This window comes from Lolium rigidum, chromosome 3 (genome assembly GCF_022539505.1).
Source record: "Lolium rigidum isolate FL_2022 chromosome 3, APGP_CSIRO_Lrig_0.1, whole genome shotgun sequence".
Lineage (NCBI taxonomy): Eukaryota > Viridiplantae > Streptophyta > Magnoliopsida > Poales > Poaceae > Lolium > Lolium rigidum.
In genome coordinates, this window is record NC_061510.1 from 33455935 (window position 1) to 33527200 (window position 71266).

The 71266-nt window shown below is 44.1% G+C and overlaps 5 protein-coding genes and 1 pseudogene across 6 annotated transcripts; 2 read left to right on the plus strand and 4 right to left on the minus strand.

Moving 5' to 3' along the window:
* Nucleotides 1–4615: 4615 nt before the first annotated feature.
* LOC124701407 lies at nt 4616–5864 on the plus strand (annotated as a pseudogene).
* A 5524-nt stretch (nt 5865–11388) lies between these two features.
* LOC124695525 (NADH-ubiquinone oxidoreductase 20.9 kDa subunit-like) lies at nt 11389–12009 on the minus strand. Its single transcript, XM_047228361.1, has 2 exons — nt 11798–12009; nt 11389–11709 (listed from the first exon to the last, which is right to left on the minus strand). Exons 1-2 carry the CDS (start codon nt 11949–11951, stop codon nt 11552–11554), a joined length of 312 nt encoding a protein of 103 aa, XP_047084317.1. The 5' UTR covers nt 11952–12009; the 3' UTR covers nt 11389–11551.
* Nucleotides 12010–12272: 263 nt separating this feature from the next.
* LOC124695526 (dihydrolipoyllysine-residue acetyltransferase component 4 of pyruvate dehydrogenase complex, chloroplastic-like) lies at nt 12273–15179 on the plus strand. The gene is made up of 6 exons (XM_047228362.1): nt 12273–13177; nt 13268–13459; nt 13550–13637; nt 13741–13811; nt 13919–14002; nt 14850–15179. Exons 1-6 carry the CDS (start codon nt 12308–12310, stop codon nt 14952–14954), a joined length of 1410 nt encoding a protein of 469 aa, XP_047084318.1. The 5' UTR covers nt 12273–12307; the 3' UTR covers nt 14955–15179.
* Nucleotides 15180–15702: 523 nt separating this feature from the next.
* LOC124694628 (formin-like protein 9) lies at nt 15703–19795 on the minus strand. The gene is made up of 5 exons (XM_047227592.1): nt 19603–19795; nt 18252–19431; nt 17974–18164; nt 16489–16724; nt 15703–16413 (listed from the first exon to the last, which is right to left on the minus strand). Exons 1-5 carry the CDS (start codon nt 19793–19795, stop codon nt 15703–15705), a joined length of 2511 nt encoding a protein of 836 aa, XP_047083548.1.
* Nucleotides 19796–26587: 6792 nt separating this feature from the next.
* Nucleotides 26588–28527, minus strand: LOC124695528 (heavy metal-associated isoprenylated plant protein 25-like). Of its 2 annotated transcripts, none has more exons than XM_047228364.1 (3): nt 28163–28527; nt 27075–27156; nt 26588–26968 (listed from the first exon to the last, which is right to left on the minus strand). In XM_047228364.1, exons 2-3 carry the CDS (start codon nt 27145–27147, stop codon nt 26811–26813), a joined length of 231 nt encoding a protein of 76 aa, XP_047084320.1. In that variant the 5' UTR covers nt 27148–27156; nt 28163–28527; the 3' UTR covers nt 26588–26810. The 2 variants fall into 2 exon arrangements, with proteins under 2 accessions (XP_047084320.1, XP_047084319.1); XM_047228363.1 differs by lacking the exon at nt 28163–28527 and adding an exon at nt 27264–27410.
* Nucleotides 28528–66220: 37693 nt separating this feature from the next.
* Nucleotides 66221–68078, minus strand: LOC124695531 (alkane hydroxylase MAH1-like). The gene has a single exon (XM_047228366.1). It carries the CDS (start codon nt 67911–67913, stop codon nt 66384–66386), a length of 1530 nt encoding a protein of 509 aa, XP_047084322.1. The 5' UTR covers nt 67914–68078; the 3' UTR covers nt 66221–66383.
* Nucleotides 68079–71266: the final 3188 nt, after the last annotated feature.

Here is a 71266-nt window from a genome sequence, read left to right on the forward strand (position 1 = left end):
ATTGCGTGTTCGCGGTAGGAAAATTTTTGTTTTCTATGCAACGTTATCCTACATGATGATTGTTTGCGAAGAACAGTAAAGAACAATTGCAGTAGATTGTATTTCAGATGTAAATAATAGGACCGGGGTCCACAGTTCACTAGTGGTGTCTCTCCCATAAGATAGCAGATGTTGGGTGAACAAATTACAGTTGGACAATTGACAAATAAAGAAGGCATAACAATGCACATACATATATCATGATGAGTACTATGAGATTTAATCAGGGCATTACGACAAAGTACATAGACCGCTATCCAAGCATGCATCTATGCCTAAAAAGTCCACTTTCAAAGTTATCATCCGACCCCCTCCAGTATTAAGTTGTAAACAACATACAATTGCATTAAGTATGGTGCGTAATGTAATCAACACAAATATCCTTAGACAAAGCATCGATGTTTTATCCCTAGTGGCAACAACACATCCACAACCTTAGAACTTTCTGTCACTGGTCCTGCATTTAATGGAGGCATGAACCCACTATCGAGCATAAATACTCCCTCTTGGAGTCACAAGTATCAACTTGGCCGCAGCCTCTACTAGCAACGGAGAGCATGCAAGAACATAAATAACATATATGATAGATTGATAATCAACTTGACATAGTATTCAATATTCATCGGATCCCAACAAACACAACATGAAGGATACAGATAGATGATCTTGATCATGATAGGCAGCTCACAAGATCTAACATGATAGCGCAATGAGGAGAAGACAACCATCTAGCTACTGCTATGGACCCATAGTCCAGGGGTGAACTACTCACACATCGATCCGGAGGCGATCATGGCGATGAAGAGACCTCCGGGATATGATTCCCCTCTCCGGCGAGGTGCCGGAGGCAATCTCCCGAATCCCCCGAGATGGGATTGGCGGCGGCGGCGTCTCCGGAAGGTTTTCCGTATCGTGGCTCTCGGATCGGGGGTTTCGCGACGGAGGCTTTAAGTAGGCGGAAGGGCAGTTCAAGAGGCGCCACGGGGGCCCCACACAACGAGGCCGCGCGGGCCCCTTGCCGGCCGCGCCGCCCTATTGTGGCGGCGCCTCGTGGCCCCACTTCGTCTCTCCCTCGGACTTCCGGAAGCTTCGTGCAAAAATAGGACCCCGGGCGTTGATTTCGTCCAATTCCGAGAATATTTCCTTACTAGGATTTCGAAACCAAAAACAGCAGAAAACAAAGAATCGGCTCTTCGGCATCTCGTCAATAGGTTAGTGCCGGAAAATGCATAATAATGACATATAAAGTGTATAAAACATGTGAGTATCATCATAAAAGTAGCATGGAACATAAGAAATTGTAGATACCTTTGGGACGTATCAGTCGTTGCATATGCCCTTCTTACACTACCATGCACCCTTCTCCATTGCTATTACCGATGATGGGTGTCGGGGTCTTGATTCCGGGTTATATATTTTTATGTAGGCGGGTCTCGTGGTCACGATTGGATGGGCTAACAACCTAATGCACACAAGATGTATACAGGTTCAGCCCTGGGACACAATCCTCGTTGTCATTGCAGATGCCCTTCTTACACTACCATGCGCCCTTCTCCATTGTTGCTGCCGATGATGGGCGTCAGGGTATTGATTCCCGATTATAGATTTTTATGTAGGCAGGACTTGCGGATGGGCTAACAACCTAATGCACACAAGATGTACACATGTTATGTAGGGTTCGTAGCATAGAAAATAAAAAATCTACCGCAAGAACGAATAAAACCAAGATCCAATCTATGGAAAAGCCAAGATCTAATCTATGAGATCGGAGCAACGAGATAGATGAGAGACTAACCCTCGAAGATCCAAAGCCTTAACGAGATCTGATCTCATGGTTGATGAAGAGGTTACTTCCGGTGCTGCGATCTGGCATCACTTCCGTACTCGGTCACACGTACGGAGTCGATAAAGACCTTCCTCTCCTTGTTCCAGCAGGCAGCGGAGGTAGTAGATCCCCTCGGAATCCCAGCAGCACGACGGCGTGGTGGTGGCGGTGGAGGAGAAATTCCTGCAGGGCATCGCCAAGCCTACGCAGGAAGTAGGAGGAAGGAGAGAGGTCGCGGCTAGGGTTAGAGGGAAGATGTTATTCTATGCCCCAGCCCTCCCCTCCCTCTTATATAGGCGTGGGGGGCTGCCTTGGCCCCTCCTCCAAGCCCTAGGGTCGACCAAAAAGTGGGGGGCCAACTTTCCCCCCAAAGTTAAGTCCCTATTTTCAAGGGATTTGATCTTATCCACTTGATCCAGCCGCATGGGCCTTGGGGTCTGGTGTGCCTGGCCCATGTGGGCCTATGCGACATCCTCCGGTCCATGTTGGTCGTCTGAGATAGGTGGGACCCACTATGGTACCCTCCGGAACCTTCTAGAATCTCCCGTATAATAGCGAAAAATCCTCAACTTTTCCGGTAACCCTGAAAATGACTTCCCATATATGAATCTTATTCTCCAGACTATTCCGAGCCTCTTCATGATGTCCTAGATCCCATCCGAGACTCCGAACAATATTATGTCTCCATCTCATATTCCATATCTACTTAAACAACATCGAACCTTAAATGTGTTACCCTACGGTTCGCGACCTATGCGTACATGATCGAGACACCTTTCCGATCAATAACCAATAACGGGACCTGGAGATCCATAATGTCTCCCTCATATTCAACGATGACTTCGTGATCGAAATAACCATTAACATACGATACCGATTACCTTTGTCGCGCGATACTTTACTTATCCGAGGTTCGATCATCGGTATCTCCATACCTAGTTCAACCTCGTTACCAATAAGTACTCTTTACTCATACCTTGATATGTCATCCCTTGTGACCTAGTCACATGCTTGCAAGCTAATTGGATGACATTCCACCGAGAGGGCCCAGAGTATATCTATTCGTCATCCGGATGGACAAATCCCACTCTTGATCCATGCACTTCAACTCATACTTTCAGAATACTTAATGCCACCTTTATAACCACCCATTTACGAAGTGGCGTTTGATGTCATGAAAGCATCTGTCCGGTGTAAGTGATTAACATGATCTCATGGTCGAAGGATTAGGTTACTATGTATTCAAAGCTTGTAGCCAAACGAACTTAATGACTTGATCATATGCTATGCTTACTATGGGTGTGTGTCCATCACATCATTCTCCTAATGATATGATCCCGTTATTAATAACATCCAATGTTCATGATCAGGAAACCATGATCATCTATTAATCAACAAGCTAGCTAAACAAGATGCTTACTAGGGACTCTGGTTTGTTTATAAAACACACATGTATCAGTGTTTCCACTTAATACAATTATAGCATGAGATGTAAACATTTATCATGAACACTAAGATATAACAATAACCACTTTATTATTGCCTCTCGGGCATATCTCCAACAAGTTCATCCTTGGAAAGTCCCAGTTGTAGCCATACATCCTGGTGTGGATGTATAATTGAGAGTGGTTAGGTGCTCAAGTGTTACAACGGTGGAGGCCGGCTAGAGAATGAAGCCGACATGTTGCTTCCTTCCTTTCCTAAGGGAGGTGCAGTGGGTGGAAATGGATAAAGATATGATGAATATGCTTTAAGAGCCTAAACCGTTGGCGATGGCACAAGAAGCTCTTCGAAAGTTCTTGTGTTCTTGGTGAAGTGTGCGATGTTTGAGCTCGGTATGGACGGGATGGTGCAAAGTCTCCCCTCAATGGGTCGAGAGGCTTTTCCCTTTGCCACTCCTAGTCGGAGTGGTTGCACGTTGGTATCCTACTGGGTACTATGCGCCGTATCAGGCGATGAACCTTGAGGGTCCTCGGGAAGGACCAACTGGGCCATTTCCCGGGGTGAGACGACTTAGGTCAACGATCCTTGTTCGTAATGATGTATGGTGACCTTAGACTTGAGTTGTGAGGTCTCATCTCAATGGTACAGATCCGTCAAGCCCACCCCGAGGTGAGCTTAAGGAATTTAGTGACTGGATGTTTGAAGCCCGCCTGAGAGCTTAGCCGACTTCCCTTGGCATATTTAAAATTTGCTCGAATTTAAAAATTGCTTCAATATAAAAATTTGCTTGAATTTTAAATTTGTTTGAATTTAAATTTTCTCAAATTAAAAATTTGCTCGAATTTAGAAAATAAGTTCAAAACAGAAAATGGAAATAGCAGAAAAAACAAAAACCACCAAACCAGTGAAGAACCGAAGAAAAAACAAAAAAAACGAAGCTGATGGGCTGTGGCCCGCTTTTTCTCGCACGCGTGCGGGCGTTAATCCGCGCCGCTGCTGGGCTTAGAATAGGTTTTGCCTTGGTCCGTTTAGGTGGTGAGGTTAAGTTTTTTAGGTGTGCCGACAAAAATGGACAGTCTTTGGTCCGATTGGGCCCCCTTAGGAAAGTGGGCCTGTGGAATAAGTGGAGGCCGGCTGGAGATGCCACGAAAAGGAAAAAAGCCTGGCTGGAGATAAGAAGATAAAGTGGAGATGCTCCAAGAAAGGAGGTTCGACTTCGAGGGAAAGCGAAAAACCCTAATAATCTCAAGGCCGCGCCTCACAGCTCCCACCCAGCCGCCACCACCACCACCGCTTTCCTTTCCTCAACCCACGCCGACTTCGCCTAGCATCCTCTCCTCCTCGTCCTGCTCTAGCTTTTTGCCATGGAGGCCGAGGCTGCGGCGAAGCGGGCGCGGGAGAGCGAGGCCACTGCAGCGGTGGACGGAGCAGGCGAGCAGGCGGGGATCTCCGCCGTCATCCCCGGATGGTTCTCCGAGATCAGCTCCATGTGGCCCGGCGAGGCGCACTCGCTCAAGGTGGAAAAGGTTCTCTTCGAAGGGAACTCAGATTTCCAGAAGGTATTGGTTTTCCAGTCCTCCACCTACGGGAAGGTGCTCGTCCTGGACGGAGTGATTCAGGTAACCGAGAGAGACGAGTGCGCTTACCAGGAGATGATCACCCACCTCCCCTCTGCTCAATCAAGGACCCCAAGAAGGTCTTGGTTATCGGAGGCGGCGATGGCGGTGTTCTGCGTGAGGTTTCACGGTACTCCTCGGTGGAGCAGATTGACATCTGCGAGATCGACAAGATGGTGGTGGATGTCTCCAAGCAGTTTTTCCCTCACCTGGCCCTTGGGTTCGAAGATCCCCGTGTGTCCTTGCACATTGGGGATGGTGTTGCCTTCCTGAAGAATGCTCCAGAGGGTACCTACGATGCGGTCATCGTCGACTCCTCTGATCCAGTAGGTCCTGCTCAGGAGCTCTTTGAGAAACCCTTCTTCCAGTCCGTGGCCAGAGCTTTGCGTCCCGGTGGAGTTGTCTGCACTCAGGCGGAGAGCATATGGCTGCACATGCACATCATAGAAGATATCGTCACCAACTGTCGCCAAGTTTTCAAAGGTTCTGTTAACTATGCATGGACTACTGTGCCGACCTACCCTAGCGGGGTAATCGGTTTCATGCTCTGCTCTACGGAGGGGCCTAGTGTTGATTTCCAGCATCCTGTTTTTACTATTGAGGAGGACGAGCACTCCACAAAATCCAAAGGACCACTCAAGTTCTACAACTCCGAGTTCCACACAGCATCATTTTGTTTGCCATCCTTCGCGAGAAGGGTTATTGAAGCCAAGGCAAACTAGACGTCAAGAAGGGGCTCTGAATCACACCAGTTTGGACACAATGAAGAATTGGTTGTACCGTAAACAAGGGAAAGGCCCCTTTTCTTAGCTTTATTATTGTTATTATTATTAAATAAGCATTGGAGATGCAAGTAACTGTGATTCAATCTTATGAACGTCTCAAGTTGTATTTCCTAGCTACTTGATGGTATCAGAAAGTTCTGAATATGGTTGTGTTTACATTTCCCTGCATTTATCTGATCATTCAGCAGCTGTTGCCCTTCATGGTCCTTTTTATTCAAATTCGAAGATGTGCCTACATATGGCAGCATCTGGTATAATCTTTGCTGTTTATTGTTATGCTTACAACTATTTTAGTTTCATAGTTGATTATTCTAGTTTTAAGCTGTTTGGTTAAGTATTTTCTCAGCATGTCATACATTTCTATAAAGATGCATATGAGCTAGAAATCAGATGTTTATGCCATCTTGCTTGATAAGCCCCTCATATGCCCACTGATCTTGAAGCCTTTACGCAGTTCAGATGTAGCCAAAAACTGCCACTTCACTACATATTGCCTATTTTTGTTCTGTTTCTAATGTTGCTTTTGTCTAATAATAATGCTTAGATGGTTTAACTTTGGAGCTTTTGACACATTTTCCACAATTTTAAAGCTATTGTGTTCTGTTTTAGTTGTAGAAAAATTATGAGAACAACTCAACAACTTCCCTGAATAAATTTTACAATATTTAGGTTAAAGCTATTGTAGGATTTTAATGGGTGTGATCTGGTTACCATAGTGAAATCCCCTATTATAATGAGTATGTTCATGTTCCCTTGGTCCAAAATGAACCAAGTAGTTCATTTGTGCTGAAACTTCTTCTGTTACCAAAATTTCTGTGGACCAGAAGGAATGTCATATATATTTGTGTTTCTTGACATCTTCTCTCATAGATTCACATTTCCATTAGTTTATTTAGATTTACTATAGTATAAATGCATCTGGCTTAACAAATCCTGATGAAAGACATGCCCGATGAGCTTTATATGCAGCTTGACCAGAGATCTAAAATAGGTCAGTGGCCATATGCCCATATCTGCTTAAAACTGATTATTGCTACTCACTTTGAAAGCAGCACATCACTTGTATATGCAGCTTATCAACCTGTAAACTTACAATTATTGTTTGAAGCACAATGAAGGCAATTCTGCATTTCTGCATTACTAATACTAAATCTTGATAATGTTAGATTTATTAGAACAGCATTTGGTTAAACAAATCATGATACAAAGAATGCTTAATAAGCTATATCAGGAGCATGACTCTGAATACACTGCAACTTGAAGAACTCATAGATCAACAAATCTTTTGCCCCTTGACATAACATCTGTGGATGAACAATGTTCTTTACTGTTCAGTATGTAAGAATAGTCGGATTTTGGTTGTGGTGCCCCTTTTGGTCCTCCTACTTTGGACGCCATATGATGGTTTGTTGATTAGATAGGCAAGCGATGCTCTAATTTCTTTTAACGCTGGATGACCACATATCCCCATTAATTATGCAATATTTCTATTGGTGGGTGTGTTTTATCTTTTTTTTGTGTGCTGCAGGTTGGTTAGCAGGGTTATTAGGTGTTTGCAGCCGTCCTATTTTCGCCACTCCTCCTAATCCTGTGTATGCACCAAGCTATTTGATGCCTACAAGTATCTTCTTTCCATTTTGCGATGAATTACTTGTTGTCTGTTTGTCTCAGTGGATTAGTGAACACCTTTGTTTAGTATACTCACTCCGGTCTTTTTTTAATTGACTCGAATTTAGTATAAAGTTGTACTAAATCCGAGTCAATTGAAAGAGACGAGAGGGAGTAGCATGAAATCTTATCTTGATGTGTCTCAGAAATTAACTTATTTGAAGAGATTCTGCTCCTCCCAAAAAAGTTGTGCAGTGTGCTGCTTGAGAGTTGGACTATAATCCTTTTGTACTTGCGATAACTCAAATGTGGGTGGGTTGTTCTGACCATCTTGGTTGTGTTAATATGGCTGTCAGAACATATTAGTGTGTGATAGATGTATTGCACAAATATGTGATTTCTTATGTCAACGTTAGTCAGATTTCCTATATGCATTAAGTTTGGGTTCAATTGGGAATGTGTATGCAGTTTGGGTTCTTCGCTTGTTGAATTCTTTTCTTGTTCGCCGTCGAGGTGGAGCAGCTACGGCCCCACGGTCGCCGTCCTGCGCCCTTCTCGTCTTCGTAGGAGGAGCGTTGTTTCGAATTCCTCCTCGGCATCGACGACGATCCCCTTGGCATCAGGCGGCTCCTTGACAAGTTCGTTGAACTGCCCTCCTCGTCTTCGCAGGAGGAGCGTTGCTTCGAATTCCTCCTCCGCATTGACCTCCTCCGCATCGACGACGACCTCCTTGGCATCAAGCGACTCCCGAACAAGTTCGCCGAGTTCATTGATGGCGTCGAGCCGACCCAGTTGTAGCTACAGGAGGCCAGCTGTAACTTTTGCCGGTGGCCTGTCGAATCTTATTCGATGGGCAGGCAAGATGTACTTGCACATGGGAATCTTATTCGATGGGCAGGCAAGATGTACTCACATGGGGTGAGACAAGTTCGTCCGCGACCTCGCGCTCTAGCACGGCTGCCAGCTCACCTTCCTCTAGAGGGGGACGATGAGATGATCAAGGTGTTCGACGACATATCTTGCCGCAGGCACTACCACACCGGCGAGTCCGACTCGGACACCGACAGTTTAGATTGTTCTTTCTTTGCAGCACATATGGCTACGGTGGCTGTTTGTGGATGTTCTTCCTCGAAAGGACCAGTTTGAGTGATTGAGTGTGTCCGAGAGGATGTCCTTCCTCGAAAGGACCAGTTTGGGTGATTGAGTGGCGGTTTGTGGATGTTCTTCCTCGAAAGGACCAGTTTGGGTGATTGAGTGTGTCCGAGAGGATGTCCTTCCTCGAAAGGACCAGTTTGGGTGATTGAGTGTGTCCGAGAGTGTTGTTTCTTGGCAGCAAACATACGAAATCAACACTAGTTTAGGTTTCCTCATTTTCTAACGTTCTAGTTTGTGTAAACCATGTATTAGTTTGTGTAAATCATGTTCCAAATTATGTATTAGTTTGTGTAAAATCATATTCTCAATTATGTATTAGTTTGTGTAATGTTTGGAAGAGGAAAAAACAAGTAGAAAAAAAAATGGATCGAGCTGCTAGAGGCACACTAGGCGCAAATAGACGCGCGGACAAAACCGGACATTTTCACGTCTACGGACTGACGTAAACAGACACGTACGAACAATTTAAGCATCCAAAATACGTCGCCCCCTTGAAGATGCCCTAACCAGGCAGCAACAAAACGTTACGGCATGTCAATATTTTGGTTGGCGCTGGCACAGAACCAAAACGGACCCATAGTTTCCCAGGCAACGCAGAGCCATTAGGCCAAACATGAACGCCACTTCCACAACATATATTTTGATCGACCCTAGCAACTGGACATGTGTCATCACACTTTTCCAACAAGAATGAACTTGGAATAGTGGAGAGCAAACAATATATCATATTCTTCAAGCAATACATTCTTAAATTCTACAACTGCAGTTTAATCATGTACAGCAAAGTTCCTGGTAAGCAACCTAAGATATGGTTTCTCTCTTGCTAAAATCAACTGTCCATACTCTTCAAATTATATGCATTCGGAGAACACTTTTTGTGAATGGCAGGAAGCCTAACCATATTAGCCATATTAGCCATATTAGACAACCAGCATCAATTCAGCCCTGGTGTGATTATTGACAACATGAAAAACATACATCAAACGAGGTATCATGGTAGGCTTCTTTGTCTTGTTGACATGCACAAGAGATGAAAACAAACGATGCCAAGTGTTCTGGTGTCCTAAGACCTCTGTGGCGATACGAGGTTAGCACATTTCCTACACATAATCAAATAATTCATCATATGATGCCTTCATGTATCACGTCTGTCCAATAAATGCTATTCCGTTTGGTAGCTCACTTTTAGCCTTCATATTTGCACTTATTCAACTGCTGCTTATCTCAAATGAAGATTGTCAACACCCTCTGATACCCCGATAGATATTTAGGTGCCGTTTATTATACTTGTTTTAGAATCGAATTCCAACCAAGCATCAACTGATCATGGTGAGCGCACAACAATCCAGGAGAATAACCAATATCTATTGCGTAGCAACATAACTACCAAACTTGCCAATACCATTAAAATTACTTGGCACCAGAAATTACTTGCTAGATTAATAAGCACAGATAAAAAATTATCTTTCTAGATTTTTTTGATATGCACATCTGTTCACCACCCACATCAGGGCCACAAAATCAGGTATTCCCAACTATATATGATATTCTTTTGACAGAATTTTTTCTAACCAACCACTACATGCAAAAGCAAGTTAAACCCCAATTTAACAAATAATTTAAAAATTGCACAACTGGACCACACATTCCTACTCGATTAGATAAGTTGCCCAAAACAGCAACCAAATTCTCACCCAATCATAACAAAAAGAACTAAAAGTCTCACCCAATCATAAGAGAAAAGGTAGTCAGGAAGTGTTCTGAAATTCAAACTTAGTGGATTCCAGCAAATGATCAAATAAGCAAGGTGAATAATATCAAGCTAGTGACCTGAACATTTAATTTTATTAGTGGACTCCAACCAAACAGCAAGTGATCAAGGTGAACAATATCAAGAAGAATAACCATTCTATTCATGCTAACTAAAAAAGTGTGAAAGCACACTCATCGATACAACTATCGTCAGCCAGATCAGATCGTTTGGCACTATAACTTATTAAGTTCCTACGTTAGCAATCATCAGTGGACTTCTCATCAGGCAGATCAGAATTTTTGGCACTATAATAACTTATTAACTTCCTAGGCTAGTAAGCTTCAGTGGACTTACTATGTGCTCAGGTGCTCCTTCAACCTACCGTACCTCCCTTTCCTGGACTCTTTTGAGATGCATGTGCACCAAATTGACAAACTGCGGCCAACATCCGTAATACCAGGTAATTGTCCACAATGTACACAAGAATTATCAAGAAAACAATTTGACAAGCTTTCACGACCTCAAATAGCCCGCATGACTAACTTACCACTGCAGGTAAAGAAAAATCACAATCCCTAATCAAAAGAAGCTAAAATCAATTCTAACAACATGAAAATTCCCAAATTTCACGGACAATTCATTATAATATAAGGTTAGGATATTTCTACATGGAATCGGACATAGATTTGTATGGCACCTTCAAGTATATCCGAGCAAGTACCATGGTGCATGGCATTGAAAACCGTCTCTATTTCATATTATTTCAAAATTTATAGAGGCGCACTTGCCAATATCATTATAACCATAAGGACCAACTTATTTGGCACCATGACTTCTTGAGGCAGTAAGCATAGATGAAGTTTATGTGCGCAAAGGGCATTGTCCCAAAACCTACTGTCTAACTTAACTTTCCCAGTTTCTTTCGAGATGCAAGTGCCCTGAACATCTAGCCCATAATTACAGTTTAACACCAGGTAACTCCCATTACAGAACAGCTATCTAGATACTCTAGTAACAGAATTTCCCCAAGGCTAAAGCCAGAGTGCGGGAAAAGAAAATAACACTTGCTAATCTCGAAATATCAAAATCCATTTCAACACAACGAAGCCCCAGTCCCAAATTTCATAGGTTGACCGAAACCCTAACCAAATTCTGACGCAATCATACCAAAAAAAGAGATAAATCATAGCATGAATTCCTCACAAGTGTGCAGCAAGGTACCACATTTATTCAACCAAGGCCATACATTGCCCATATCAGGTGAAGCTAACACGAGATCAGGAAGGTAAAAGATGTCGGTAGAGAGCTGAGGGGAAACGATGGCTCCCTACTGCAGCCTGTACTTGTAGCGCGCGACCTCGGCCTCGTTGGGGAAGAACCCCATGAGGCGGCCGGCGGAGTTCTGGTAGGCGTACATGAACCCTCCCAGCACCCCGATGAGGCCTCCGGTCACCATGGACGGCCCGCGGATCCCCGGCTTGATCCCTGCGAGCACCGCCCGAGAAGGCCGATTTGAGCGAGCGTGAGCGAGCTGGAGTTGGTGTGTGTAGGGGAGGAAGTTAGGAGGACGTACCGGAGAGGTAGCCGACGGTGACGGAGACGGCGGAGATGGTGGAGAGGCGGAAGTAGTCGAGCGCGGAGAAGTTGCCGACGACCTTGGTGAAGGCAGGGTTCCGGTCCACCACCGGGTACTCCGGCTTCACTGACGAGGTGATGTCGGTGTTCATGGCGGCGCGGCGCGGCTCTCTTCCTTCCTTCCGGCGGCGCGGCGGCAGATTTGGTCGCGGAGAGCAGAAGGTGGGTCAGACAGGGCTGGGAAGAGTGGTTGCCTTCTTCTCTCTGTGCTCGGCTCAGTTGGATGCAACAATGGGCTGGGCTAAGCCCTTTACCCAGAAGCTGGGCCGGCCCATATACCCTCTTTGTAAGTGACGTTCGGCCCGGCCCACCTCCTCCTCGTCGGAGTTTCCAAAGCCCCCCTCGCCTCGCTTTCTCCGCCCTCGGCTCGCCACCGTCGCCGCTTATACCCAAGCAAGCGAACCAAACCCCGCTCTCCTCGCCCCCGTCTCCAGCCCCGAGCTCACCAATGGCGGCACCCCCGGCTCCCCTCTCGCTCTCCGCCTCCGCCCTGTCCGCGCGCGTGCGCCTCGCCGCGCCGGCTTCGCGCGCGGCCGCCGCGCGGCGGCGCGGGCCGATGGTGGTCCGCGCCAAGATCCGGGAGATCTTCATGCCGGCGCTCAGCTCCACCATGACGGAGGGCAAGATCGTGTCCTGGACCGCCGCGGAGGGCGACCGCGTCAGCAAGGGCGACGCCGTCGTCGTCGTCGAGTCCGACAAGGCCGACATGGACGTCGAGACCTTCTACGACGGCATCGTCGCCGTCGTCCTCGTCCCCGCCGGGGAGTCCGCCCCCGTCGGCGCCCCCATCGCGCTGCTCGCCGAGTCCGACGAGGACGTCGCGCTCGCCCTCGCCCAGGCCCAGACGCTCTCCAGCGGACAGCCATCCTCTCCTCCTTCCGATGCGGCCGCTCCCCCCGCCCCGCCTCCGCCGGCGGAGGCTCCCGTGGCTGCTCCTGCTCCAGTTGGCGCGGGGACGAAGGGGATCGCCACGCCGCAGGCTAAGAAGCTGGCCAAGCAGCACAGGGTGGATCTTGCCAAGGTGACCGGCACCGGGCAGTTCGGCCGAATTACGCCTGCAGATGTTGAGGCGGCCGCCGGCATCCAGCCCAAGACAAAGGTTGCTTGTACTCCCGCTGCTGCTGCACCTGTGGCAGCTCCATCAGCGAAGGCTGTGCCGCAGGCGGCCGTGCTTCCCCCGGTACCTGGTGCCACCGTGGTTCCATTCACTGCAATGCAGGCTGCAGTGAGCAAGAACATGGTGGAGAGCCTGTCAGTGCCCACGTTCCGTGTCGGGTACCCCATTTTAACCGATAAGCTCGACGCGCTGTATGAGAAGGTGCTACATCTGGAGTCTGTGCGCAGGGCTCAAATGCTCGGGACACTCTTTCCTTCATTTTTAACTAATTTTTTTAATTTGTTTTACCAGGTCAAGCCAAAGGGAGTGACCATGACTGTATTGCTCGCCAAGGCCGCGGCTATGGCGCTGGCGCAGTACCCTGTGGTCTACGCTAGCTGCAGGGACGGGTCGAGCTTCACGTACAACAGTTCCATCAACATTGCTGTGGCCGTCGCCATTGACGGCGGGCTCATTACACCCGTCCTGGAGCAAGCTGATAAGGTACAAGCTACCTCTGATGATAAATGTGGTTTCATTTACCTATTGCTGCATGCTAGGTTACTAAATGGCTTAGGAAATTCCGCAATGCAGCTGGATATATATCTACTCTCACAAAAGTGGAAGGAGCTAGTCAAGAAGGCACGCGCAAAACAGCTCCAACCAAATGAGTACAACTCTGGTATGCAAATTATTGCACTGCATAAGATGTTAGATCATCAATTCAAACTTATGATGATTATTGGAAACTATAGTTACCTGAATATTTATTTTGTGGTTTGCAGGTACATTTACACTGTCCAACTTGGGTATGTTTGGTGTAGATAGATTTGATGCAATTCTCCCACCTGGCCAGGTGAAGTTCCATTTCAATAATATACTTACTGTCTAGTCCTTCCTGAGTGTTCGTAGTGGCACCTTCTCTTTACTCAGTTCTAAGAATTTGGATGTGAATGAATGCAGGGAGCTATAATGGCTGTTGGAGCCTCAAAACCCACAGTGGTGGCTGACAAGGACGGTTTCTTTAGTGTCAAGAACAAAATGCTGGTAAATTATCTTTTACATTTGCCTTCTTTTGGAAAAACTTCACACATATAACTTGTGTGAGTTGCCATGGTTAACTTGTCATTGTTTGTCCAAGTGCCTAACTGCATAGTCTTGTCAATATGTTACATGCAAATGAAATCTATGTATGCCAGTTGGATGTGACCACAAGCATGATTGTATGAAAGACCTTCTGTTTTTACCACTGAATTCCCCCCTGACGCGCAGACTTAGATCACACATGTCAGTGAGATAGCCAGATAAAGTACCAGCAAACAAGATGAAAGCAGTGTTTAGTGGTAAAATTGTCACTGGCACATAATAGTTTCAGTCAAGTTCGTGAAATATGAATATTGCTACATATTTGATTTGAATAAACATTTTAGTCAACGTAGTTTTGATCATACACTCTTCAGCCATAGAACATTTATATGGTTGTGTTTAACACAAGGTACTGAAACTATGTTCACAAGGCCGTGTACTAGGCCATATACTAGTACTAGGTACCTGATACATTAGCGGGAATCTAATTATAAGTCCGAGTACAATGCCATTTACCCTGTATAATCTGCTGTAGGGTGAGAGAACTGTTGACTACCTGTTACCTAGTTTCAATACATTGGTTTAACATTTGATGTGGGCTAATATACTAGTACTAGGTACCTGATACTGGCCTGAGAATATGATGAATATCTTTGTGCAAACATTACAATCCACACGTAGAACTTGAGACCGCAATACTTAGGTCTTCAATGTTCATTTGGTTTTTGTGTGAACACTGAGCCTTTATGCAGAAAATAGTATCTGGAGTTACCATCCCATATAATTGAGTTGGTCCAACTTCTTTCAGGTCAATGTCACAGCTGATCACAGAATTGTTTATGGTGCTGATTTGGCAGCCTTCCTGCAAACTTTTGCAAAGATTATTGAGGATCCTGAGAGCTTAACTTTGTAAGATTTTCTTGTAAGTGGTATATGTGCCGATCAGTCATTAGTTTATTTCCAATTGGAAGTCTGTCGATGTGTTCAATTTTTTGTATCTTTGAGCACTCAAGGAGTATTGCTTTTGAGCTGTTTGTACTGTATTTACTTCAGAACATGGATACCATTGAAGAGGGGTTACTCTGTTAATGTTATGGAAGTTTTGGAAAGCAATAAGTTATAATAGTTTTAACTATCATGTTGCCTTAGTTCTTCATATTTTTAGTCTCCTTGTTATGTTTTTACCCCTGTTTTTTTATTTGAAAATTTAATACAGTCCTGAATTTTGTTAGAAAAATAACTTGAATAAGCAAGGTCCAGAAGTATTTCATTACCTTTTTCGGAATTCTAGCAATAATTCCTACAATCCTAATTTGTGATGACATGTAATTCGGTCTGTACCATTTTAAAAGTGTGATGGCATGCCGGCTTTTCACTTGGTCCATTGTATTAATTCAGTCATAAAATCTTATATGTTCTCAAGTATCTATAAGGAATTTTAGAACTTCTAAGACATTAGCATCAAGTTATCAACATATTCAACAAAATGGAAAAGCCCAGCCATACAAATCAAAGAATACATGATGATATCACCCTTACACACATGCACAAACTGTCAGTTAATGCCAACTGATCTCCATGGTAACATCACTATACAAATACTTGCATACAAAACAGTCAATTTGTTAATGGTCAGCTGATTAATCTGAATGTCAAATTATTCACCTCAGTGGGTTGAGAGGTTGATTTTGTTTTTTGCCCCTCATCTCACGGCATACCCTATGCAGCAAACCAAGAAAATCTTTTATGATGACAAATATGTGGAGCAGGTTGGGCTCATCCTTGCCAACCTCACCGTGATAGTACTCTGTTAGCTCCCCAACATGGTGCAAGACTTGAGCTTTGCCAACTTCAAGCTCTTGCATAGTGTTTTCTGCATAATTTAGGAAGGTTGTCATGTATTGCAGGAATTCCTTGTTCTTGTCATTTCTGGGCAGGTCCTTCTCAATGAGATCTCTTAGTTGAGCCAGTCCACGTGATAGGTTTGAAATTGACTTCATCATAGTATCCAAGTCTATGCTTGCTACCTTTTTGACATTGCCTAGCTCGTTACTTAGCTCAGAGACGAATTCTGTACCTGTTTTGCAATATTCTTCCCGTTCTGCTAGTGTGGCGTGGCAAGACCTGGGGGTTTCACCGAGCTTCTCTGCAGCCTTTGATCCTTTGGAACGGGCCAACTCTAGAAGTACAAAATGCAGAAGGGTTGTCTTTCCATCAGCCCCACGTACATCTGCCAATTTCAGCAACGCGTCCAATCTGAAAGCATTTGCACCACCTCTTAGTGTTCCAATATTCATCCTGTTCCCTGTCTTGAGTACTGCTTCAAGTAGTCTTAATAACAGCTTGCTTGACCTGAGTTCAGTGCAAGCTCCCTAGTAGACAGAATAGATATAAGTTAAGAAGAACAGCCCATATCGCAACAGGTTACTGAAATGGTCTACACTTACTTCAATCATTGCAAAGGACATTTTGATATGAACCACCTCATCATCAAAAGTTTCCTTGTAGAGCATAACCTCCATTCTTTGGAATGCCAATGGTATAGCTAGTAGTAACTTGACAAATTTCTCCGCTGGATCTAGCATGTCGATATCGTCATCATAGACCAGTAGTTTTTCCTCTTCTTCCTTGGTAGGTTTCATCTTGACAAGCGCCTCCAGTTGTTGTACGGATAATCCCGTTCCTGAGAATAGACCACACAAAAGGGTCGGTTTATCCTTAACTTGATTTTTTTTTGAACAAAGAAAGGCCTAGAAGGCCCAGGAGCTTTCATTCCATCACACGTGGTGGGTACAAATTTACAGGGAAGTCCTCAGGCATCTCTTGCACCGAAAAACCTAAATTTGAAGAAAGGCCCTCCCAAATTACATAAAACACCCCGAGACAAAAATCGAAAAAGCAATCGGGTCCCTGGGCGTCACCACCACCATTCGCCGGCGACCTCGAGACGCTGCCGTCGAGATGCGATGCCGATGTGCTCGAAAGCATGCTTCCGGCGAAGCTGCTGATCCGCCGGCCGCTTCTCCTCCTCCGGGGACGAACCACTTGGCGATGGAGAGGCGACGAGCTCCGGCGAACAGAGCGAAGAAGGGCCTCCGTCTTGGAGGTTGCAGATGGGCCGCCATACCGGCCAAAGATCGTGCCGTCGACGAGGAGCGGCGCGTGTTCCGAACAGAAGAGCTTTGCCAAAGAAGCTCCATAGCACCCTGTAGGCAAGCGCTGATGAGCAGCGGTCCAGCTCGCCCTACCGCCGCCTCTCCTCTCACCACCACGGCGAGGCAGAGAGGAAGAACAGAGAGACGCGCTGGAGGAGCAGCTCCACCAGCAAAGAGGGCAGGATCCCTCCCCAAGAGCCAAAATCAGCCAACCTTTCTCCAGCTCCTCCTCGCCACCATGGCCGGCCAGGAGCAGAGAAAAAGCAGGCCTAACAGCATCAGGTAGCCTCTCCTCCTCGCCACCATGGCCGGCCAGGAAGGCAACGCCTGAACTGAGATCCAGAGGAGAAGAAGATCCCTCGACCACCAGGTTATTGAAGAAGACGCTGCTGCTCTCACCCTCCCCTCCCTCCGGCCATCGGAGTAAAGGAAGGAGAAGAAGCAGCCCTAGGACAGCCCAGATCCGGCGGCAAAGATCTTGGCCGGCGTCTTCTCTACGGGGAGATCCCCCAAACGGCGACATCAAGTCGCAAAACAAGCAGACAACAACCTAATCTAACCCTAATCTACTCCGGCGCCACACCCCAAGCAACTCCAGCCAGCTAGCCTGGCGGAGCGGCCGGCGGCGGCCCGGTTAGAGAGAAAAGACTCTCAACTCTACTGTAGACAGCTGAGAGCGGTGGAGGGGGGGAATGGGGGTGCCTTAGGTATAAAATGGTCATTCCATCAACCTTATCCTTAACTTGATAAATGTAACTCAGATATCATAAAACTTACCTTGTGCTATAGCATTGTGAACTTGTTCCGTGGTTGCATTTAAGGTCTTCAATAAGATGGTAGTATTCTGAAGTCGGTGATGTTCAATGACATGTTTAGTGGTAGGTAAAGTCCTGCTGGTGGCGTCTTCATCTTTCACTAAGCCTTGAAAGTTGTATGCAAACAAAGACTTGATCATCTGCTCATCAAATCTGCATAACATTTCCTATTATAAAAAGATAGTAGTAACATATACAATGTTAGTGTAGTACTGAGGGAGGATTCTTCTATTGTCTTACTCGAATTCAAAGGAATTTGATCTTATATCATTCCACACCATGGAGCGGTTTGGGGCTGCTCTTACTTTGTCCCAGTGCAAAGGTTTCAACTTTGGAAGAGGGGACCCGTCTTTACCAACATGTATCTGAAGTGGTAACGCAGGTGGTAGTGGTGGCTGTCCAGAGTTCTTCCAGGCCAGACTTGGGGGAGATCTTTTTGGCGGCGGAGGTGGTGGTGGTGATATCGGTACAGTCATTGCACTAGGCATTTGATGTTTTGCTCCCTCGGTTGAACTTGCTGTGGATTCCTTAGTGTTTGACATGGTGGATGGTATGGTTGGTCTGGAGGCAGACGCATCCATGTGATAGAAAGAGGCATCCTTGTGATAGGAAGGCGAATTGGTTTCTGGTGGATTACAGAACTTGGAATTTGCCTGCGCTTCTTTTGGAGCTTCATGACGCTCCATCAACCCAGAAACATCATTTGTTTTTACCATGACTTGATGGTTTACTTCAGGTTTTTCTGCGTCTAATTCTTCTGAAGGGGACTGAGAAGTGCCATGCACACTGAAGTGATTGGAAGCGGTAGGTAGTGGACTCTTTGGAGGCAAGTGAGATTTATAATCTGGTGAAAACGATCGATATGAACAATTAGATGGTGAATTATCTGTATGTGGAGACGATGGAAATGGACTGGTCATAGTTTTGTCACGGATATGCAGCGGTAACTCGGTGATGGAACCAGTTGATGAAGGAGAACAAGGTATGGAATGGAAAGACTCGGCTTCATCAGACTGCGTGGAGTTCTGAATTCTCACAGTATGATCACTTGTGATTAATTCTATGCTCTTTGAGGAGGTGCTGATAATGGATAGGCTCTTGGACTCAGAAGATTGTTTAAGGATCGGATAGTTCTCGTGGCATTGTACGACAGAACTTAGGTAGAGTGGATCTGGGCTTGGGTGAGAACTGACCTTTCTGGTGGCAGAAGGTGACCTCTGGGCTCTTGAACCATGGCAAAACAGTTTGAACGGCTTTGAGCACCCCTTCCGTAACTTCCTTGATCTTCTGAGCGACATTGCTGCTATGGCGACTCCAAGAGCAAGCAGGCATGCCCCAACCACTGCCAGAGCAACAATGGCGGCTTTGGGGGGCCTGGTATGGTGGCGGCCACCTCCCAATCTGCGCACTGAACTTCTAGCTGGGGCAATGTGGTTGTGATGACGGGCAGAAGGCATTCTCTTTCGTTGCGGATGGAAATGAGGGGCAGGAGCCGACGATGATCTCGCTTCATGGGTTGGAGCCGGTGATGGTGCTGGAGCTGCAGAGCTTCGCCGATGCCCTCGGTGCCGTGCTCGATGATGATGCAAACCAATCAGCATCCTGAACCTGGGGAGGAAACCAAAACGGTCGACGATGTCATGGGTCGTGGCCGTGCTGCCATCGATCCAAGTATCGTCGTGGCCTGCTAGATGGAGAGCCCCCTCAAGGACCTCGAAGTTGAACAGCAGGAACACGACGGAGATGGAGAGGAGGAGCAGGATGCACCTCGTCGCCATGCCCATCTTCTCGCTCAGCTAGCCTTAGAAGAAGAAGCAGCGGTCCTGGCGCAAGTACTGAACTCTGGCTTGTGGCGTGACAAAAAGGAGGAACAGGAAGGGGTTAAGAGCATCTCCAGTCGCGTCCCCCAAAGCGTCCCCAAACCGCGCCGGATTGAGCGTTTGGGGGACGTGTTTTGCTCGTGCCGCGTTTGGGGGACGTCGCTCCCCAGCCGCGTCCCCCAAACGCCGCCCCCAAATGAATATTTGTGCAGGAAAATAAAGGTTTTCATTCAATTTTGATTATATATTACAAAGTTTGAATGAAAACGGCTAGATTTCATCTAAACCTAGACTACTGACCGCCCGGCGGCGCGTTCGACGGCCCCGCCCCGTCGTCGCCTCCCCTACGCCGCAGCTCCTCCTGCGCGCGCCTCCTCTCCTTGCGTTCGGTGGTGGCCGGACGGTGCCGCTCCCGCCGATAGTCCTCCTCCGCCCTCCCTCGCCGGGCCGCCCGGAGGGAGAGCTCGACGGCGCGACGAATCTGCGCCTCTTCGCGGGCACGGGCGTCGTCCTGGAGCTTCTTCTCCGACTCGAAGGACTCGACGAGGGCGCGTTGCTGATCGGCCGTCTCGTCCGGGTGCGGGGCGTCGTCGTCGGACCAGTCGAACTCATCGTCGTCGTCGTCGTCCTCCACCTCGGTCTCCTCCGCCTCGGCCTCCTCCTCCATTGGCGCCTCCTCCTCCACATCTGTTGGCGCCTCCATCATCGCCGCCGCAAACGCGTCGGCCGCCGCTAACTGCTCCGCCCGCCTCCCCATAGCGCCGTAGCGCCGACTCCCGCCTGCCGACGCTCCTCCGCCGTCGCCTGCTGGCTGGAGCTCGATCGACTCACGCCGCCGGCGCTCGATCGAGTCACGCCGTTCACGGAACAGCGCCCGCCGCTCATCGCGGCCGGCGCCGGCGCTCGTCGGCCCATCGGCTGCTCCATGTCCTCCCGGTACCGGCGCCGTCGCGCCTCTTGTCTCGTCGAGGCGTCGAACGCCGCAACGGTGTCGCACCGTCGCTCCTGCCACGCTGCTGCCGCCGCGGCCTCCTCGGCTGCGGAGGCGGGGGCGGAGAACGCCGCTAGATCCGCCGCCTCGCTGCGCCTCACGCCGGCCGGCGGGCCTCCTCCTCGAGTGCCTCCTCGAGTGCCGCACGCCGCCGCCGGCTCGTCAATGGAGGAGACGGCGGTGGAGGGAAGTGGCCATCGCCGGGCGGTTCGCCATTGCCACGCGGTGATGGAGGAGACGGCCGTGGAGCGACGAGGGCTGTGTTTGTTGCCGGCGGGGTGTGGTGGCTACCATTGATGAGCCGGGAGACCTTTTATAGACGCCGGCGTCGGGAAGAAAGCGCGGAACGGACGAGAAGAGGCGGGAAGATCGCGCGGGAACGGGCGGTGGCGTGCGAACGCCGGCGACGCGTGGAGGCCGCGCAGCACCGACGAGACGTCTCGCCTGCCCCTCCGTCGCCATTAAGGCAAAGATGCCGCTGCGCGCGAATAACTTCCGTCGCGAGGTAGGCGACGGTTAGGTTAAAATTAACCGTGCCGCCGACGCGTCGGCCCCGCGCCTCCTCGCCTCGCTTTTCGTTGTGTCCGGCGTGCCCGGTGCGTCCCCTGTGGGACGGGGACGGGCTCGGGGCGCCGGACACCGTATAGGGGTGCGCCGGACAAAAAAGGGCTTTGAGGGACGCGGCTGGAACGCTTTTTTTTGTCCGACGCGCCCCAAATCCCTTTGGGGGACAGTTTTGGGGACGCGACTGGAGATGCGGCTCATAAAATGGCGTGTGCGCGCGGCCATATTTGCTGTCTTGCCCGTAGTCCAGGCAACAACCGTGCTAGTGTCTCTCCTCCAGTCCTTCTCTATCTAACTCTGCAGCCTTTAATGCCACTCCAAGGTAGCTGCTGTCAAGACCCTGCAGTAACTAACGGCTACTGCTTTTTCTTGCTTCTCGTCATGTGCCAACGCTGCACTGATGTTTCTTGCACCAGCCATTTCTGACAGCAGCTGGTGGCAAGAGCTACTAGCAGCTAGGAATACTTGCATTCTTGCCAATGTACTGTCTAGATCACCATGCAACCCCATTTTTCCTTTCACATTTTTGTTACTCGGCAGCGACATGATTGGTGACTCGCATCGGTGATCAGAAAGGGACTAGTTCAGGTTTGCAAAACTTACCTTCCTACTGAATCTGGCTTCTCAGCTTCGTTTAAAAGAGATTTTCTGTTTCCTAGTACATCCAACGGTGTATTATATCACTGGGTTTTGTCCTTGTTTAGCCTTTAAAAAGTTAGACGTGAGATCGGGTTGTTGGTGGAATCCACTATGAAACGTGGAGCGGCATGTGCATCGATGCATTACATGCCACAAAGCTTAAGTCTAAAACCATTTCGCTTGGTCCCTTGCTATACACCATTGCCTATTCAACATGTACGTTGATAAGAAGTTAGTATGGACAATGGACTTCTTTTTAGGATTACCTACTAGAACAAAAACGTGCAAAGACTATATTTGTTGTGGTAGATCACTTTTCTAAAACTAGATGATACCCCGCACGTTGTTGCGGAAACATAATGTTGTAAAGTAATTTAGTCTTCCCAAATAATTAGCAGAATTATAAATTAGTTTATTTATAATTATGATTGTCTGCACAAAAATATGATTATTGTAGAGAAAACGGAAATCCATGAATTCTCCTCAATGAACTGAAAGGAAAAAAGATACATCACTGTAATGGGTACAACCTAGTTGCATCTCACAATAGAATGAATGCAATTTCTCATCCTGATGGTCGGAGTCTTTCCATAATCGAAATATACAACATTATGGATTTCTCTCCTTATTGCACATCAGATCAGGATATAGATGCTAATATGTCTCTCCTTACTGCAGCAGACCGGGGTGTAGATGCTAATAAGAAGCCTCCTCTTCCTGATGACCATTAAGACGCTTCAGATATATCATGCGGTGGCTGATAAGATAGATCAGTACATGGGAAGGACGATGCAGAAAACAAATGTTGGATGATTCCCACGCGTTGCTGCGGAAAACTATGATTAAATAATGCACCCATCAAGAAAACTGTAAGACAAATAAGGAGGTCATGGAAGAATATACTGGTTGCAGTACAGAAAAATGTATCGGCAAGAGTAGGACACACGGACATCAAATATTTTGCTAATATTTTCAATTTATTTTAATAGGTAGACATTGGTATCCCATGATAACACAACAGAGAACTTCTAAAATTTTGTCGCACATATTATGCTTTTGTGTCTAACTAAACATCCAGCAAGATGAAATTTAAGAAAGAGTTGTGAAGAAACTCTGGGACAACATAGACTACATTTACCGCATTCATCATAAGTAGAACGATCTGGATTCAAAAAGAAAATTAACCAAAGTTAGAAGCAACATCCAATTGCTGAAAAAGGTTTCATGACATGGATAAAAACAAATCACAAAATGTTATAGATTGAATGAATTTAGCTAACCTGATTCAGATATGAGGAATTCCGCTCTAGCCTTGAAAGTGAAAAGCCCAAATGAAGATACTCCTAAGGTAATATTATTTTCTTGGGGCACATTTATCAAGATAGGTGTCACATGTGTGATTCTTATGCAAACCATATCTCCTGCAAGTAAGTCCGTAAGAGCAAAAACACAGAACATACGTCAGTAACTTACATAGACACGAAACAGGAAAGTCAAGAAGAAGCAAGCTAATTAACTCTGGCCAAATGCCCAATGGCAACAGAAGCGGGCGAACAGAACCTGGGCACGGCAAGATAACACAGGAACCAAAAGCTAGCCCAAGAGGCTGCAGAAATTCAGCTCTGTAAGGGGGATACAGATGCATTTTTGTCCCCTTGCCGTCGTAAGCGCATGAGGACTCAATGGCGGCGGCTGGCGTTGTAGTGGTGACGGCGGATCATGATGACGCCCAGAGCGCATCCCAGTGGACTGTGAGAGGACTCGATGCAAAAGGCCAAGCCGGATCGGAGAATTTATAGGGGGAATTCTGCGCAAACCTTTCGTATACCCTGCATCAATTTCCTGACCTCTCGTATGTCTGCATCTATTTCATGTGGAGATATTTCGCGGGAATCGCGGGGAGATGAACAGAAAGAATTGAGTAGTTGGTCGGTGGATCCATGTTTTTGTTGGTGGAGAAGAGAAACAGTGGTGGCCTGTACGCCTGGTTCTATTACCTATGGGCTGAAGAGTAATGGGCTGGAAGAGTAATGGAAAAAACATGCAAAATAAACTGTAGTTAGTGGATGACGTGGCAAGTTAGTGAACACATGATGATGTGGCATAGCTGCATGTTTAGAGAAATAGTTTAGTGGGGATGAACTTCTTAGTTATATAGGATAGCACACTTCATACCTTACCATAAGAGAGATAAGGCTTCCCACTTTGCTGCATTGTTTTTTTTTTAGGTAGATCGTTCAACTTTGCAACTTTGCGGACTGCCATGGACCATTGGATCGGATCGGAAGTACTAGCTACTTTTGGAAGACCTTATGGGGAAAGTTGGGCGTTAAGCGCATCTACAACCGGGAGACCCAAATCGGGCGCGTCCGTTTGGATGGGCATGCAGATAGTGGCCGCCGCACCCAACGCGAGATATGGGTGGCGGCCAAAGTATTTGGCACTTGGCATTTAAAATCAATATAAGACATATAAAATCATAAGAAAAATATAAATAAGATTAAATTAGCTAGATTTATTACATAAAATTATTGTCCACCTATTAAATGACAAAGTAATTGTTTAAATAAAAAGTAAAATGATACAAATGGCTTAGGCATTGTTTTCTTCGGGATTTTCATCATTGTTGTTGTTTGCAATATTGTTGCCAATATGCACCCACATGTGGTCAACCAAATCAGCTAGGAGCTGGTTGTGAACCGTTTGGTCTTGAATTTCGTGATGCACATGGAGGATATCGGACCACCTTGAGGAGCAACCAACTCTTCATGGCCTTTCCAATCATTATCAAACAGTGAATCATCCCGCTCTACCTCAACAGTCATCACCTCCCACATGGTTTGCACACTCCATGCTCTAGCAGGGTGCCCACCGATAGCCCAATGAGCTTGGAGGATACCAAATGCCCGCTCGACATCTTTTCAGGCTGCCTCTTGCCTCCTGCTCTGAATTGGGACGACGGATTGTCTTCAGGAGCGTAGCCCAAGGTGGATAGATACCATCAACAAGGTAGTACCCTTTGTTGTAGTGGTGGCCATTGATCTCAAAATCCACGTCAGGGACCGTGCGCAAGCCTACCAAACATCATAGAGCGCTGTAGCACATTGATGTCATTGTGTGAGCCGGCCATTTCGAAGAGTTTGTGCCAAATACATGTGTGTGAAGCAACAGCTTCAAGAATCATTGTGCACCCCTCAGAATGGCCCTTGTACGACCCCTGACAACCAAAAGGGTAGTTCTTTCACTCCTAGTACATGCAATCTATGCTGCCAAGCATCCCAGGAAACCTCTGGAAGGGTTGATTGATAACAGACGGGTTGTGTCCTCTACAGTAGGTTGGCACAGAAATTCTTCACCAAACACAGCGATCAATGCTCTGCAGAATCTGTACGTCGCTTCCAAGCAGCTGGACTCGCTCATCCGGACGTACTCATATAAGTAGTCACCGGCAACACCATATACCGGCAACACCATATGCTTGTGATGAGTAACTTCATTTTATCGTGAGAGACATTAATTGGTACCATAACAGATTTGTGGTAGTTAACCTTGAGCCCATCTTGAAGCAGTGGAACTCTCAAGAATATTTTTTACTACACCAATCTGAATTTAACACGCTGGTAAGACCAAAATTGTGTCGTCTGGGTACTGAATTACCTGGTAGTTTGGCAGGAGACAATGAGTATAGACACTTGGATCAGATGATCATGAAGAGCTTTGTTAATGACTGATTGAAGAAGATCTGCAGCCAAAACAAAAAATAAGTGGGGATAACGGGTCGCCTTGTCTAACCCCTCTCTTACAGAAAATTTGTTTATCCGGTACACCATTGAGCATCACTCAAGAAGTCCCGGATGTGAAAATTAAATCCATCTAATATTACCATTTTAGACCAAAACCCTTCATTTTCAGGATTTCGTTGATTGTGTTGTGTTCAATTATATCAAAGGTCTTCTCAAAATCCAATGTTACCACAACTTCTTTCTTTGAGTGTTGACATTGATAAAGATATTCAAATGCCAAGCTACACTATCATGAATGTACTTACTCTTTTAAAACCCATATTGATTGGTATGATTAATCTTCAGTATTATCTTTTGATGTCTACTGGCCAGAAGTTTTGTGATAATCTTGATTCCGCATTTAAGCAAGGAGATTGGCTTGAAAGCATTTGCACTTCTTGGATTATCTATATTTGGAATGAGAGTGGTGTAAGGGGAGTTGATGCTCTGAAAATCGTTGTTTCGTAGCCAGGGACGGAGCCAGGAGTCGAGCTCAAGGGGGGCAAAGCTAGGCTAATTAGTGTCTTGATCTGCATAAGGGGGGCTAGACTTGCTAAAACACTACAGAAAAGGAGCAAACATGGCTAAGTTTCTTAAGAAATCCATGGCCATAGGGGGGGGCGTAGCCCCTGCTCGTCCCCCCTTGTCTCCGTCCCTGTTCGTAGCAGCACGTGTGTACTGCGCTAATATCAACTAACCGTGCATATTTTGTTTCAACGGAACTAGTTGTGCATTTTGTCACGAACTCCGCGTACAGCCGTACAGGACTGCGGCTTCTCATTTGCATAATGTCATCTCTCGTAATAATAAAAGAACTCGGTTGCAACATTAGCCTATCATCATATCCATGCATAATTATATACAGTACATATGAAGCTGACTATTGCTATGCTGTAGACGTCAATGTTCACGCTTTGCATTGTTCGTCTGCTCGTTTCTACAGTGGTTCATCTTCAGCAGCTTCAGATAGCATGGGACTGGCAGATAGCTCCTGCTTGAGCCTTCAGGGGCCCGAGGGGGCAGCGTCGACCTCCTTGAGCTCGAGTATCTCGACGCGGCGGTTGGTCCTCCTGCGGAGCTTGATCGCCACGTCCTGCGGCACGAAAGCGCCGGAGACGCTCACCTTCTGCTGCTTCCGCTCGATCAGGTGGCTCTCGATATCTTGTCAGTTAACAGTTCACACACACACAAGTTAGGACCCGTCACTGTTAAAACTGAAGAAATGGCAGAGGGTTAAAGGCTTTCGGGTTTTTTGTTTTGTTTTTACCATGCATCTCGAGAAGAGCTCTCCGGATCTTCTGGTAACACCCGCTGCAGTCGATGTTCATCCGCATCGTCATGCAGTAGAACTGCGAAATCGCATCACAGGACACACTTGCCATCAGTTACTCCTACTAACGTACTAGTATATCTTTGGAGCAAAGCCCATGACCGTGGACCATCGCCCTGTCCTCACCTTGTCGCTCATGAGTCTCCCCTCCCCTGGACAGCCGCGGCGGCGATGGCGGGCTTCCGCCTCGTCGGAGAAGAAAGTGGAATGTGTTGCACGGCGTAAAGAACAAAGGGGGGTGTGAAAAGAAAAGAACCTTGCGATCGAGGGGGTATATATGGTGGCATGGAGCTGGGGCTGGGGTTAAGAGGATCCAGACGGTTGTTGTATTGCTTGGCATTTTGCTTTCTTCGGGGGTTGTTCGTTTCGTCGTGGACGGAAACGGACGGGCACCCAGCTGTGTCCTTGTCTTGCTGGTGATTGGAATCAGATCCTGGTCCAGCGACGCACGCAGGGCTGGCTTGCACGGATTAGTTGTCCATTTCCTTCCTACCTAGAGATGTGGTTGCCTTTCCTGGCGCTGAATCCTAGTTATCTGCCCTCGTCCACATGAGATGGGATAGTGGACACGGAAAGATCAGACGTCCGGAATCTTGAAAATGCAATACGGCGAGCACTAGGGCTTGGTCTAAATCCATGATATTGATCCGGGTGGATGGCATACAGCCCAAACCGTACACAATTGGTGGCACGTCTTTGTGCTTAAAAGAGGACAATCGAGAAAGGATATATAGCTTTCCTTGCCATGCTCGTCTCATGGGAAGTTTGGAAAGAAAGAAATGTGCATGTTTTCTAAATCCACCCGTCAACCGCGGCAATGATGATTGCAGGATTAGAGGACATAGTGAATATGTGGTCGATTGTCGGAGACAAAGCGTTGTGTAATGTAATGCCGCAAGATTAGGGTTTATTTTTAGGTCATGGCTTTGCCTTGATTTTGGATTCTAAATCTCCTTTATCGATGAAAATGGGTCTTTTGCCTTGTTTCAAAATAATGAATAAATTTGAATCCAAAATCAACGAACCTCACGATGCAAAGCTGCAATTTGTTCTTCTGCTGATGTTTGTCAGTTTGACAGAACTCTAGCTCCTGATGGCATATCTATCTGTGGCAGCCAACCTGAAGAAGCATGACAATTTTGTTCACGAGGCATTGTGAGTCCGTGCTTCAAGAAAATGGCAATGGAACCTGCAAACGACCAGTTGATTTTCAGTGATTGCTACTTTTAGAGGAGCTTCATCGCAAAAAAACAAAAAAAAACAGAGCAGATAAGCACTTGTTTCAGTGTTCTGCCAACACAACTTCAGTCAGTGTAAACACTGGAATAACATCGAATGATTTGTAGACAGAAACCGTGCATACAAGTTAGAGTTTGTTTCCATGTGTAAGTTTCCCACCGAGCTAGTGTGGTGACCCTGCATACCACTGCATGTTGTAGTATACCAGTCGTTGATATAACATTCACGAAGTACCATTCCGCAAATATTACATCCCTCAGAGTAGTACAACAGAACATAGCAGGTCCATAACTCATTCATTTATTATTACAAGCATAAAACACATATCGTCTCGGAGCTCCTCTTGGGTCCTAAGAGGGATACTCCTGGGTTCGAGGCGAACCCAACTTAACTTACAATATAGAAGTTTCACTAGGTTATACATTTATTACCTCGAGCAGCTAAATACTAAGAGTTCACACTCGCTCGGCTACTACTACTACTCGGTGCTTCTAGGCTTGATCTCCTCCGGAAGCCTCCCCGGTTCCGTAGACTATGAGGTAGTCTACGCCTTCAATACCTCCGGAGAGGTCCGGTTCTTCATAGCCGATGATCTCGGCTCCTTCATGGTTGTCGTAGTCCTCCTCCGGACGATTCGGACAATCTAAGCAAGGGATTTAAGAGTGGGATGAGTACGAGCGTACTCAACAAGTTCATTATAGATAAGAGGTGTTTAATGCACTAGCTACGATATTAGACCAGAAAGTCTAATATCAATGCAGGTTTTGATAAACATTTCTTCAAGAGATTGCTTTTATTTTAAAGAACTATGTCCGTCAGCCTTCACCGGTTTACTAGAACTTCATGGAGCTCCTTTCCGGCCGCGTTCGCAGTTCCATATCCCGGAACAGGGAGTGACAGGTCACGGTTCTTTACACTCTGCAGAGGTGTGTTGCTTTACCCATAAGAGATCTTAACCTTGGTGCCAACCGGGTAGCTTTCCCGTCCACACTTCCTATGGTGGCCCGGTATAAGGTCTAGCCAATCATGTTCCTCCGCTACCTCGAACACCCACCCTTTGTTGCACGCCCCGACCCTGGGTCCACGCCGGTCCCATTATTCCCGTAGATTTCAGGGTGGACCCTGACCACGACAACAATGCAGGGCTCTACCATACATTCCTACGCCGGTAGCTGCAACCCATCATAGACCACGATACCGTGGGGACTTAAGGCTTCCCAGACCTACCGCTTGTTCTTCGGGCGACAAGTGTCTACGGACATTGCCGTGGGGACTTAAGGCTTCCCCGACCTACCGCTCGCCCCGACGGATACAAGTGTCTACGGTAAAGCGCATCCGTTGATGAACAAGAGGTGGAAACACTTTTGCCTACTCCGTCCCACTCCGGATCTTATGGTTAACACGGGTATTACGGCACAAGAATCACTGGACGACATTTGTTGTTTAATCCTAGATGGATATAAACCCTTGCAATGGAACCTCCATCATATCCACACAATCCATGGTTCCATTGCCCACCACATAGTCATATTCATAGTTATGAAAGTAGTGATTTTGGTTTTTATGCAATAGTGATAATCATAGTACTTTGCAAGTAATTTGATAAAGATACTCAAATGACATGAGCAAGTGATGAACTTGCTCGAACACCGCAAAGTTTTGCGGCTTGGATGGTGTGGACCGACCCTTGTCCTCTCGTTTCGAAAATAGCATCATTGTCCGATAAGGGCAATGGTTAAAGAAGCAATTATGCATGATTCAGCTTTTAGGGTTTGTTTCCCCTTCCGATGTCATTATTATATCATGTAAGAGGTTAATACTAAGATTGATTTGGAGATACTCTATTTAGGGTAAATACAACCTTGAAATATTATCAAGGTGTTTTTAAAGTCCAATTGTATTAATGGACTTATTTTCATTATTGAAAATAATATGTGTGATTTAAATCATTATTTAAATCATCAAATTAAGACTTATTCTTAGTTGTCTTCAAAAATTCTCTTTGATATTTTATTTAGATAGAGAATTTTATACTGAGTGGTTTTCATATTTTTAATTATTTTTTTAGAGCTAGGAAATATTTGCTATTGATTTTTGAAGTTTCATGATTTTTGTTAATTGGTGAAATGGCAAAAATGCCCCCAGCCCACATGTCGGTGTAACCCGGTGGGTTAGGTCGACCGAGCCCACCAGTCCGGCTCGACCACCTCACTTCTCTCCCTCTCTCTCTTGCGCTCGCGTCCGAACCCTAACCCTAATCCCCTCTCTGGCGATTCGCGTCGCCACCGCCGTCGCCGCTCGATTCCGGCGAGCTCCGCCGTACTTGGACCCCGCCATGATGCGCAATCGACGCGCCTCACGACGGCGGTCATCTTCCTCCGCGTCGATCTGGAGCGGGTGCTGCTCCAGCTCGTCTTCGACCTCCTCCGCGGCGGCTAGGGTTACGGGATCTGGGCGATCCCGCCGCTCCTGGCGCCCTGGTGCTGTGGCGCCACCGTGGCTTCGCCGCCGTGGTGCGTGTGGTGCTGTGGTGCTGCCATGGCCTGGCGCCGCCGCGCTCTGGCGTGTGCCGCCGTGGCCGCCATGGCTGCGCTGTTCTCCTCGACTCCGGGTACGTGCGCCTCCTTTCCCTCTCCCTCCTGTGCCCGACCTTCTTCCTCCTCTAGTCCTCACTTCTGCTCTGTGGCTCTTGCTTGCCTGCGCAAGAGATGTTGTGCTCTTCTGCAGCGCCATGTTTGCCTGCTCCTGCTGTGCTATGCGTGTGCTACTGCTGTGTGTAGTACCGCCATGCCTCTGTGCAAGAATTCCTAGCCTAATCACTTGTTGTGCTAGCATTTCTTCTCTAACTCCATCCATGTGCCTCTGTTCTTGTTGATAAGCTTGCCAGAATTCAAGTGTGTTCATGTGTGATACCCTGGCTTGATTACAGTGTGCAATTTCTTGCAAGTTTGCAAGTGCCAGAGCCATTGTGGCTTATTCTGGTGCTCAGATTTATGATTGTGCTCAATTGAGCATTACTGTGGCCTTAACAGTGTTATTAAATAGGGATTTGATGTGTGCCTTGCTTGTGCATCTTGATCCAGTGACTTATCATGCCTTTGATGTGCTCTGGATACAATCATGAGTTATTATGTGATTATCTGTGAAGCATCTATTGTTTAATTGGGCTATTTCATTTTTGTAATTCATGAATTGATGCCAGGCTTGTCTCTGACAAGCACTTGCATAATTTGTCAAGCACTGATGATCCAGTGATCATCAGTTGTATGTTGTTTGCTCACTATCTACTGCATGTGCCTATCTGGGCTCATCCTGGTGTCTGTGTGACACACATACCTGTGCTGGTGTGTGTTGATGCTTGCTCAAGCATCATCTGATGCTTGAAGTGAGCTATTGGGTCACTGACAAGATGTTAGTGCTTTGGGTTACTTATCTGTTTCATTTATCTGTAATTCCTTGCTTGGCTAAGTGGATAAATGATGTGAACTGCTGGCAGTTGTGATCATCTTACAGTTAAATTGATTGAGCTAGAGGGATGCCAACATCTGTTGGGAACCCTAGCTCCATTTGAACCCATCTGGGTAATGATATATGTGCATGGCTTCTCTGTTGGGTTTGGTAAAGTGGTTGAGGTGGCCCTGACAGCAATTCCTTGCTGTTAGGGTAGCTCCCACCTTTGTTGGCTTGCTGTGATTTGGTGAATATCTCACTGGAAGAAACCTTGTTGGTTTTCCAGTTACCTTTGCTGTTGACAACAAGAATAGACATAATCTGTCTATCTGTCTGATGGCTTGCTTGGCTTTAGGTGCTAGATGATTTTGAATGGCTAGTTAGGGATTTATCCAGGTTGGATTTCTCTCGGTATGTCACCATGTTGACATACCACCTGTTCCCTTGGTAATTTCCTTCGATTGTCCTTTAGTTTGCTTGCACCAAAAGGCTTAGTAGCCAGATGATGATTCAAACTGGGTACTCACACCCTTTTGCTTGTGTGTGATTGATGCTCATACTTATTTATGAGCAAGATAGATGCTTGCTCATGATTCTTTGTGTATACCTCACTCCAGCTCCTAGAAATGGGTGTTGGTGTAGAGGTTCAGCTGCTGATTGAGTTCTTGACTTGCCCTGCTCCTCCTTGCAAGCTTGATATCTTGGTTTACTTTCTGGTGATTGGGGAATAGGTGGAACAGCTCTAGCTGTTCACCTGTTCTTGGTGTTCTTGAGCTGTTCTTGCTAGTTCTTGGTTTCGGTGGACTTACCCGGTGAATTCTGCCGATGATCCGTGGGTTACGGCGGTGGAAAAGGTTTTATACCATCTTTGCTTTGCTCACATGGTCGACAGCTGAGCTCTGGCACTACTTGGGTGACTCACTAGTCTGTGTGTATGTTGTGCTGCATGCACACGGCCTTGTGAGCGGTGCTGTGTGTGTGTAACTTGATACTGTGCACTTGGGCTTGGGACTTGGTGGTGAGATGGATCAGCTCGGCAGCCTTGTTCATATCCTCTCATGATTCATTATTTTTGCTAACCTGCCAAGTGGCATTGCCACTTGGCATAATGTTGTGTTGGTTTTGTTTGTGTGCAGGGATCAAGCAATTGATCAAGATGGACCTGAAGATTATCAAGTCCAAGATCAAAGGAAGACTACTTTGTAGTAATTAGGATAGAATCTTACCTTGTAATTTTCCTTTATTTTCTTTCTTCTATTCTGCCCATTTATGTAATGAGTTGTAACATTTCATATTACTATTCTGGATATTGTAATTGACAATGTATTATGTGTGATTATCAATAAAGCTCAAGTTTTCCTTAATGAGCTTTATCTAAGTGCTATATTATTTATATTCTTGATTACTTTTAATTATTTATTGAATTATCTCAAGTTTGAATTATGTGATATCAATTTGTTGTTTGAATTTGAAATTCAAATTCAAATTTGGTTTGAATTCAATCATACAACTTAATTTAGAATTCCATCATGCAACTTAAGATTGTGATGCATCTTCTCTTCTCTCTTCTCAAAACCCTAATCTAGTTAAGTAAGAACAAGTTCATCGCACTCTCGAAACCCTAACCCTGTAGGATGTCGAGAGAGAAACCTGTTCCCCTTCGATGCAGTTTTGTTTTAAAAGCGCGAAATTTCCCCGTAATTTACAATGCAATGCACATCCCTTTCTAAAATCTACCCCTCGATCGTCTCCAAACCTGGGACATTACACTAGACACGAACGACAACTAGACATGACATGGTACCATGTTAGCTTCAAACATGATGCTCGGAGATGACACACCTGGTGTCATCGCCATGGTACGGGCACCTGCTCACCACCTCAGTGCAGGTGTGGTCGAAGATGATCACACTGTACTCGAAGGAGGACACCTTCTTGAAGGTGAGGAACTGGCCTACCTTGAGCTGATGGACGATGGCGAATGCCGTCCACCCCTAGTCGATGAATGCGTCATTACCTTCTCTCCTCGTAGTCATCCTCCATTTGCATCCGGTGTTGGTGGTGACGACGATGTTGGAAGGAAACTTTAGGGATAATGAGCCACCCGAAGGTGGGCTTGAAGATGATGCGGAGGAAGTGGTCCGGCCCTGCATCCTCGTGGAAGTGGCCGACCTTAGCCGGCCTTCCACGACGCTTCTTCGCCGGTCCTTCACCAGGAACCTCAGCAGGTGACCCAAGCATGATCTTCTCAGTCTGCCAGAAGCCCTCACAAGTAGTTTAGATGAAAACGGGCATTGATAATATTAGTAAGGCCTCATACATCTGCTCACACGAAAGGCATAGGGAGTGGCCACAAACTAAGTGTAGTGTGCAACGAGTGTGGCACACTGATACGTCTCCGACGTATCGATAATTTCTTATGATCCATGCCATATTATTGATGATACCTACATGTTTTATGCACACTTTATGTCATATTCGTGCATTTTCTGGAACTAACCTATTAACAAGATGCCGAAGTGCTAGTTGTCATGTTCTCGCTGTTTTTGGTTTCGTAAATCCTAGTAACGAAATATTCTCGGAATTGGACGAAATCAAGACCCGTGGTCCTATTTTGCCACGAACCTTCCGGAAGACCGAAAGGGATACGAAGTGGGGCGACGAGGCGCCGCCACCATAGGGCCGCGCGCCGGAGGGGGCCCGCGCCGCCCTATGGTGTGGGCCCCTCGTCAGCCCTCCGACTCGCCCTTCCGCCTACTTAAAGCCTCCGTCGCGAAACCCCCGATGCGAAAAACCACGATACGGAAAACCTTCCGGAGACACCGCCGCCGCCAATCCCATCTCGGGGGATTCGGAGATCTCCTCCGGCACCCTGCCGGAGAGGGGATTCATCTCCCGGAGGACTCTACACCGCCATGGTCGCCTCCGGAGTGATGAGTGAGTAGTTCACCCCCGGACTATGGGTCCATAGCGGTAGCTAGATGGTTGTCTTCTCCTCATTGTGCTTCATTGTTGGATCTTGTGAGCTGCCTAACATGATCAAGATCATCTATCTGTAATACTCTATGTTGTGTTTGTCGGGATCCGATGGATAGAGAATACCATGTTATGTTAATTATCAAGTTATTACATATGTGTTGTTTATGATCTTGCATGCTCTTCATTATTAGTAGAGGCTCGGCCAAGTTTTTGCTCTTAACTCCAAGAGGGAGTATTTATGCTCGATAGTGGGTTCATGCCTCGCATTGACACCCGGGACGAGTGACAGAAAGTTCTAAGGTTGTGTTGTGTTGTTGCCACTAGGGATAAAACATTGGCGCTATGTCCGAGGATGTAGTTGTTGATTACATTACGCACCATACTTAATGCAATTGTCTCGTTGCTTTGCAACTTAATACTGGAAGGGGTTCGGACGATAACCTCGAAGGTGGACTTTTTATGCATAGATGCGGTTGGATGGCGGTCTATGTACTTTGTCGTAATGCCCAATTAAATCTCACCGTACTTATCATGACATGTATGTGCATTGTTATGCCCTCTCTATTTGTCAATTGCCCGACCGTAATTTGTTCACCCAACATGCTTTTATCTTATGGGAGAGACACCTCTAGTGAACTGTGGACCCTGGTCCATTCTTTTAATACCGAAATACAAATCTGCCGCAATACTTGTTTTTACCGTTTTCTCTGCAAACAATCATCTTCCACACAATACGGTTAATCCTTTGTTACAGCAAGCCGGTGAGATTGACAACCTCACTCGTTTTGTTGGGGCAAAGTACTTTGGTTGTGTTGTGCAGGTTCCACGTTGGCGCCGGAATCTCCGGTGTTGCGCCGCACTACATCCCGCCGCCATCAACCTTCAACGTGCTTCTTGGCTCCTCCTCGGTTCGATAAACCTTGGTTTCTTTCGAGGGAAAACTTGCTGCTGTGCGCATCATACCTTCCTCTTGGGGTTCCCAACGAACGTGTGAAATACACGCCATCAAGCATATTTTCTGGCGCCGTTGCCGGGGAGATCAAGACACGCTGCAAGGGGAGTCTCCACTTCTCAATCTCTTTACTTTGTTTTTGTCTTGCTTTATTTTATTTAGTACTTTGTTTGCTGCACTTATATCAAAACACAAAAAAATTAGTTGCTAGCTTTACTTTATTTACTGTCTTGTTTGCTATATCAAAAACACAAAAAAATTAGTTTACTTGCATTTACTTTACCTAGTTTGTTTTATTTACTACTGCTAAAATGGCTACCCCTGAAAATACTAAGTTGTGTGACTTCACTAGCACAAATAATAATGATTTCCTATGCACACCTATTGCTCCACCTGCTACTACAGCAGAATTCTTTGAAATTAAACCCGCTTTACTAAATCTTGTTATGCGAGAGCAATTTTCTCGGTGTTAGTTCCGATGATGCTCGCTGCCCATCTCAATAATTTTGTTGAATTGTGTGAAATGCAAAAGTATAAAGATGTAGATGGTGACATTATAAAATTAAAATTGTTTCCTTTCTCATTAAGAGGAAGAGCTAAAGATTGGTTGCTATCTCCGCCTAAGAATAGTATTGATTCATGGACTAAATGCAAGGATGCTTTTATTGGTAGATATTATCCCCCGCTAAAATTATATCTTTGAGGAGTAGCATAATGAATTTTAAACAATTGGATAATGAACATGTTGCTCAAGCTTGGGAAAGAATGAAATCTTTGGTTAAAAATTGCCCAACCCATGGATCGACTACTTGGATGATCATCCAAACCTTCTATGCAGGACTAAATTTTTCTTCGCGGAATTTATTGGATTCAGCTGCTGGAGGTACCTTTATGTCCATCACTCTTGGTGAAGCAACAAAGCTTCTTGATAATATGATGGTTAATTACTCTGAATGGCACACGGAAAGAGCTCCACAAGGTAAGAAGGTAAATTCTGTTGAAGAATCCTCTTCCTTGAATGATAAGGTTGATGCTATTATGTCTATGCTTGTGAATGATAGGACTAATGTTGATCCTACTAATGTTCCATTAGCTTCATTGGTTTCCCAAGAATAACATGTTGATGTAAACTTCATTAAAAATAATAATTTCAACAACAATGCTTATCGGAACAATTCTAGTAATAACAATAGGCCATATCCTTATAATAATGGTAACAGTTATGCTAATTCTTATGGGAATTCTTACAACAATAATAGGAATACACCCCTGGACTTGAAGCTATGCTTAAAGAATTTATTAGTACACAAACCGCCTTTAACAAATCTGTTGAGGAAAAGCTCAATAAAATTGATATTCTTGCTTCTAAGGTTGATAGTCTTGCCTCCGATGTTGATCTTTTGAAATCGAAAGTTATGCCTAATAGGGATATTGAAAATAAAATTGTTACTACAGCAAATGCCATCCAAGTTAGAATTAATGAGAATATAAGATTAATGGCCGAACTGCGTGCTAGGTGGGATAGAGAAGAAAATGAAAAACTAGCTAAAGAGAAAAATGTAGCTAAAGTTTGGACTATTACCACCACTAGCAATGCTAATAATTCACATGTTGCTGCACCTCCTACTATCAATAATAAAATAATTGGTGTTGGCAATGCTTCTACTCCTAGTGCAAAGCGCGCAAAATTACTCGAAACCGCTAAAACCGTCGAAACCGCTCGTGATAAAACTGCTAAAATATTTTCCAACCTTGGGGATGATAATCCCATTGCTTTAGATTGTAATGATTTAGATTTTGATGATTGCCACATCTCTGAAGTTATAAAGTTCTTACAAAAACTTGCTAAGAGTCCCAATGCTAGCGCTGTAAACTTGGCTTTCACAAAACATATTACAAATGCTCTCATAAAAGCTAGAGAAGAGAAACTAAAACTTGAAACTTCTATTCCTAGAAAGCTAGAGGATGGTAGGGAGCCCATCATTAAAATGAGAGTCAAAGATTTTGATTGTAATGCTTTATGTGATCTTGGTGCAAGTATTTCTGTTATGCCTAAGAAAGTCTATGATATGCTTGACTTGCCACCATTGAAAAACTGTTATCTAGATGTTAATCTCGCTAATAATGCTAAAAAGAAACGTTTGGGGAAAGTTGATAATGTTCATATTATGGTTAACAATAACCTTGTCCCCGTTGATTTTGTTGTCTTGGATATTGAATGCAATGCATCTTGCCCCATTATATTGGGAAGACCTTTTCTTCGAACCGTTGGTGCTACTATTGATATGAAGGAAGGTAATATTAAATATCAATTTCCTCTCAAGAAAGGTATGGAACACTTCCCTAGAAAGAGAATGAAGTTACCTTATGATTCTATTATTAGAACAAATTATGATGTTGATGCTTCGTCTCTTGATGTTACTTGATATACACTTTCTGCGCCTAGCTGAAAGGCGTTAAAGAAAAGCGCTTATGGGAGACAACCCATGTTTTTACTACAGTATTTTTGTTTTATATTTGAGTCTTGGAAGTTGTTTACTACTGTAGCAACCTCTCCTTATCTTAGTTTTGAGTTTTGTTGTGCCAAGTAAAGTCTTTGATAGTAAAGTAAGTACTAGATTTGGATTACTCGCGCAGTTCCAGCATTTCTTTGCTGTCACGAATCTGGGTCTACCTCCCTGTAGGAAGCTCAGAAAATTAAGCCAATTTACGTGCATGATCCTCAGATATGTACGCAACTTTCATTCAATTTGGGCATTTTCATTTGAGCAAGTCTGGTGGCCTAATAAAATCCATCTTTACGGACTGTTCTGTTTTGACAGATTCTGCCTTTTATTTCGCATTGCCTCTTTTGCTATGTTGGATGAATTTCTTTGATCCATTAATGTCCAGTAGCTTTATGCAATGTCCAGAAGTGTTAAGAATGATTGTGTCACCTCTGAACATGTTAATTTTTATTGTGCACTAACCCTCTAATGAGTTGTTTCGAGTTTGGTGTGGAGGAAGTTTTCAAGGATCAAGAGAGGAGTATGATGCAATATGATCAAGGAGAGTGAAAGCTCTAAGCTTGGGGATGCCCCGGTGGTTCACCCCTGCATATTATAAGAAGACTCAAGCGTCTAAGCTTGGGGATGCCCAAGGCATCCCCTTCTTCATCGACAACATTATCGAGTTCCTCCCCCGAAACTATATTTTTATTCCGTCACATCTTATGCACTTTGCTTGGAGCGTCGGTTTGTTTTTGTTTTTGTTTTGTTTGAATAAAATGGATCCTAGCATTCACTTTGTGGGAGAGAGACACGCTCCGCTGTAGCATATGGACAAGTATGTCCTTAGGCTCTACTCATAGTATTCATGGCGAAGTTTCTTCTTCGTTAAATTGTTATATGGTTGGAATTGGAAAATGCTACATGTAGTAATTCTAAAATGTCTTGGATAATTTGATACTTGGCAATTGTTGTGCTCATGATTAAGCTCTTGCATCATATACTTTGCACCCATTAATGAAGAAACACTTAGAGCTTGCTAATTTGGTTTGCATATTTGGTTTCTCTAGAGTCTAGATAATATCTAGTATTGAGTTTTGAACAACAAGGAAAACGGTGTGGAGTCTTATAATGTTTACAATATGTCTTTTATGTGAGTTTTCCTGCACCGTTCATCCTTGTGTTTGTTTCAAATAACCTTGCTAGCCTAAACCTTGTATCGAGAGGGAATACTTCTCATGCATCCAAAATCCTTGAGCCAACCACTATGCCATTTGTGTCCACCATACCTACCTACTACATGGTATTTATCCGCCATTCCAAAGTAAATTGCTTGAGTGCTACCTTTAAAATTCCATCATTTACCTTTGCAATATATAGCTCATGGGACAAATAGCTTAAAAACTATTGTGGTATTGAATATGTACTTATGCACTTTATCTCTTATTAAGTTGCTTGTTGTGCGATAACCATGCTTCTGGGGACGCCATCAACTATTCTCTGTTGAATATCATGTGAGTTGCTATGCATGTCCGTCTTGTCTGAAGTAAGAGAGATCTACCACCTTAATGGTTGGAGCATGCATATTGTTAGAGAAGAACATTGGGCCGCTAACTAAAGCCATGAATCATGGTGGAAGTTTCAGTTTTGGACATATATCCTCAATCTCATATGAGAATAATAATTGTTGCCACATGCTTATGCATTAAAGAGGAGTCCATTATCTTGTTGTCCATGTTGTCCCGGTATGGATGTCTAAGTTGAGAATAATCAAAAGCGAGAAATCCAAAATGCGAGCTTTCTCCTTAGACCTTTGTACAGGCGGCATGGAGGTACCCCTTTGTGACACTTGGTTAAAAAATGTGCATTGCAAAGATCCAGTAGTCCAAGCTAATTAGGACAAGGTGCGGGCACTATTAGTATACTATGCATGAGACTTGCAACTTGTAAGATATAATTTACATAACTCATATGCTTTATTACTACCGTTGACAAAATTGTTTCATGTTTTCAAAATAAAAGCTCTAGCACAAATATAGCAATCGATGCTTTCCTCTTTGAAGGACCATTCTTTTTACTTTTATGTTGAGTCAGTTCACCTATCTCTCTCCACCTCAAGAAGCAAACACTTGTGTGAACTATGCATTGATTCCTACATACTTGCATATTGTACTTGTTATATTACTCTATGTTGACAATTATCTATGAGATATACATGTTACAAGTTGAAAGCAACCGCTGAAACTTAATCTTCCTTTGTGTTGCTTCAATACCTTTACTTTGATTTATTGCTTTATGAGTTAACTCTTATGCAAGACTTATTAATGCTTGTCTTGAAGTACTATTCATGAAAAGTCTTTGCTTTATGATTCACTTGTTTACTCATGTCATTACCATTGTTTTGATCGCTGCATCCACTACATATGTTTACAAATAGTATGATCAAGGTTATGATGGCATGTCACTTCGGAAATTATCTTTGTTATCGTTTTACCCGCTCGGGACGAGCGTAACTAAGCTTGGGGATGCTTGATACGTCTCCGACGTATCGATAATTTCTTATGATCCATGCCATATTATTGATGATACCTACATGTTTTATGCACACTTTATGTCATATTCGTGCATTTTCCGGAACTAACCTATTAACAAGATGCCGAAGTGCCGATTGCTGTTGTCTCTGTTTTTGGTTTCGTAAATCCTAGTAACGAAATATTCTCGGAATTGGACGAAATCAAGACCCGTGGTCCTATTTTGCCACGAACCTTCCAGAAGACCGAAAGGGATACGAAGTGGGGCGACGAGGCGCCGCCACCATAGGGCCGCGCGGCCAGAGGGGGGCCCGCGCCGCCCTATGTGTGGGCCCCTCGTCAGCCCTCCGACTCTGCCCTTCCGCCTACTTAAAGCCTCCGTCGCGAAACCCCTGATGCGAAAAACCACGATACGGAAAACCTTCCAGAGACGCCGCCGCCGCCAATCCCATCTCGGGGGATTTCGGAGATCTCCTCCGGCACCCCGCCGGAGAGGGGATTCATCTCCTGGAGGACTCTACACCGCCATGGTCGCCTCCGGAGTGATGAGTGAGTAGTTCACCCCTGGACTATGGGTCCATAGCAGTAGCTAGATGGTTGTCTTCTCCTCATTGTGCTTCATTGTTGGATCTTGTGAGCTGCCTAACATGATCAAGATCATCTATCTGTAATACTCTATGTTGTGTTTGTCGGGATCCGATGGATAGAGAATATCATGTTATGTTAATTATCAAGTTATTACATATGTGTTGTTTATGATCTTGCATGCTGATACGTCCAAAACGTATCTACTTTCCCGAACACTTTTGCTATTGTTTGGCCTCTAATTTGTGTATTTTGGATGCAACTAACACGGACTAACGCTGTTTTCAGCAGAACTGCTCTGGTGTCTCGTTTTTGTGCAGAAATCCAACTTTCGGGAAAAACCTCGGAATTTATGCGGAAGGCCCTATTTTCCCAGGAAACTAACGGAGCCGTAAGGGCAATTGAAGTGGAGGCCCGAGGGCCCCACACCATAGGGCGGCGCGGCCCAAGGGGGCCCGCGCGGCCCGTGGTGTGGCCCCTCGGCCGGCCTCCGACGCCCTCCTTCGGACTACTTATCGGCCTCGACCTAAAAACGCCGGGGAGAAGTCGAAGTCGCCGAAACCCTCCGAACGCCGCCACATCGCGAAACTCCGTCGCGGGAGCCGAAGTCTCCGTTCCGGCACTCCGCCGGACGGGGAATTGGAGGAGATCATCACCGCCATCACCGCCAACGCCTCTACATCAACCAGCCATGTTTCCCCCATCCATGTGTGAGTAATTCCCCCGCTGTAGGTGAAGGGGATGGTAGGGATTGGATGAGATTGGTCATGTAATAGCATAAGATTGTTAGGGCATAGTGCCTAGTGTCCGTAATTGGTACTTTGATGATATTGTTGCAACTTGTTATGCTTAATGCTTGTCACTAGCGCCCGAGTGCCATGATCTCAGATCTGAACATGTTATTATTTCATCATGATATTCGTTGTTTATGATCTTACCTGCAAGTTGTATACACATGTCGCTGTCCGGAACCAATGGCCCCGAAGTGACAGAAATCGGGACAACCGGAGGGAATGGCGGTGATGTGAGGATCACATGTGTTCACGGAGTGTTAATGCTTTGCTCCGGTACTCTATTAAAAGGAGTACCTTAATATCCAGATAGTTTCCCTTGAGGCCCGGCTGCCACCGGCTGGTAGGACAAAAGATGTTGTGCAAGTTTCTCATTGCGAGCACGTACGACTATAATTGGAACACATGCCTATTGATTGATTAGTACTTGGATACCGTTTTATTATTATCTCGCAAATGCCCTGCTATGATTGTTACATGAGTTTCTCTCATCCATGCAACGCCCGTCATCCGTCCCCGTGCCTACGTATTTTAATCCTGCTGTTTACTAAAATCACTACGCTATCGTTATAAAACCGTTACTACTCGATAAACTCTTGCGAGCAAGTCCGTTTCCGAGTGCAACCGAATTGACAACTCCGTTGTTAAGGCTTCCAAGTGTTCTTTGTCTCCCCTTGTGTCGAATCAATAAATTGGGTAATACTTCCCTCGAAGACTGTTGCGATCCCCTATACTTGTGGGTCATCAAGACTATTTTCTGGCGCCGTTGTCGGGGAGCATAGCTTTATTTGGAAGTTCACTTGGGTTGATATTGTTCGCTGCAAATTCGCCATCATGGGTAAAACTCGCGATACTAAGGTCGCCATATTACCATCCACTACAAGAAAAGGTACAACTCCGAGTACCTCTGCTCGCTCTTGATTCACCATCTCGTGATTGATAAACTTGTTTCACCGCCACATGCTTCAAATGCTGGTACTTCTGCTGAATCTGAAAACTCTCATAATATTGATAATATTTCTGCTGTGCTTGATGATAGTGGTTCATTGGGAACTTTTCTAGATGCTTCCATTGCTAGGTCTAGACAAATTGAAAATGCTGAAATTCCTGATGTTACTACACCTGTTAATTCACCTGAACTTGAATACTCTAGTGATGATCTTGATGAAGATTATGTGGAACTTGATGATGATTTTATTGAAAAATGCAATGCTACTACTGATGCAAGAAAAATTAAAAAGTTGCTTGAAGAACATACTTGTTAGATATAAAGCTGTCTCTCGATCCTAAATTTGCCACATCTCCTATAAACATTAGGGATAAAGATTATGATTTTTCTCTTGATCTATCTCATATAGCTATTGTTGAGAAAACACCTTTTTGTGGTACTGAAAAAGAAAGTGTTGTTGAACACATGACTGAGTTATCTACTTTGAGTAGCTTGTTTTCTGATGATGTTAAGATGCTTGTTAAACATTTTCATATGATTCAAACTCAAATTGATCAACTCACTAAAGTGCAAAATGACTTGTTAGGAAATAATGCTAAAGAAAAACATGCATATGAAGTAACAACTAGAGGTGGTGTCTCTACCCAGGATCCTCTATATCCTGAAGGGCATCCCAAAAGAATTGAACAAGATTCTCAACGCATTGAACCTAGAGCTCATTCTAAGAAAAAGAAGAAGAAACATAAAAATGTTGTAGAATCCTCTGAACCCGTTAATGATCCTAATAGTATTTCTATTTCTGATGCTGAAACTGAAAGTGGTAATGAACATGATAATAGTGAAGATAATGATAAGAATGATACTCTCGATAAAGAAGAGGTTGAAAAAGAACCCGAAAAGCATGCTAAAAATAAAAAGTATACTAAAGAAGATTTTATTACTGAGAAACATGGTAATGAAAGAGAACCTTGGGTGCAAAAGCCAATGCCTTTTCCTGCTAAGAAACTAAAATCAAAGGAAGAAGAACACTATAATAAATTCTGCGATTGGATGAAACCTTTATTCTTGCAAATCCCTTTAATCGATGCTATTAAATTGCCGCCTTATTCAAAGTATATGAAAGATATTGTTACTAACAAAAGGAAAATCCCCAATGAGGAAATTTCCACTATGCTTGCTAATTACTCTTTCAATGGTAAAGTTCCAAAGAAGTTGGGCGACCTAGGTATACCTACTATTCCTTGTTCTATTAAGAATAATTATGTTAAAACTGCTCTATGTGACTTGGGCGCTGGTGTTAGTGTTATGCCTTTTTCTCTATACAAGAGACTTTACTTAGATAAGTTGATACCTACTGATATATCTTTGCAAATGGCTGATAAATCTACTGCTATTCCTGTTGGTATATGTGAGGATGTTCCTGTTCAAGTTACTAATAACCGCTTGATATTAACCGATTTTGTTGTGTTGGAAATGCTCGAAGATGATAATATGTCTATTATTCTTGGGAGACCTTTTCTTAACACCGCAGGGGCTGTTATTGATTGCAATAAAGGAAAGGTTACTTTCAATGTTGATGATAAGGAACACACCGTCTATTTCCCCAAGAGGATTGAAAAAGCCTGCGGAGTTAATACTATTTCTAGTGTGAGAACTATCAAAGTGGGAACCATCGATTGTCCCATATATGAGCCTAAAGAAGAATATCAAACTCTTGTTATTGGATCCATATCAATACAATTCAAGGTAACATGATTGATTTGAGGTTTATTTCTTCATATGCTATGTAAAATTTATTTGGTGGCAAGACTTGATCAACCTTGTTAACAAATACTTTTTATATGCATAGAGGTGGTAAACAACATATCTTTCTTCCTCCACTTGCTCTAGTTGCTGTAGCACTTTTAATTTGTAAAGTTCTTTGGTTATTTGAAGATTTCTAAATTTTTCCTGGCCAGTAATAATAAACTTAATACCCAGAAAATGTGCGTTTTTCAAAGTTTTCAAAAATTCACAAAAATTATACCGTTGGTCCTATTTTTCGACGAGGCACTAGGGATCACCAGAGGATGACTCGTGGGGCACCGGAGGGCGCCACACCACCGGCCGGCGCGGCCAAGGAGGTGGCCGCGCCACCATGTGGTGTGGGCTCCCCTCCGCCCCACTTTGTCATCTCTTCCTCCCGAGACCTTCTCTCTCCCGAAAAAACTCGTACCAAGTTCATCTCTCTCGCGTTTTGCTCCAGAGCTCCAGATTTCTCGATCTCTTTGCTCAGCCCAGATTTCTGTCCGAAATTTGGCACATTTGCTCTTCGGTATGTGACTCCTCCACCCATCCAAGTAGAATTTCGTTTGGTTGAGTATATCTTGAATATTTTGCTGCTGTAGGTAACATGTTTAGTGAGCTTGCATGCTTGTTCTAAGTGGTAGAAACTAGTTTTGATGCATGATTAGTACTCTAGCAAGTTCCTATGGTAGTTTCCCTCAATTTTATGTCACCAAATCAATTTTTTTATATTGGTTGTTGAAATTTCAGAAAATGGAATGGAATAGATATCACTTGAATCAGCAAGAATTGGAAGTCCAACAAGTTATGATAGTCAATCGTGAAGAGGGAGTATACCCCTCTTACTACCCGTGCGCGGATTTCATGAGAAGCGCGGGGATATTTGAAGATGTTCAAACTCTAATTTCTCGTGCAGGGCTGAGTGACTTTGTTGAAGGAGAGCCAAGACAATATGTAAAATTAACTATGGCTTTTGTGCAGGACTTCAAGTTTAATTGGTCGCGATCTAACCCCACGGTCCAGTATAAAATTTACAATAAAACTGTCAACTTGCCATTTAGTGCTTTTTGTGCAGCAATTAGAATACCGCAATGGGGGTCGTGCGAGAAGATAAGGGGATCGCCGCAAGAACTCTCGGATCTTTACAAGATGATTTGCGATGGAAGGAGTTTCTCGGGTGAAAGTGGGGAGATTGGTCGGTCACAGAAGGTGCACTGGATGCACATATAGAGAGAGGAGGCCAACATGCAAGAGACGACATAGAGGTCGAGGAGCACCTCGACTCATCATCCGATGCAGCAAGTTCCTCGCATCAACATGGTGGATATGCGGAGCCTCCACGCTTTTCTTCTGCGCAGGAGCTTTACTATGACTACTCCATGGACTACCCACCGGCGAGGAACGACCCTCGTTGGGGTTGAACTCCACTTAGGCCAAAATCCTAAGCTTGGGGGGAGGTATACCGGCATCACTCATTCTTTGCATATTATGATTGCTGGATACTTGTATATACTTGTTTAGTCTCTTTGAGTGGTTTTCTAATGAGAGGAAGATGATGTTTGGGGAAGTGCTGCCTGAAAACAGATTCTGGGCTGTTACCGTAAAAATTCGTGTGCCCAGCCAGAACGTTATTTTGAGTTGCAAATTTTTTTGCATGTTCCCCAGGTTGTTATCTAACTTTCATTAGTTGAACACTTTTTGAACTGAGCAACGTAAGATTTTTGTAAAAATCGATTTCTGTACTGCTGTCAAGTTTTGGCAGATTTCTGCCATCTTGCTTTTCTCGTGTTTCTTTTAGTTTGCTATTTCTTGCTTTCGCTTTGTTTCTTTCCCAAAACACAAAAAGACCAAAAATATTTCTGTTGTTTCTCTTCATCATTTGTTTATCTTGGTTTTTGCATTTGTTTCGCTTTATTTGCTATTGCTAGTTTGCTATAAGAAAACCCAAAAAGATTTTGCTTTGTTTGCTTGTTTCCTTTTGTTCTTGTTCTCAAATTCGAAAACACCAAAAATATTTGCTGTTCTTCTTTAGTTTGTAAATTTCATCATGAGTTCAATGGTCTTCGGTGGCTGGAGCGTGGTTTTCATTTCATATTATCCAAGCTACACAAGTGAAAAGGCAATAATGACGATCTACGACAATCTGATTGTGGTGAGAGGCTGGTATGAACTCTATTTGTTTTCATTTTTGTACATATACTCATCCATGTGAGCATGCTTAGTTGGTTCATGTGAGGTATATGTTATTTAAGAAAGTCTAGTAGTTCATGATCTCTCATGATTAGCTCCAATTGATTAATATGAGTAGCATGTCGTGGATGTTTGCTTGCATTGTTTTATTCATAAGTAAGTATGGCATTGTGGTATCCTCCTCTGAATAATTCATTTATATCGACTTGGCACATGCTCACGCATGCATATGACTGAACAAGAGTCAATTAAGCCTCAATGATTTACATTGCTTCAGAGTTCTTGTATCACTTTTATGCCTCGGTTAATTTATTTTGCCGCAAGCATGATTATGACGAGTCATCGCTCTCTTGATTTGTCGCTCCCTAGTCTTTTTACTAGCCTTCACTTGTACTGAGCGGGAACGCTGCTCGTGCCTCCAAACACATGAAAACCAAGTCATTCCATAGTGTCCACCATAAATACCTATGCATACCATTTCAAACCATTCCAAGTAAATTCTCATGCGCTACCTTTAAAACCTTCAAAATGCTTCTCAATTTGTGTTAATGTTTCATAGCTCATGAGGAAGTATGTGGTGTTTAGCTTTCAACCTTGTCATTTACTTTTGACGGACTCTCATATGGAATAGTGGCACATCCGCTTATCCAATAATTTTGCAAAAAGAGCTGGCAATGGGATTCCCAGTCCCAAATTAATTAACAAAAATAGACACTCCTCCATGGTTTGTGATTGTTGGACGGCACCCGAAGATTCGGTTAGCCATGGCTTGTGTAAGCAAAGGTTGGGGAGAGTGTCATCATCATAATAAAACTAAAATAAAAAGGCACTCCTTCATGGTATGAGATTGTTGGCAGGCACCCGAGGATTCGGTTAGCCATGGTTTGTGTAAGAAAGGTTGGAAGGAGTGCCACATAAATATGCAATAATTCATGGGAGCCGCTCTTGAAAGTCCGGTTGGCGAGGTAGTTAGTGTACCCATTACCATTCGTTGACAACAACAAACAGCTCTCAAAATAATTTTACTCCTGATTTATAAAAATGAAAAGCTCTAGCGCATGTTAATCCCTGCTTCCCTCTGCGAAGGGTCAATCTTTTACTTTTATGTTGTGTCTCCATTATTTCTTTGAGCACTTTCTTGAGAGCACAACTGTCATTCTTAGTATAATATGCTTGTCTCAAAATATGATTGATTGTGGTATAACTTTGATGCTTTTATCTTTGACAATCACTACTTCTAGTCTTTCTATGAACTTCAAAGGTGCCCGGGCATTTATGTTTTGCCAATCAAATACAGGCAAGCGAGATACCACTTTATCATACTATCTTATGAACATTGCAATCTTGCTTATGTACATGATTCTTGATGCTTATTATTAATTGTTGGTACCTCTCCATGATTGACATAGCTGTTAGATGATCTTATTTGCATGTGTCTCATTATGAACTGTTTAAGTATTAGCCATAACATGAGAATATATACATCATATGAGCAAATGTGTTCGTGAAAGTTCTTTTATCGCTCAGTTGTTAACTGAATTGCTTGAGGACAAGCAATAAGCTAAGCTTGGGGGGAGTTGATACGTCCAAAACGTATCTACTTTCCCGAACACTTTTGCTATTGTTTGGCCTCTAATTTGTGTATTTTGGATGCAACTAACACGGACTAACGCTGTTTTCAGCAGAACTGCTCCGGTGTCTCGTTTTTGTGCAGAAATCCAACTTTCGGGAAAAACCTCGGAATTTTTGCCGAAGGCCCTATTTTCCCAGGAAACTAACGGAGCCAGAAGGGCAATTGAAGTGGAGGCCCGAGGGCCCCACACCATAGGGCGGCGCGGCCCAGGGGGGCCCGCGCGGCCCTGTGGTGTGGCCCCCTCGGCCGGCCTCCGACGCCCTCCTTCGGACTACTTATCGGCCTCGACCTAAAAACGCCTGGGAGAAGTCGAAGTCGCCGGAAACCCTCCGAACGCCGCCACATCGCGAAACTCCGTCGCGGCAGCCGAAGTCTCCGTTCCGGCACTCCGCCGGGACGGGAATTGGAGGAGATCATCACCGCCATCACCGCCAACGCCTCTACATCAACCAGCCATGTTTCCCCCATCCATGTGTGAGTAATTCCCCGCTGTAGGTGAAGGGGATGGTAGGGATTGGATGAGATTGGTCATGTAATAGCATAAGATTGTTAGGGCATAGTGCCTAGTGTCCGTAATTGGTACTTTGATGATATTGTTGCAACTTGTTATGCTTAATGCTTGTCACTAGGGCCCGAGTGCCATGATCTCAGATCTGAACATGTTATTATTTCATCATGATATTCGTTGTTTATGATCTTACCTGCAAGTTGTATACACATGTCGCTGTCCGGAACCAATGGCCCCGAAGTGACAGAAATCGGGACAACCGGAGGGAATGGCAGTGATGTGAGGATCACATGTGTTCACGGAGTGTTAATGCTTTGCTCCGGTACTCTATTAAAAGGAGTACCTTAATATCCAGTAGTTTTCCTTGAGGCCCGGCTGCCACCGGCTGGTAGGACAAAAGATGTTGTGCAAGTTTCTCATTGCGAGCACGTACGACTATAATTGGAACACATGCCTATTGATTGATTAGTACTTGGATACCGTTTTATTATTATCTGCAAATGCCCTGCTATGATTGTTACATGAGTTTCTCTCATCCATGCAACGCCCGTCATCCGTCCCCGTGCCTACGAGTATTTTAATCCTGCTGTTTACTAAAATCACTACCTGCTATTGTTATAAAACTGTTACTACGATAAACTCTTGCGAGCAAGTCTGTTTCCAGTGCAACTGAATTGACAACTCCGTTGTTAAGGCTTCCAAGTGTTCTTTGTCTCCCCTTGTGTCGAATCAATAAATTGGGTAATACTTCCCTCGAAGACTGTTGCGATCCCCTATACTTGTGGGTCATCACATGCTCTTCGTTATTAGTAGAGGCTCTGGCCAAGTTTTTGCTCTTAACTCCAAGAGGGAGTATTTATGCTCGATAGTGGGTTCATGCCTGCATTGACACCTGGGACAGTGACAGAAAGTTCTAAGGTTGTGTTGTGCTCGTTGCCACTAGGGATAAAACATTGGCGCTATGTCCGAGGATGTAGTTGTTGATTACATTACGCACCATACTTAATGCAATTGTCCGTTGCTTTGCAACTTAATACTCGGAAGGGGTTCGGACGATAACCCGAAGGTGGACTTTTTAGGCATAGATGCAGTTGGATGGCGGTCTATGTACTTTGTCGTAATGCCCAATTAAATCTCACTGTACTTATCATGACATGTATGTGCATTGTTATGCCCTCTCTATTTGTCAATTGCCCGACTGTAATTTGTTCACCCAACATGCTTTTATCTTATGGGAGAGACACCTCTAGTGAACTGTGGACCCCGGTCCATTCTTTTAATACTCGAAATACAAATCTGTCTGCAATACTTGTTTTTACTGTTTTCTCTGCAAACAATCATCTTCCACACAATACGGTTAATCCTTTGTTACAGCAAGTCGGTGAGATTGACAACCTCACTCGTTTCGTTGGGGCAAAGTACTTTGGTTGTGTTGTGCAGGTTCCACGTTGGCGCCGGAATCTCCGGTGTTGCGCCGCACTACATCCCGCCGCCATCAACCTTCAACGTGCTTCTTGGCTCCTCCTGGTTCGATAAACCTTGGTTTCTTTCTCGAGGGAAAACTTGCTGCTGTGCGCATCATACCTTCCTCTTGGGGTTCCCAACGAACGTGTGAAATACACGCCATCAAGCATATTTTCTGGCGCCGTTGCCGGGGAGATCAAGACACGCTGCAAGGGGAGTCTCCACTTCTCAATCTCTTTACTTTGTTTTTGTCTTGCTTTATTTTATTTACTACTTTGTTTGCTGCACTTATATCAAAACACAAAAAAATTAGTTGCTACCTTTACTTTATTTACTGTCTTGTTTGCTATATCAAAAACACAAAAAATTTAGTTTACTTGCATTTACTTTACCTAGTTTGTTTTATTTACTACTGCTAAAATGGCTACCCCTGAAAATACTAAGTTGTGTGACTTCACTAGCACAAATAATAATGATTTCCTATGCACACCTATTGCTCCACCTGCTACTACAGCAGAATTCTTTGAAATTAAACCTGCTTTACTAAATCTTGTTATGCGAGAGCAATTTTCTGGTGTTAGTTCTGATGATGCTGCTGCCCATCTCAATAATTTTGTTGAATTGTGTGAAATGCAAAAGTATAAAAATGTAGATGGTGACATTATAAAATTAAAATTGTTTCCTTTCTCATTAAGAGGAAGAGCTAAAGATTGGTTGCTATCTCTCGCCTAAGAATAGTATTGATTCATGGACTAAATGCAAGGATGCTTTTATTGGTAGATATTATCCCCCTGCTAAAATTATATCTTTGAGGAGTAGCATAATGAATTTTAAACAATTGGATAATGAACATGTTGCTCAAGCTTGGGAAAGAATGAAATCTTTGGTTAAAAATTGCCCAACCCATGGACTCGACTACTTGGATGATCATCCAAACCTTCTATGCAGGACTAAATTTTTCTTCGCGGAATTTATTGGATTCAGCTGCTGGAGGTACCTTTATGTCCATCACTCTTGGTGAAGCAACAAAGCTTCTTGATAATATGATGGTTAATTACTCTGAATGGCACACGGAAAGAGCTCCACAAGGTAAGAAGGTAAATTCTGTTGAAGAATCCTCTTCCTTGAATGATAAGGTTGATGCTATTATGTCTATGCTTGTGAATGATAGGACTAATGTTGATCCTACTAATGTTCCATTTGCTTCATTGGTTGCCCAAGAAGAACATGTTGATGTAAACTTCATTAAAAATAATAATTTCAACAACAATGCTTATCGGAACAATTCTAGTAATAACTATAGGCCATATCCTTATAATAATGGTAATCGGTTATGCTAATTCTTATGGGAATTCTTACAACAATAATAGGAATACACCCCTGGACTTGAAGCTATGCTTAAAGAATTTATTAGTACACAAACTGCCTTTAACAAATCTGTTGAGGAAAAGCTCAATAAAATTGATATTCTTGCTTCTAAGGTTGGTAGTCTTGCCTCTGATGTTGATCTTTTGAAATCGAAAGTTATGCCTAATAGGGATATTGAAAATAAAATTGTTACTACAGCAAATGTCATCCAAGTTAGAATTAATGAGAATATAAGATTAATGGCTGAACTGCGTGCTAGGTGGGATAGAGAAGAAAATGAAAAACTAGCTAAAGAGAAAAATGTAGCTAAAGTTTGGACTATTACCACCACTAGCAATGCTAATAATTCACATGTTGCTGCACCTCCTACTATCAATAATAAAATAATTGGTGTTGGCAATGCTTCTACTCCTAGTGCAAAGCGCGCAAAATTACCTGAAACCGCTAAAACTGCTGAAACTGCTCGTGATAAAACTGCTGAAATTTTTTCCAACCTTGGGGATGATAATCCCATTGCTTTAGATTGTAATGATTTAGATTTTGATGATTGCCACATCTCTGAAGTTATAAAGTTCTTACAAAAACTTGCTAAGATTCCCAATGCTAGCGCTGTAAACTTGGCTTTCACAAAACATATTACAAATGCTCTCATAAAAGCTAGAGAAGAGAAACTAAAACTTGAAACTTCTATTCCTAGAAAGCTAGAGGATGGTAGGGAGCCCATCATTAAAATGAGAGTCAAAGATTTTTATTGTAATGCTTTATGTGATCTTGGTGCAAGTATTTCGTTATGCCTAAGAAAGTCTATGATATGCTTGACTTGCCACCATTGAAAAACTGTTATCTAGATGTTAATCTCGCTAATAATGCTAAAAAGAAACCTTTGGGAAAGTTGATAATGTTCATATTATGGTTAACAATAACCTTGTCCCCGTTGATTTTGTTGTCTTGGATATTGAATGCAATGCATCTTGCCCCATTATATTGGGAAGACCTTTTCTTCGAACCGTTGGTGCTACTATTGATATGAAGGAAGGTAATATTAAATATCAATTTCCTCTCAAGAAAGGTATGGAACACTTCCCTGGAAAGAGAATGAAGTTACCTTATGATTCTATTATTAGAACAAATTATGATGTTGATGCTTCGTCTCTTGATGTTACTTGATATACACTTTCTGCGCCTAGCCGAAAGGCGTTAAAGAAAAGCGCTTATGGGAGACAACCCATGTTTTTACTACAGTATTTTTGTTTTATATTTGAGTCTTGGAAGTTGTTTACTACTGTAGCAACCTCTCCTTATCTTAGTTTTGAGTTTTGTTGTGCCAAGTAAAGTCTTTGATAGTAAAGTAAGTACTAGATTTGGATTACTGCGCAGTTCCAGATTTCTTTGCTGTCACGAATCTGGATCTACCTCCCTGTAGGTAGCTCAGAAAATTAAGCCAATTTACGTGCTTGATCCTCAGATATGTACGCAACTTTCATTAAATTTGGGCATTTTCATTTGAGCAAGTCTGGTGGCCTAATAAAATCCATCTTTACGGACTGTTCTGTTTTGACAGATTCTGCCTTTTATTTCGCATTGCCTCTTTTGCTATGTTGGATGAATTTCTTTGATCCATTAATGTCCAGTAGCTTTATGCAATGTCCATAAGTGTTAAGAATGATTGTGTCACCTCTGAACATGTTAATTTTTATTGTGCACTAACCCTCTAATGAGTTGTTTCGAGTTTGGTGTGGAGGAAGTTTTCAAGGATCAAGAGAGGAGTATGATGCAATATGATCAAGGAGAGTGAAAGCTCTAAGCTTGGGGATGCCCCGGTGGTTCACCCCTGCATATTATAAGAAGACTCAAGCGTCTAAGCTTGGGGATTCCCAAGGCATCCCCTTCTTCATCGACAACATTATCGGGTTCCTCCCCCGAAACTATATTTTTATTCCGTCACATCTTATGCACTTTGCTTGGAGCGTCGGTTTGTTTTTGTTTTTTGTTTTGTTTGAATAAAATGGATCCTAGCATTCACTTTGTGGGAGAGAGACACGCTCCGCTGTAGCATATGGACAAGTATGTCCTTAGGCTCTACTCATAGTATTCATGGCGAAGTTTCTTCTTCGTTAAATTGTTATATGGTTGGAATTGGAAAATGCTACATGTAGTAATTCTAAAATGTCTTGGATAATTTGATACTTGGCAATTGTTGTGCTCATGTTTAAGCTCTTGCATCATATACTTTGCACCCATTAATGAAGAAACACTTAGAGCTTGCTAATTTGGTTTGCATATTTGGTTTCTCTAGAGTCTAGATAATATCTAGTATTGAGTTTTGAACAACAAGGAAGACGGTGTAGAGTCTTATAATGTTTACAATATGTCTTTTATGTGAGTTTTGCTGCACCGTTCATCCTTGTGTTTGTTTCAAATAACCTTGCTAGCCTAAACCTTGTATCGAGAGGGAATACTTCTCATGCATCCAAAATCCTTGAGCCAACCACTATGCCATTTGTGTCCACCATACCTACCTACTACATGGTATTTATCCGCCATTCCAAAGTAAATTGCTTGAGTGCTACCTTTAAAATTCCATCATTCACCTTTGCAATATATAGCTCATGGGACAAATAGCTTAAAAACTATTGTGGTATTGAATATGTACTTATGCACTTTATCTCTTATTAAGTTGCTTGTTGTGCGATAACCATGCTTCCGGGGACGCCATCAACTATTCTTCGTTGAATATCATGTGAGTTGCTATGCATGTCCGTCTTGTCCGAAGTAAGAGAGATCTACCACCTTAATGGTTGGAGCATGCATATTGTTAGAGAAGAACATTGGGCCGCTAACTAAAGCCATGAATCATGGTGGAAGTTTCAGTTTTGGACATATATCCTCAATCTCATATGAGAATAATAATTGTTGCCACATGCTTATGCATTAAAGAGGAGTCCATTATCTGTTGTCCATGTTGTCCCGGTATGGATGTCTAAGTTGAGAATAATCAAAAGCGAGAAATCCAAAATGCGAGCTTTCTCCTTAGACCTTTGTACAGGCGGCATGGAGGTACCCCATTGTGACACTTGGTTAAAACATGTGCATTGCAAAGATCCGGTAGTCCAAGCTAATTAGGACAAGGTGCGGGCACTATTAGTATACTATGCATGAGACTTGCAACTTGTAAGATATAATTTACATAACTCATATGCTTTATTACTACCGTTGACAAAATTGTTTCATGTTTTCAAAATAAAAGCTCTAGCACAAATATAGCAATCGATGCTTTCCTCTTTGAAGGACCATTCTTTTTACTTTTATGTTGAGTCAGTTCACCTATCTCTCTCCACCTCAAGAAGCAAACACTTGTGTGAACTATGCATTGATTCCTACATACTTGCATATTGTACTTGTTATATTACTCTATGTTGACAATTATCCATGAGATATACATGTTACAAGTTGAAAGCAACCGCTGAAACTTAATCTTCCTTTGTGTTGCTTCAATACCTTTACTTTGATTTATTGCTTTATGAGTTAACTCTTATGCAAGACTTATTAATGCTTGTCTTGAAGTACTATTCATGAAAAGTCTTTGCTTTATGATTCACTTGTTTACTCATGTCATTACCATTGTTTTGATCGCTGCATCCACTACATATGTTTACAAATAGTATGATCAAGGTTATGATGGCATGTCACTTCAGAAATTATCTTTGTTATCGTTTTACCCGCTCGGGACGAGCAGTAACTAAGCTTGGGGATGCTTGATACGTCTCCGACGTATCGATAATTTCTTATGATCCATGCCATATTATTGATGATACCTACATGTTTTATGCACACTTTATGTCATATTCGTGCATTTTCCGGAACTAACCTATTAACAAGATGCCGAAGTGCCGCTTGATGTTTCTCGCTGTTTTTGGTTTCAGAAATCCTAGTAACGAAATATTCTCGGAATTGGACGAAATCAAGACCCGTGGTCCTATTTTGCCACGAACCTTCCGTAAGACCGAAAGAGGATACGAAGTGGGGCCACGAGGCGCCGCCACCATAGGGCCGCGCGGCCGCAGGGGGCCCGCGCCGCCCTATGGTGTGGGCCCCTCGTCAGCCCTCCGACTCGCCCTTCCGCCTACTTAAAGCCTCCGTCGCGAAACCCCCGATGCGAAAAACCACGATACGGAAAACCTTCCGCAGACGCCGCCGCCGCCAATCCCATCTCGGGGATTCTCGAGATCTCCTCCGGCACCCCGCCGGAGAGGGGATTCATCTCCCGGAGGACTCTACACCGCCATGGTCGCCTCCGGAGTGATGAGTGAGTAGTTCACCCCCGGACTATGGGTCCATAGCAGTAGCTAGATGGTTGTCTTCTCCTCATTGTGCTTCATTGTTGGATCTTGTGAGCTGCCTAACATGATCAAGATCATCTATCCGTAATACTCTATGTTGTGTTTGTCGGGATCCGATGGATAGAGAATACCATGTTATGTTAATTATCAAGTTATTACATATGTGTTGTTTATGATCTTGCATGCTCTCCGTTATTAGTAGAGGCTCGGCCAAGTTTTTGCTCTTAACTCCAAGAGGGAGTATTTATGCTCGATAGTGGGTTCATGCCCGCATTGACACCTGGGACAGTGACGTGAAAGTTCTAAGGTTGTGTTGTGTTGTTGCCACTAGGGATAAAACATTGGCGCTATGTCCGAGGATGTAGTTGTTGATTACATTACGCACCATACTTAATGCAATTGTCTCGTTGCTTTGCAACTTAATACTGGAAGGGGTTCGGACGATAACCCGAAGGTGGACTTTTTAGGCATAGATGCAGTTGGATGGCGGTCTATGTACTTTGTCGTAATGCCCAATTAAATCTCACCGTACTTATCATGACATGTATGTGCATTGTTATGCCCTCTCTATTTGTCAATTGCCCGACCGTAATTTGTTCACCCAACATGCTTTTATCTTATGGGAGAGACACCTCTAGTGAACTGTGGACCCCGGTCCATTCTTTTAATACCGAAATACAAATCTGTCGCAATACTTGTTTTTACTGTTTTCTCTGCAAACAATCATCTTCCACACAATACGGTTAATCCTTTGTTACAGCAATCCGGTGAGATTGACAACCTCACTGTTTCGTTGGGGCAAAGTACTTTGGTTGTGTTGTGCAGGTTCCACGTTGGCGCCGGAATCTCCGGTGTTGCGCCGCACTACATCCCGCCGCCATCAACCTTCAACGTGCTTCTTGGCTCCTCCCGGTTCGATAAACCTTGGTTTCTTTCGAGGGAAAACTTGCTGCTCGTGCGCATCATACCTTCCTCTTGGGGTTCCCAACGAACGTGTGAAACACACGCCATCACACACATGACCGATGAGCGCAGATTGCACATCGTTGGGAACCCCAAGAGGAAGGTATGATGAGCACGAGTACCAAGTTTTCCCTCGATAGGAAACCAAGGTTTAATCGACCGATAGAGGAGAAATGGGTAACTCTCGAAGGTGTTGCTACGTGACACCTACACACAACACAACCAAAATACTTTGCCCCAACTTACGATGAGGTTGTCAATCTCACCTGGATTTGCTGAAAACAAAGGATTAACCGTATAGTGTGGAAAGAGATGTTTGTTTGCGGTGCAATTAAAGAGAACAGATGTTTAGCAGTAAGTAAACGGAACAAGATAATTTTATCATTGTAAAAGAAAGGACCGGGGTCCACATTCACTAGAGGTGTCTCTCCATAAAGATAAATAACATGATGGGTGAACAAATTACAACTGGAAAATTGACAGAATAAAGACCATACATGACAAGATGATTACTATGTGATTCATTTGGGAATTAGAACATAATACATAGACCGTAATCCAACTGCGTCTATGACTAATAATCCACCTTCCAGTTATCATCCGAACCCCTTCCAGTATTAAGTTGCAGGCAACAAATTATCGCATTAAGCAATGTGTGTAAAGTAAACAATAGAATTATCCTTAGACAAAGAATTATTGTTTTCTCCGTAGTAACAACAACACATCTACAACCTTAGGAGTTATTGTCACTCTTCCATATTACTAGAGGCATGAACCCACTATCGAGCATAAATACTCCCTCTTGGAGCTACAAGGATATACTTGGCCAAAGCATCTACTAGCAACGGAGATCATGCAAGATCACAAATAACATATGACAAGTATATAATTGATCCATAGTATTCAATATTCATCGGATCCCATCAAACACAACATGCATCATTACATAAAGATGATCTTGATCATGATAGGTAGCTCACAAGATCTAAACATGAAGCATAAATTGGAGAAGACAACCATCTAGCTACTCTTATGGACCCGTAGTCCGGAGATGAACTACTCACGCATCACTCCGGAGGCGGGCATGGCGATGTAGAGGCCTCCGGTGATGATCTCCCTCTCCGTCGGGGTGCCGGGGAAGAGCTTCGGAACCCTTCCGAGCTAGGGTCGGCGATGGCGGCCGCGATGGAACTTTTGGTGGATGGAGACTCGGGTATTTAGGTTTTCCCGAACAGGGTGAATGAACAGGCGAATGGGCAAGGTCGGTGGGTGCCCGAGGGGCCCACACCACCCCATGTCGCGGCTAGGGCCCGGGCCATACCATGGCGTGGTGTGGCCGCCTCGTGGAGCTTCTCCGTCTCTCCTCTTGACTCCGTCTTCGAGTTACAAGTAAAATAGGAACTTTGGCTTTTGTTTCGGTCCAATTCCAAGAATATTTCTGTACAACTTTTCCAAATACAAAACTGCAAAACGAAACCGGCGCTGTGGCATCTTGTCAATAGGTTAGTTCGGAGCCGTATAAAAGTGCAACGTCGTTGGGATCGACATTCTTACTTATCGAAGATACTACGATACACCCCCTATACTTGTGGGTCATCACCGTCACAAGGAAGTTGTTGACTACGCGCCAGCACCTGCTCACAAGTAGTTCAGATGAAAACGGACATTCATAACATTAGTAAGGCCTCATACATTGCCTCACACGGCATGCATAGGGAGTGGCCACAAACTAAGTGTAGTGTGCAACGACTGTGGCACACATGACTAAGTTTGAGGCCACCACCTAGCCTTCCATTGTGCCTTTGTTGAATCATTGGCCAATGCACTAGACAAACCAAAACGAGGCCTCATATCTAGGATCACACGGCAGGCAGAGGGACTGTCCCCAAACTAAGTTTAGTGTGCAACAAATATGGCGCACATGACTAAGTTTGAGGGCAGCACCCTGCCTTCCGTTGTGCAATTGTTCAATCATTGGCCAATACAGAACTAAAGAAGCAGAAACATGCAAAGCAAGGTAGCAGAGACCTCATACTATGAGGACATATGGAGGAGATGTTTGATCAGAACAAATGGCATGGTCATGTTCAGTCATTGCATAGGTTTTGATCAATCATCTCCTCATACTATGATCACAAGTTATAATCATCGGTCTAGTTCAGTCAGAAACAACACAAGTAGTAGTTCAAATTGAGTACATTACGAGTGGTGCTTAGGGTACATTACGAATTCTACTTAGGTTACATTACAAATTCTCCTACAGTGCATCTAGAACACATTCATCACTCATCACAAGTAGCTCTGATCCTCTTGAGCTTATCCTTGATTGCAAAGTTCACCTGAAGCAGATTGTATATGTCATACTCTAGCTTTCGCTTCTCAGCCTCCAAGGCCTTTCTTTCTGCCTCCCATTCCTGCTTCTTAGCCCTCATCACTTGTGCTTGTGTTCTCAATAGATTCTTGAGCATAGCAACTTCATTCTTCAAGTCCTCCCACTCCTCTTGCGTCTGAACAAACTAGCGCGACTCAGCTTAATCTTTCGCACAACAATCACAACATGCTAAACCCCACACAAAATAACCTTCTCCTCTCTGCATGCACAGTAAAATCTGACAGTTTCACTAATTGACACTCCGATCTAAGATGGATCTACCGCGATTGGATATTAGAGTAATAGAACTAAGCAAATCGAGACCGTGAACACCAAGAACTGGACAAGAACAACAAGCAATGGCGAGGAACACCTTGGAAACATCAATCCGAACCCTATCCTAATGGAAACCCTAGCAGATCTAACGTGCATGTCGTCGCAAATGCCCGAGCATGGTCTGTTCTGGCACAACGAGTAAGAGGGTGAGAAGCAGAGGTTGGTACCGCTATTGTTCCGGCCGAGGAGGAGGTCGAGTTCTCGAGATACCGATGAAGACTGCCGAGCAGGTTGAGGCTGATGTTGCGATGCTGCTCGCCGACGTCTCCTCCTCCGGTACCGGTGCTCCTCCTTGTGGCGGTGCGGCAGATTAGTCGGCGGGAGGGGAACCGCCTGGTGATGTGACAGTTCGGGGGTGGTGAGAGTGAAGTCGCGACTGAGAGGAAGGAGAGTGGAGCGGTGAGGCTAATTATGGCGCGTGTTCCCGAAGGGACGTGGCGTTTCTGTCTCCCTTCCCCACGCGTTCAGCCTTCTGGCGGCAACGGGCCTGGCTCCAGAGAAACTGCTATTCCGGACGTTCCTCCAGGGCATGTCCCAGGGGTGCTTTGAGACCCGGTTCATGCAACAACGCAGCGGCCTGCAGGCAACCAAACGCGAAAATTGTTGGGCCGATGCGAGCCAAGGTCCACCCAGGCTACCAAACGCGCCCCTAATAGTTGGGCGGTGTGCTACTTGTTTCTTTTATCTTTCGCGAACAAGTTAGCTTGTTTCCCTATCGAAATTACGTTAGAGAACCTGCTAATGCCCCCACCCCATATCTCACCTTCCATTCTCTAGCCGCAGCCGTCCATTACTTGTATAGCTGATTGCAGTTATGGATTGTATAACTAGGCAACAATGTATTCTCGGCAGTATTTGTTTATATGGCGTAATGCAAGGGGCCCACGACCAACGTCATCCCTGTTTTAACTACAGTACATCATTTATTTCTGCCGTGGGCTGCTCATCGCTCACCTTGCCCTCTTGTTCCCCTCTTCCAGCTCCAAATCCCCAGCTCCTTAGTTCATCCCAAACCAAAATTTCTGCTTTAATCTCCACCCGTAGTCTTCTCCTGGACTCCATACAGCCCAGATCCATGCTCCACTGCCGGGAAGTACACGGGGTGTGTCGTTGTCTTCTTCCCCTCCGGCAGCCACGGGCCAACGGCCGCCAGAATCTACATCCTGATGCCGCCACGAGGAAGTGGTCCAATGGAGAAGTTGTGAACAGATCCGGCCTTCCTATGCCCTGACTATTCCTACTATAGGATTTCCTGGAAGGAATCGATGCAAACTTTAAAAGATCGACAGTTCTTTGTTAGTCAAGTGTTACAGTAGCAACTTGTTCTGTATTCTCGCTCAGGTCTTTAGATATTTTCACTATCCACATTATGTATATAGATCTTGCTTAGTTTGTGGTGAAAGGAATTAATATGAGATGTTTTGATTTGTTGAGCCTGCACATCCGAAATTTTATTTTCTCCCCTCAAGTATCCGATCTATTTATCTGTTCCTTCTAATGGCTTCTGGTTTTTTCTTTCTTTTTGGTTATTGTCGTTGTCTTCGTGGATCTTGGATCCCTGAATTTTTCTGTTATGGTTCTTTCATAATATACAGAATTTGTTCATGGACAAAATGACATGCTATTTGCTGTTCATAATATGGTTCTTTCCAACTTAAGATATTACGAAGAAATTGGTCAATTTTTGGAAATATAATATGTTCAATATAACGTGTGACTGTAAGGCACGATGGTATCCTAATGCAAAATTGTGATGTGAAAAAAAGGATCCGGTTGGTTCTTGTATCATGTTACAGATTTTTTTCTTGTTCAGCCAGATTCTTTTTTCAAGAGAGTCAACAATAAATTCTCCAAATCCAAATAGATATATTATGTAACATACAAGAAATTTCTGTTAATATCAAGATGAATTGTTGGATCTCATGAAACAATATGTTGTGGTGTGAGATGGGAAAGAGCAGAATAGAAGGAATGATAAAATGATTTCTTGTTTCTAATCGATTTATTGAACGATTCATTGCTTCATGGTATTATTAATTGCCCAAGCGGCCAAGCAAACAAACCTCTACCGAGTTGTATCAATGACGTCAGCTATGTCCCATTAAATGTGTATTCATGTTTCACAGGAGGGTACTCTCATTTATTCTTGCATTTCCAAAATAGTAATCCTACCCTATCCTCGGATCACGAAGCTAATAATGGACGTGGGGATTTCCGGGGGCTGCGCACATGAGAGCCAAAAGTGCGGGTCAGTTTCCCTATGTTGAACTTAGTTTTAGCCATTTAGTAAAATCAATGGTGAACATGTTAGCTGGTTTTCTATATGTTGAATCAAGTTTCTGGATGGTGTTAATAATGATATGTTATATGATATTATTGTTAAATTAAATAATATAAAAAGTTATTTTTAATTCGAAACTTTCATTAGTGGCATGCCACCATAACTGCACATGCCTCCAGTGGGTCAATTAATGAAGGTGTGTTTGTAACAAAATCCAATGGCGCCATACCAGTGCCATGCCACATACACTGCACGCCACTAATAGATTATTTCCTATTAGTATAAAAAAATGATGTATTTTTAATCCTATAAAAAATAGTAACCAGTTCATTTATTAAGATTAACAAAAAAGTAGAATGTACACACTTTAGAGCATCCCTAAAAGAAACTAAAAAATTGGGTCAAATGCAAAACAAAAATGGCCGTCTTTAGTGCCGAGGAAAAAATCATAGGTCAACTGCAAAACAAAAATGTCCATTTTTAGTATCGAGGAAAAAATCATAGATCTAGCAGGCACCTGAAATCATCTCGTTGATGATGATTACTTTTTACTCTCAATTTTATTATCATTTAAACCCGATAATTCAATATTTCATGAGATTATTCCTTCTAATTTCCTATTAGTGACTATTGAAAGCAAAGATGCGCAAATTTCATTCTTTCTTTATTTACGTGCACAAATGGGCATGTTTATGATGAATTTTGGGAAAATATGCGAAATGGCAAAATATGTAAGTAATCCCAAGTCAACATGAGGCACATAAACAAGTAACAGAAGCTTTACCAAGGTGAGGTACAGGTATTCTTACTACCGGATCTTGTGCCTTTCCTCCGCCTCCATGACATCATCCTTGAGGACTTGTGCTAAAGGGCCATGAGGAGCATCAAAACCCTAGTTTTGTCCACTGCACTATATAAAGGAGATGGGGCCGCTATCAGAAGAGAGATGCATCATTTCTATCATGCTAAAACTATGCCTCCACAGCGGTCAAGCCAAAGCAATCTTCGTAGTAACCTCCACAAGAAATAAGACTTGTACTCTCGATTTTCTTATTCCTTCATGATCGGCGATATTGTAGTACTATCAAGCATTCATCTTAGAGTATTTTCTTCTATAGTGTTTATGATCTAACCATGATGTGTGAGTAGTCTCCTCAGGATAAAGGTTAAGGCCTAGCCTCGCAACACCATGTGCACTTGAAGATGGAACTTTTAGTGCAATTTCCTTTATGTTTTAGGTATGTACTTTTGTCTCCACCTCGATCCTAGGGATCATAAGGTACCAAGACACCGATGATTGATACAAGGAAGAGGCTAAATGAAGGTAACTATTAGCGCCGCATCTACATGAAGGTAACTATCAGCGCCACAGCTACATTGTCACATGTAAATTTGATGAGTACAATATTATATATTTGATGAGTCCAACATTATATATTTAGCTCTATCCTCCTTTGTTTCCTCTCATATGATGTTTTTTTTAAAGTATACTTGTGTTCATCTTCCCTTTCAGATGGCTTATTTGTTTTCTATGTCCTTTTTGCTTTTCAATCTTCTTAGCATGAAAATCATTAGTTTATATTCCCTCTTAGGACAGTGTATCACAAAAAAAAATTAAAAATTATTTTTTATATTATATATAAAAAATGTTGTTTACAACAAGATAATAGGTAATTTAACCAATATACACAAAAAAAACTAACGAAAGGGGAAACGATGTCAGAATTCATAAGCATCAAACTTCTGATGGAAGCTACAACCGAACTTCTTGTTGTTGCACCACCATATATAGCTCTCATTGACGATGGAGACCAGCGAAAAAATCTGGCATGCATGAAGTACATGCAGAAACCTAGAGAGTACAATATTGTTGAATAATCTACAGATTGCAACATACGATAGAGATTGGAAACTATGTCAAGCATATTGGTGAAGTACTGCAAATATCTAGGTTAGCAGTTTCTCTAGTAACGCGGGATTGGGCCGACAATCTTTCTATAAAGACTCCAAAGAGGGACTTATTGTAGACAATTTTTTGTCAACGGTGCCCATGGAGCCACGACAATGGATAGCAACAAGAACTAACCCATCGTCCATGAATCAATAGGGAAAACAACTCTCAAGCTCCATGGCAACGCCAAATTTACCAAGCATCTCCGAGACGGGGTATTATCCAAAGGACTTCTATTTGAGAGAACACAACCATCACTATTTGAGTGGTGTCACCGTGATGCCAAAATGAACCAAAATTTCTGCTTGCACTGGATGGCAGAAAAAATCCACTCCCCTCCGTCGAACAACACCTAAGCGACGTCCGAAAGCGCAGCCGTAGATTGGATCGAGATGTGAGCTAGGGTTTTGGATTATGTGTGGTCGATAGAATAACATAGTGATCCATATGTTAATACCCTATGTTCTTGTGTATTCCTTCCAGACGTTTTTTTGTGCTATGCATTTTCAGTAGAAGATAATATTCTTGCACTTTTTGTACTTCTTGTGTTTTTTCTTGTCTGTACCAAATTGAAAGGATATTCTAGTGCAATGGAAATTAATGAAAACAAATTTACTCTTGCAGCGAACAAACAAATAAATTCCGTCGATATTCCAGCGAAGAGAATTGTCTCCTAGAATTGATTTCTTTTGTGGTGGACAATAGCTTACAAGGAGTAAAAAATACTAACAAGTGTGAAAAGTTTGGGACAAATTATGCATGATTTATTCTTCTATATATATGTGTAAAAAAGGGTATAACAATGAATATATCTATCCCTTGGAAAAATAAATTTGTAAATATGCACTAAATTAACCTAAATTTTGAAAGGGCGTGAAAACTAATCTTATAGAAGACTCAAACAACTCCAGGTGTATTTTTTTTCCCAATTCACATGATCTACTTTCTTTGGTTAGCTTAATCAACTCTTTAGTTGATGTCCAGATGCTTGCTAGCAATTGCTTAATGGTAGCAACCGAAAATATTCAAATTTCAAAATGGTTGCAACTATATTTTTCTAGTGACAATATGGTTGCAACTAATTTTTTCCAGTTACACACTAGTTGCAACTATTTTTTTCTATTTTAAATTGATTTTTTTTTCCAAATGCAGCCTAGTTGGAGCATATTTTTTTTCCAAATAAAATCTGGGTGGCATCATTCAAAAGAGAATTACCATTTCGAAAAAAAAAAACCATTTCGAAAAAAAATTCAAAAGAGAATTCTGCTAGTTCTCATTCGAAGGAACCATTGACGGGCATTTCCCTTTTGCATGTTTCGGTTGAAGATATTTGTTTTTTTTTTCTGTTTTCCTGATTTTTAACCTTTTGCTAGTTCATCCAGATTTAAGTTAGTTCTAGATCAGCCCTATGACCATTAGATTAGTTTTGTGATCCGTGAACGTGAGAATTACACATAGATGTGCAATTGCATATGGGTGAGCAATTGCACGTCTTTTTCCCCAGTTGCACATGAATTACACGGCCGAGAATTATTTTAATTCTAGATAGATCGTGAACTAGCCGCATCTGATTTTTAAGTGGAGTTTGGATCCATTTGATACTTCCTTTGTTTTAAAGTAAGTCTTGTAACTTTGTCTAGATATCGATGTATCCAACCTTATTTTAGTGGGTAGATACATTTGTATCTAGGAAAAAATGTGATATTAGTTTTAAAACGGAGAAAGTACATGTTTATAGATTTTTTTTTCAGTGCTAAATATAGTTCTCAAACTTTACCGTAAGTATTGCATTTGCCCGAATACTTACAAGCTTCCGCACTACTAATGCACTACTACATTTATATGAGACTGACTACAGTGATACAGTCTACAGAGTGCATAGTAGTACAGATACAGAGTGACTGCACGTCTGCACATAGCACTTGCGGCTGGCTAAGTACGTGGCAACACGATACAATCACTAGAACTTTCTTTGCGCTGCCACTTTTTTCAGTTACTTCCCGTGCGACCGATCAAGCCCTCCAACCGACACAGATTCTTTAACTAACATGCATCTTTTTCGAATTCAATGATCAGGCACATGATTCCTCTGAATCAACTGTCAAGCACCTGCCTCCTCTTAATCCTGGCCTTGAAGCCATTCTTCATGTGGAGGATGATGGAGATCTTGGGCTCGATGACGTGCCCCGGCACGGCCTCCACCTCGAAGTTCCTCACCACGGCGGCCGCCACCGCCTTGAGCTGCACGAACGCCATGTCCTTGCCGAGGCAGGTCCTGGGCCCGGAGTTGAACGACATGAACTTGTACGACGGCACGTACCGCGGCTTGCCGTCCTCCCCGATCCACCGCTCCGGCCGGAACTCCCGGCTGTCCTTGCCCCACACGCCCTCCATCCTCCCCATCGCGTACAGCGACACCATGATCTTGTCACCCGGCTGCACCTCGTGCCCGCTCGGCAGCGCCTCCGCGGCCACCACGCCCTTGTGCTCCATTGGCACCGGCGGGTACAGCCGAAGCGACTCGCACAGGGCGGCGTGCAGGTACACCAGCCGGCCGAGCTCGTCAGGGTCGAAGATCACCATGCCGTCCTGTGTGGTGGTGCTCTGGTCGACGGTGTCGAGCTCTGCGAGGATCTTGGACACCACGCGCGGGTTCTTTGTGAGGAGGTAAAAGAACCAGGACAGCGCCGAGCCGGTCGTGTCGCGGCCGGCGAGCATGAGGTTCATGGTCGTGTCGCGGAGGTAGGCGTCCACGACGACCTCTTGGTCCTCGTCGTCGATGTAGGACGATAGGAGATCGGCAGAGTCGTCCTCGATGCCGCCTCTGTTTTTCATGACCTCCCGCCGCTTGGCGATGGTGTCGCCGATGAACCGGTCGATGTCGCGCCACGCCGCCGCCATCTTCCGCTCGTAGGAGACCCCGAGCCACCGCACCAGCTTCCACCACGACAGCGGGAGCACGTTGCGGACGAGAAGCACGTCCATGGCGTCGTCCATGGCGCGCGCGAACGGCACCTCGGGGAGGCCGATCGCCAGGCACCCCGGGTCCACGCCGAACACCAGCGTGGTGGTCGTGTCGAACGTTAGCCGCAGGAACATGTCCTGCAGGTCGACCTCGCCGGCGCCGGCGGCGACGTGGGCGAGCAGCGGGAGCAGGTCGCGCTCGACCTTGCGGCGGCTGCACCGGGACACGAAGGACCGGAACCGGGGGCCGGACATGAGCAGCTGCGCCTTGGCGCGCTGGCGGCGCCAGGAGTCGCCGTCGGCGTTGAAGATGCCGCCGCCGAGGATGTCCATGATCTCCGCGAACTCGGGGCCCTTGGGGTAGTTGGGGAAGTTGGAGGTGAAGACGTGGCGGACGTTGGCCGGGTCGGAGGTGAGGAACAGCTCCATGCCGGAGTGTGGCGGCCCGATGAAGCGGAAGTTGAGCGGGCAGGCGGTGAGGACGGAGGTGACCCAGTCGTGGAGGCGCGGGAGGTTGCCGAGCAGCGCAGGGAGCATGCCCACCAGCGGCCAGTGCAGCGGGATCACCGGGTTCTTGCGCTTGGACCTGATGTGTAAGATGTAGATGACGGCGAAGCAGAGCAAGGAGAGGAACAGCTCGAGGAAGGAGACAGATGCCATTGTTGCTTGCTCCCACGTACGTGCTGAAGACAGAGGCCGATATGATGGTGTGGAAACTAGGCGAACGTCGGAGGGTCATAGATGTACTACTCTGATAGCCGAGCTGATAACAGGATAATCAATGGCGGGGCGATTGCTGTCAGATGTTACTCCTAATTAGTCCGTGCTCCGATTCGGTTAGCTGATTATGGTTCAGAGCTCACATCAGTATGATGGAAATTACTCCGAGTGGTATAGTTTGTGCAGATACTACTCCTACCTTGTTGTTTTGGGCACATTGATCAAATCGATGAAAAATGGGCATACTCGATTATATTGTATGATTGATCGTCGCAGATTCATAAGCAAGCTCTGAAACCATGGCCAGTAGTGTAGGTGAAGTTGAGGCTAAGTTCACAGTCACTCGAGCGAAGAACAAAGGTCACAGAGAGTCACTGAGACATTTAAAGAGTCAACAAGATTAGTTGCAGATTTGTGCATGAGCTCAGAAATCCAGTGCCTAATTGTCTCCTCTCTTTCATATTACTCTGCATATAAAATTTGATCATAGTTAAATTTTGCTATATGTCTACGCACAAGAACTATAAGTTAAATTAGGACCAAATCTTATCACAGATCTGCCGTCACTTTCCAAGCAGTTGGATACAAACTGCCATATACGATTGCCTACGTGTCCGATAGCGAAGGCCACATGATGAGGGTCAAATCATGATGGAATTATGGGACGTTGAGGCAGGAAAAATGGTGCAAGAATGCAGATGGTTCCGATCGATGGATGGACCACCGGTCGGTGTGTTTTTGCGTGTTGCATGTGTACTTTGCTCCCTTGCACTTGCAGCTACATAACTATAGTTTGATTAATGCCATCTGCATATAGTATCTCCGACGCCTACGTGGTTCGCTACGGATCGTTCATCCATGTACGTAGATGCGTCGGTTCAATAGATTGGATATGTTTGAGCATGCATGCGTATCTAACCCACGTCCCCGGGGAGTCCACCTTGTGGACTTAGCTGCCCGCACTTGAGATGTAAACTATTTTTCTACTATTCCTAACATAAAGCGAAAATATTTATCTTTCTTTTTGTGGGGGAAATTATGTTTCACTCGTTTCTTTGTTTAAGAGGCAACGACGCGGATACAAGGTGGAATGATGACTAGATATTAGGGTTTAGCGTTAGGATTTGAGAGGTTGTTGTATCCGGAGGAGGCGGAGGCACAACTGGTGAAATCGACAAAGTGAGAAGGAAGGAGACAATAGAGAAAGTGGCAATGGAGTGATGTATTTAGGGTGTTTGTATCGAACATGGATGAATCTGGGCCACTACGATGATCTAATGGTATGGAAAGGGTGGTTGTTAGCCTACGTTGATGATTAACTTTCGTTGATCTCGTAACCGCGATGTAGCTCATGACGACAATAGAGATGGTGGGTACGAACCCAAGGATATCTTGCTCTAGACAACAATGACAACGTGGTATACTAGGTTTAGGCACCCAGATGGATAATAGTCTTACTCCCGCTTACATGTGTACATGAGTATGGAGATTTCAAAGTACAAGTGCTAGATTTGATCCACAAAGGTTGGTCTTGGGAATGATGGCCTTCCAAGGGTTTCACTATGGGGTGAATCTTCAGAAAGCGTCTCTAACTCCTTCGTATAATGACACCTTCGTTGGCTCCAAATCTTCGATATTCGCTACAATATGATACGATCCATTTTTACTGAATGAAGGAAAGTATTTCCTTGTTACAATCAAATCATATATGCACTAAGCCTATCGTTATCCTCTCTGAGTGCTTGCCTTGGCACGACTAGAAGCATATGTCTCGGGAGACCTCAATAATTGACTTGGTATGTCCACACCTTGGATGACTTCACGACTATATGTCAGCTAAAGATATAATTCCCATTGTTTCTAATTCTGACTTATTCAGTTTCTTTATTTCACTACTAGAAAAAAGGCTATTAGTGGCGCACCAATTTTGGTTACCAGTGACGCACCATGGTGCTCGGCTACTAGCACACCACTGCAAGTGCTAGTAGCGAGTAGTGACGCATCATTTAGTGTGCCACTGGTAAGCCATATACTAGTGATGAACCACATTTCATCTCTATCACACTCTTTCACCAACACCCCCCTTGCCAGAGCCCCTGACTTTGGAGTCTTGGCTGTCGTAGCTACTGATGGTAGAATTTGTTATGTTCTCCGCTCTTCTTCCTTTTCTTTCTCATCTATGGTGTCATCTCGTTAGAGAAGCAGAGACACTATCAATTTTGGTTTGTTTGAAGGTTTTTTCTTCTTCTTCTTAACTGTACACTATCATGTTCATTATGATAGGGACAATGCATGCACCATCACTTCGCACCTTTGTACTCCTCTTCTAATGGTCTTCTACTTAAAAGTTGATTCAAAAACAAAATATATCAAATTGAATGAGCCCAATCATAGAACTTCATCTAACGACGAATGGAGTTGTCAAAATTTTGCTTTCTCATCTCTACATGCTCCTATAGCTAGTAAGTACCACTTCATCAATCAACTTAGAAATAGCAAGTATTTGTTTCCTTTGATGCTAAATACCTTGAACCTCACAGAAGTACACTGTCCTTTGATTGCTAGTTGAAAGCATGTCTCGTGCTGGCCGTCTCGTTATATCGACTAGATTTTGATGTGCGCCTTGGCGCACGACCCCGTGGAGGTTGTGTCAATATTCATTTTACATACATTCGTAAACATCTATGATAAGCAAGTAGTATTAAATAAAATTGAATGATTATCCGTTTTAAAAATTATTAGTTGACAAAGAGGAGCAAAAGAACACAACATATTTTCAGTCGCTTTCCTGCAGTCATACATGCCTACTGTCTCTTGAGTCCTAGGACGCCATAGCGTGGCGTCCGCCACTTGATTCAATGAAATACGGAGAACAGCGAAGTTCAATAAAATCTGAAACTTAATCTCCCTAAACATAGCACCATTCCGAGCCAATTCTTGCTCACTTCCCTTGATCGCTTGCACCAGATTTGAGCTTGAAACAGTGATTGTAGGCAGGCCTCTGCTTCAGTGTGGAGACACATGCTCCATATGGTCAGCACCTGAACCGGACACAAACCCTAGCTCATCTCTAAACACCTAAACCGAGGCACCAGACGCACTGGCCGGGTCCATGCTTCTATCAAGTAGTTGTCGATGCTGCTCATGCTTCTGAAGCTTTCTGTCTGTAAATGTCTAAAATATGAAGTGACATTAATACTCACAATAGATAATATAGACCTATGTTGTAAATATAATGGCACAATAAAAAGCAACTATCTACTTCGTTCCTCTGGCTAGCAAGTTCAGCCTCC

Excerpts from the sequence above, each read along its gene's own strand:
- LOC124695531 (XM_047228366.1), bottom strand. The coding sequence starts at position 67,913 with ATGGCATCTGTCTCCTTCCTCGAGCTGTTCCTCTCCTTGCTCTGCTTC.
- LOC124695525 (XM_047228361.1), bottom strand. The coding sequence starts at position 11,951 with ATGAACACCGACATCACCTCGTCAGTGAAGCCGGAGTACCCGGTGGTG. Across the intron at positions 11,710-11,797 it reads CACCGTCGGCTACCTCTCCG|GGATCAAGCCGGGGATCCGC; the intron begins GTACGTCCTCCT and ends CGGTGCTCGCAG.
- LOC124695526 (XM_047228362.1), top strand. The coding sequence starts at position 12,308 with ATGGCGGCACCCCCGGCTCCCCTCTCGCTCTCCGCCTCCGCCCTGTCC. Across the intron at positions 13,178-13,267 it reads TCGACGCGCTGTATGAGAAG|GTCAAGCCAAAGGGAGTGAC; the intron begins GTGCTACATCTG and ends TTGTTTTACCAG. Across the intron at positions 13,812-13,918 it reads CAATTCTCCCACCTGGCCAG|GGAGCTATAATGGCTGTTGG; the intron begins GTGAAGTTCCAT and ends GAATGAATGCAG.
- LOC124694628 (XM_047227592.1), bottom strand. The coding sequence starts at position 19,795 with ATGGGCATGGCGACGAGGTGCATCCTGCTCCTCCTCTCCATCTCCGTC. Across the intron at positions 19,432-19,602 it reads CAGGTTCAGGATGCTGATTG|CTAGAAGTTCAGTGCGCAGA; the intron begins GTTTGCATCATC and ends ACATTGCCCCAG. Across the intron at positions 16,725-17,973 it reads TCACAATGCTATAGCACAAG|GAACGGGATTATCCGTACAA; the intron begins GTAAGTTTTATG and ends GTCTATTCTCAG.
- LOC124695528 (XM_047228363.1), bottom strand. Across the intron at positions 26,969-27,074 it reads AGCTCTTCTCGAGATGCATG|ATATCGAGAGCCACCTGATC; the intron begins GTAAAAACAAAA and ends TTAACTGACAAG.